The sequence below is a fragment of the Benincasa hispida genome, chromosome 3, assembly GCF_009727055.1.
Source record: "Benincasa hispida cultivar B227 chromosome 3, ASM972705v1, whole genome shotgun sequence".
Classification (NCBI taxonomy): Eukaryota; Viridiplantae; Streptophyta; class Magnoliopsida; order Cucurbitales; family Cucurbitaceae; genus Benincasa; species Benincasa hispida.
The window spans coordinates 7,548,075-7,618,397 of record NC_052351.1 but is presented as its reverse complement, the minus strand read 5'-3'; the positions used below and the strand labels follow the sequence as shown (position 1 = coordinate 7,618,397).

Below are 70,323 nucleotides of genomic sequence, written 5' to 3'. Positions count from 1 at the left end.
AAGAAGAAGTTTTGGAGAATGGTGTAGACAATTTGCCGAACCACTATAATTCTCGGTATTTTCTCTTCCTCTCTCTCTTTTATTTCTTGTTTTCAAAATTTTTGCTTCTTATTTTAGTTATTTTTTTAATCTTTCATAATTGCATGATTTAATTTTTAGTGTGTTATTTAAATTTATCCTTGATTAAATTGTCTTTAAATTTGAAGTTATCATAGCTTGCATGATTTAAGTTTTGTCTTGCATAAATTTTCTTTAATCAAATTAGTGGGTTAACTTTATTGAGTATTGTTTGAAGATAAAATTATTTTTTTAAAAAAATTGGTAGTCAACCTTATTCACCCCCCTCCCTCCCTCCTCTAGTGTTGCCTTTAGATCCTACACATTGATGCTGGGGGAAAATCAGGATCAACCTCAACTGGATCGAGTGTAACGGTCGGTGCAGGCGAGTCAGGTGGATCAATTGGATGCAGTCATTCGTGTTCTTTTACTTAAGCCCTAATCGTAAAACAGGGAACACAGGAGGATCATCAACTAAGGTGACACTAGTTCGAGATGTCGAAAGCAAAACTATGGGGAATCAACCCTATCGCTGCCTAAGGGAAGAAGAAATGCAAATCAAGAAGGAAAAAGGGCACTTGTTTTAAGTGCAATTGGAAGTTTAGCTTCAGACGTAGATGTAAAAAGAAAGAGCTGTAATTTATGTTCGTCCAAGATGGAAAAGACATGTCTCATTGGAAAGAAGAGGGTGATGAAAAAATAACACATGTCAGTGGGGATGGTGAGGCAAAATCGAGGGTGATTGAAAATGAGGTAGGTCATTTGTCTTTCAATTCGATGGTCGGATTAAACTCCCCCCAAACATTGAAAATAAAGGGAAGCATTAAAGGTCGTGAAGTGGTGGTGTTAATTGACGGAGGAGTAACACATAATTTTATTGATGAGGAATTGGTTACTTCGCTACAATTACCCTCATCCACGACAGAAGAGTACGAAATGGTGCTCAGAGCTGGTGGTTCTATTTAAGGAGCTAGAATTTGTAAAGGTTTGTTACTTACTATCTCTTATTTAACAATCACTCACGATTTTCTTCCCTTGCCCCTTGGAAGTGTGGATGTAATACTGAGAGTATTGTGATTGGAAACTCCTAGAAGGATCATTGTTGATTATTGCACCTCAGCTATGGAGTTTACCATAAAAGATTGGAAGGTTTAGTTGCAAGAAGACTGAAGCTTAGTAAAGTCTCACATTTCCTTGAAATCTATGATGAAAACTCTTGAAGCCGAGGATCAAGGCCTGCTGATTGAGCTGAGCATGATGCTATCAAAATCAGGGAAAATAGTATCATGAATGATCAACAACAGATGATAAACTACCACAAGAAATTCAGGAGGTGTTGAAACAATACAACCAAGTGTTCCTCACTTTAAATTCTTTACCACCGACCAAGGAAAATGACACACCATTAAGTTAAAACATGAGACTGGACCTGTAAGGACCTGACCCTCTAGGACTTAAGTTAGGCCGTTACTAAATACATGCATGCATGAAACTTAAAATGACACTCGTTTATGGCGAAATAAATGTTAATTAAATAAAGTAAGTTCGAAAGACTTTCATTAAATTCAAACACTAAAACAATAGTAGGATACCCATAAATCATAAAGGTCAATAAATAATTCTAAAAAATAATTCTTAAAAGTAGGTTTTAAACACCAAAACTAAAAATTAAGAGAAACATGAAAAGAACTTTAAATCTCATGATGCGGAAGCGTAAAAACTAGTCCCAGTGGCTTGATCACGAATTCCGCTTGTCCATCGCCGATGCATCTCTACCTTTACCTGGAACAACAACATGAGAAAGAATGAGTATAAAATACTCAATAAGTAACCCTACTACTGGGGTCAGGCTGGGCATCTATGTTCTCTAGATACCTACCTCTGGTGAAACATATAAACTGCTCTAGTTCTCATGGGACACATATGCACTAATTTACCGTTGTTCCTCAGTAGCTCAGTGGTAGAGCGGTCGGCTGTTAACCGATTGGTCGTAGGTTCAAAACAAGAAGGATACTAAGTCATATCCTATTTTAGTTAAGTATGCCCACTACCTCTGGTGAATCCCGAATGAGACAAAAACTAGTGAATCATAATCATCATAATCATCACTGTACGAATCTATGACATATATATAAACCTCAACATCATGGCTCTACAACATAATAATATACCTCAACATCATGGTTCTACAACATACACATATACCTCAACATCATGGTTCTACAACATACATGTATACCTCAACATCATCAGATCAAATATAACCATGGAAGCACATACCATCTCATACTAGCATTCAAGTGTCTATGTGCATAAATAAATAAATCGGATCTCGTAACAGAACATACTTTAATCATGTTATACTATCAATCTTTCATGCTGTCATTCTGCCATAACTTTCATTTAACATGCTAGCATACATCTAATGCAATTGAATCTTTGTGAAATTCTTGAATCCTTAATCAAGCCTAAACATAAACCAAGCTTTAAAATTAATAGTTAAGGCCAAATTCCAAACACCCAAATATTACAAAATATTTCCAGATAACCTTACCTATGGTGTAGTCCAATTCGAATTCACCTTTCAAACCTCCAATTTTAAGCCCAAATAATTAGCAAACCAAACTCTTCTTCATCTTGAATAAAATTCTTGAATCAACCCCTTAATCATAATTTAAAATTAGGCTTACATGATTAAAGCTTGAATTAAATACATACTTCACTACCAATGTCTCAAATAAATTATCCATATGTAGCTTCTCAAAAAATCGCTTCCAAATGAATTTACCAAAATTAATCCGCAAGATGGTAGTCAAAGTATCGAACTTACCAAAACTCGCTAGAACAAACTCCAACTTCACTGAACAACACCTCAATACCTTCACAAACTTGAATCCAAAGTTGAAACACAATGGGTATCAACCAATTGATGCCAAAAGTAAATGAGTATTCACGAATCAACCGAAAACAAACCCAAACGACAAAAATCTTACACAAATCGATAGATCAAGTGACGGCAAAAGCGAACGATGCTTGAGTAGTGGTGGACGGAGGTAATGAAGAAGAAACTGACGTGGCGGCTTTGGGCGGAGTCGGACGGGCTCACGAACGTGAGGAAGAAAATGGGGGTGGGGTTTGACTTTTTATATATATATAAAAAAAAAAAAAACAACAACAACAATAATAATAAAACAAAAAAGGAAATAAATATAATTACATTTAATTCATTTCCGTTTTATGCTATTAAATTCCTTTTCGTTTCAAAAGAAAATTAATTCTTGTCATTAATTTCCAATTTGAATTTCAAATTGAATAATTTCACGCCAACAATTGAATTCCCGCACTAACACTTGAATTCAAAAAATGCCCTCCAACTAATAATAATTATTGAAATTCCAAATAATAAAATTACTGAAATTACTAAAAAATGTGCGGGGTGTTACATTCTTCCCTCCTCAAAGAACTTTCATCATCGAAAGTTCATTCTTGAAAAAAAAAACTCCGGGGGTGTTACAGGACCAGTCAATGTGAGACCATACCGGTATCCCCAATTTCAGAAGGATGAGATTGAACGACTAGTGAATGAGATGCTAATGGCTGGGATAGTACAACCAAGTTGTAGTTTTCGAGTCTGGTACTATTTGTTAATAAAAAAGATGGCAGTTGGAGATTTTGTGTTGATTATCGAGCCCTGAACAATGCCACCATCTCATATAAATATCTGGTACTATTAGTCAATAAAAAGGATGGTAGAGAGTAGATATGCACCCACCGCGAATGTATATGTAATTCGTTTCATCAATGAAATTGGAATATCAGAACCTAGCTATGATACCAATTGAAGGAACTTTTCAACAAGAGCATCCATGAGCGTGTTTGGATCTTTCCTATTTCATTAGGACTGAATTATCACACACACATTCTAACAAGCAAGTATGCATTTTAACACTAATTATAGGCATGCTTTAACAACAGATTAAGTAAACGTACTAGTTGAAGACTGTCTTCACTTCGAACTCAATCCAGCAGAAGCAACCCTCTACGGTCTTTATTGCCCAGCAAACAGTCGCCTAGCAGCACGATCGTCTACACGAACAAGCAGCAACTGGAGACGACACCACCACTTAAAGCCCTTGGTATTCTCGGAGTGAGAATCCAAAGAGTGGACATTGATGGAATTGGTAAAGGAAGGAGGAAAGAACGATCGTGTAGAACGACAAGCAAGTGGAAGATAGTAGGTGACTATCGTATAGTCAAGTGCTTATCGTTTGAGAAAGGTACACGATTGTGTAGCTTTTACTAAGCGATCGTTTAGTAATTAGTAAGCGATCATTTAGAACACTCGGCGTGCTAAGCGATCGTTTAGAAAAACTGAGCAATTGTTTAGAGAACGCGTGCGATCATTTAGTACGCGGGGTGTGCAATCGTTTAGGCAATAAGGTGCTATCACATAGGCTCTCAGCTAAGCGATCGTGACGTTTCCACACCTTGAGCGATTTTTTCGAACTCTTTGCAAAATGAAAACAATTTTTTCATTTTATTCTTCAGTTACAATAACTGAAATTAATTTTCCCACTAACACACGATACATGAGAAATTTCCAGCCAATTATCATATAACCGACTAATTAAATAATAAATGAATATAATCATATTATATTTTTATCCTATAGTTTGATATCATATATCTACTATAGTAATTTCTCCTCTACTTGATATAAATCATATTTATATCCAATTTCCTCCAAAATAATATATTTCATACATTTAGTCAATTATATCATATATAATCAAACTGCCTCTTGCCAATTTGAACATTTCAAAGTGACCCAAAATCTGATTTTCAACTTTATCCAAGCTACCTAGGGGACCTTATGGACTTGTGGCTCGAAGCTCCAACGGTACATAAATAGCTGACTAAACTCTTTACCCACGAGATCCACCATCTGTTAACTGTCAGACATTCTACTAATGACTAACAGCTGAACTCTTCTTACCACAGATATATTTCTGTGTCCATCGGATATAACCAATCATGAGTACGATGACCCTTCACAAATGCTCATAAGTATAGCTGGGTCAATTTGCCGTTTTGCCCATGTAGTTACATCTCACTCCTTAAGTATCACTGATTCCTCTAATGAATAATACAACATAGTCCAACTATGTGTGAACACCTCTCGGGCCAAGAGAAGGTGTGTGGCGCCACATCGTTCAAGTCCTGGAATCAGCCCTTAAGGGAGCTATCTATCTACTTGCCCCTACTCTGAGAAATGAGTGAATTCCATCTTGTTTAGCTGAGTTCCCAACTCCCATATCAGACGAATCCCCAAAATGGTAGGTTTGAGTCTGCGACCTGGCCATTTGCACCCATAAAAATCAAAGGACCGCCCTCGATGGCAGGAGTTCCCAACTCACTCAGGATTGAAGTCATGTTATCTATGGCTATCCTAGTGAAGTGAAATCTTTGTCATGAACGGTGTTATATAACGAGACGTTCAAACTCTTTGTATAGGACACCCTCGCTCGCATGTCCCCTACACGAATGATCAGGATCAGACAATCTGTGACAAGTCGCAACATTTGTGACCATTCCACAAAGCGAGCCGCATCTATAGCATTACCAGGATAAGGTTTCCTTCCTATATCCTTATATTACAGACCATTTTGGTTATCACTTAAGACATGATCCACTTGTATGTCACCACATACATGCTTAAGTTACATACAGATAACTAGAGATTTTAGGTTTATTGGTTTGTGGTAAAGCAAATAAAACAAACAACTGAGCAAAATCAAGAAGTGAAGTAAAATATCATATATTATACATCACAAGCGTTCATACAAACTGTTTACAAACTATAGGACACAAGACTTTAGGACATCAACCCCAACAATTCTGGTGGTAGACGAATTATTAGACGAACTGTTCGAAGCCATTGTTTTCAAAGATTGATCTCAAATCTGGTTATCACTAAAATTAGAATGAAGTCGTCCGACGTGCATAAAACAGCATTTCAAACACACGAGGGATACTATGAGTTCTTGGTCATGTCGTTTGGATTGCAGAATTCCCCATCAACCTTTCAAGTTATCATGAATGACATACTTCGACCTCATTTACATAAGTTTGTGTTGGTTTTCTTTATGACATTTTAATCTACAGTAAGTCATTGGAAAATCATATGGGTCATTTCACAACGCTTTTGGGGATTTTGATTGAAAACCAGCCAATAGAAAATTTCAAGAAATGTCAATTTGGAGCTGCACGTGTAGAATATCTTGGACATACCATATTTGCGAAAGGTTTGGCAGTTGATCCATCGAAAATTGAAGTGATGAAGAATTGGCTAACTCCTCAAACTATTAGAGAGATCGGGGGATTCTTGGGGTTGACAGGGTACATAAATTCATGGCAAATTATGGGAGTATAGCTTTACCTTCAACACAACTATTGAAGAAGGACAACTTTGTCTGAAACCCGGAGGCAAAGGAAGCCTTCTATCTCTCAAGTCTACCATATTTGTCGTGCTAGTCCTAGCTCTACCTAATTTTAGAAAGCCTTTTGTTTATTGAAAATGTGATGGGATTTGAATCCCGAGCGGACGTGTGAGAATGCCTTACATCCCACAAATCGATTTTTACATAAACAAAACCAGTATAAAAACAGAATATCTGTAGAATAAACATATGAAATAGCATGCTTTAGAGAAAGGAAATAACCATTCTCACCTTTGTATATTTCCAAGCTCCTAGAACGTGTTGGAGTTAATGTCCTAAATCGAGTGTATCTTGTAGTTTATAAAGACAAATTATATATCTAATAAAATAAAATATATTTTATTAATGTTTAGACTGCATTAAATCAATCCAATAAACTAAGATTCAAAATTATTTTATGAAACTTAAACATGTATGTGGAGACATACAAGTGGATCACGTTTAAGTGATAACCAAAACGGTCTGTAGTAGATGGATAAGACTGGGTACCTTATCTTGGTGACACTATGAATACAACGTACTTTGTAGATATTACAATTGTTGTAAAGTGCTAAAAATGATCTGATCCTGATTGCTCGTGTGTAGACATGTGAGTTGGGGTATTCTATTCAAACAATTTGTATAAGTCTGGCCCCAAAATAAATAGTCTCTCTATATAAAATCATTGCTAGAAGAGACTTACATTTCACTAGGATGACCATAGGCGACTTACCCTTAATCTTGAGTGAGTTGTGAACTTTTGTCTATGAGTTCAATCCTTTGATTTGTATGGGTGAAAGTGGCCTTATTAGCTGACTCAACGAGTTTACCATTGTGAGGACTTGTCTGAGTAGGGAGTTGGGAACACAACTATACAAGATGAAATTCACTATTTTCCCGATCTTAAAGAAAGTAGATAAATTGCTCTTTTAATAACTTATTTCGAGTCTTGAACATTGAGGTCTTAGCCTCTCACTAGCTCAAGAGGTGTTAGTTTATAGATAGACTATAAATTGTCTTGAACATTTTAATAACTGATTTTGAGTCTTGAACATTGAGGTCTTAGCCTCTCACTAGCTCGAGAGGTGTTAGTTTATAGATGGACTATAAATTGTTTGTTCATTAAAGGGATCAGTTGTATTTAAGGAGTTAGATGTAACTACTGGGGTAAAACGGTATTTTGACCCAACTATAGCTACGGGCAATTTCTGAAGGGTTGACTCTCTGTTGATTGGTTATATCCGTGGATACATAAATAAATCTAGAATGCAAAGAGTGCAACTATCTATCTTTAGTGAAGTGACTGGTAGTTAATGAAAATTGATTAATTTACTTAAAGAGTTTAATTAATTAATCTTATATCATTGGAGCTTCTAATTTGTAAGTCCATAAGGTCCTCTTGTTAACTCACTAAAGGATATATAAGAGGAATAGTTTGAATTCTCAAATCAATTGCATATTAATGAAATTAATATAATATGGTTAATAATAGATGTGCTCTATAATTAAGAGAGAAAAATATTTGAAAAAGATTCAAATATTAAAGAGATGTATACATATAAATATGTGATAATTATATGTTGATTAATTTCATATTAAATATGATTTAATATAGTCGCTTGATTGATTAATTAATGGTTAATTAATGGTTAATTAATTAATTTTTTATAAGTAGAGATAAATAAACATATGGTGTTTAATTATTTATTAATTAATTATATATATTAAATTGGATTTAATATATATGGTTATTTAATTATTGGACTAATTAATGAAATAAAGTTATTTAATTAAATTAGAACTAGAATATGAATAAGAAAGACTAGAAGAAGGGGGTCACCACTCCTCTCTAGAAATAGGTCTTCATGGCCCATGTTTGTGACACACTTGAATTGGGAATTCTGAATCTTAGTTTCTTACTACTTCTCTCTGAATCTCTCTTATTGTCTCTACCACTTATTCTTCCTCTTCCGAGGCTTGGAGACCACACATCCAATTCTTGGGATCCTAGAGAATAACAAGGTTTCACTTATGGTGGTGTCCCTTGGTCATTGAAAAGACGTTTCGAAGAAGACGCGGAAGGAATCGTGAAGAATTTGGGAATCTACAAAGGTAAGGTTTAACTCTTCTCTCTTTTCTTCTCTTAAATGCATGCTAATATTGATTGTTGATCTATTATGATATTATTTTATACAGTATTTTGTTTATATAAAATTGAAAATAAAATTGCAAGGTGATCACATGCTTCCACTTGGGATTCTATCCCTTCGAATGATCTTCTCGATATTCCAACGAACAACTCCTCCAACGAGCTTGAACATGAATGTCTTCTCGAACAATCTTGAATACAACTACGAAAATAACCTTGTTATTCTCAAGGATTCCAATAGAATGATATGTAGTATCCAACTATCGGAAGAGGGTGAGGAGGAAAAATCTTTGAGAGAGTAGAGAGGATTTTTTTTTCTTTGTCGCTTAGGGAAAATTTTGCAAAATGAATGCTTGCCTCAAAAGGGCCATAAGGAAGACTTTATATAGAGGAGGGTCAACCCCTTCTCCAAGTCTTTTTCCATTTTTTTTCTTGTGCACAATTAATTGAATAACACTTATTTAATTAATTAGCACATTAATTAAATAACTATTTATACATTAAATCCAATTTTTATATATATATATATATATAATTATCATAAACATCGTATGTCTATGTGTAACACCTCTCTATTTATTAATTCATTCTTTGTGAATCTAATTCACTTGAATTAACTATTTAAATATCATTCAAATGTTTCTTTCCAACTTAATTTGAATTACAAATCACATCCATAATCAATTACATATTAATCATATTAATATACAATTTCCTCAACTTGATTTGAATAATTCAAATCATTTCGCTTTAATATCCTTTAGTGAGTTAACAAGGGGACCTAGTGGACTTGTAGATCAGAAGCTCCAACGATATGAGATTAATTAACCAAGTTAATCAATATTCGTTAACCGTGGGTACACTCTATTAAAGATCTACAGTTGCACTCTTCTCACTACAGATATATTTATGTGTCCACAAATGTAGACTAATTACAACATGTTAGTCCTTCACGAGTGTTTGTAGCTCCAACTGGGTCAAATTGCCATTTTACCCTTGGATTACATCTGACTTCTTAAGTACTAATGCTCCTCTAATGAACAATTTGTTTATTGTCCAACCAATAAACAAAAATCCCTTTAGGGCTAGAGGGTAGAACCCTTTATTCAAGTCCCGAAAGATATCACTTAAGGGAATACTCATCTACTTAGCCTGAAGACGAGAATGAATGAATTTCATCTTCTATTATTATGTTACCAGCTCCCCACTCGGTCTTGTCCCCAAAATGATAGGCTTATTGAGTCGGTGAACTGGCCACTCTCACCTGTACAAATCAAAGGACAATCCCTTATGAACAAGAGTTCATAATATATTTAGAATTAAGACTAAGTTGCATAGGTCATCTTAGTGAAATAAAAACCTAACTAGTCAATGGTATTACATCTAGTGGTTACTATTTCGCAGTATAGTCTTATGCAAACTTGCATATGATACCCCTACTCGCATGTCACCTACACGAACTCGTTGGATTATTACGTTTGTATTAAATACAAAATGGGTCGTATCCATAGTGTTACCAAGATAAGGTACCCATCCTTTGTTGGGGTTTGTGCCCTAAAGTCTCGTATCCAGTAGTTTGTAAACAACTTTGTACGAACACTTGTGATGTATAATATAAATGATATTTACTTCACTACTTGACTTTGCACATTTAGATGTTTTTCATTTTACCATAAACCAATAAACTTAATATCCTTGGTTATCTGTATGTAACTTAAGCATGTATGTGATGACATACAAGTGAATCATGTCTTGAGTGATAACCAAAATGGTTTGTAGTATATGGATATAGGAGGGAAACCTTATCCTGGTAACGCTACAAATGTGGCCCGCTTTGTAGAATGGTCACAAGTGTTGTGACTTGTAACAGATGATCTGATCCTGATCATTCATGTAGGGGACATGAGAGCGAGGGCGTCCTATACAAAGAGTTTGTATAAGACTTGACCACAAAGTGTTAACGTCTCGTTATATAATACCATTCATAACTGAGACTTCACTTCACTAGGATGACCATAGGTAACATGACCTCAATCCTAAGTGAGTTGGGAACTCCTGCCATTGAGGATGGTCCTTTGATTTACATGGGTGCGAGTGGCCAGAACGCCGACTCAAACCTACCATTTTGGGGATTCGTCTGATTCTGTCTCTTATACACATCTAGATGTGTATAAGAGACAGTTATATAACACCATTCATAACTGAGACTTCACTTCACTAGGATGACCATAGGTAACATGACCTCAATCCTAAGTGAGTTGGGAACTCCTGCCATTGAGGATGGTCCTTTGATTTACATGGGTGCGAGTGGCCAGAACGCCGACTCAAACCTACCATTTTGGGGATTCGTCTGATTTGGGAGTTGGGAACTTGGTTACACAAGATGGAATTCATTCCTTCCCTGAGGCAGGGGTAAGTAGATAGATAGCTCCCTTAAGAGTTGATTCCAGGGCTTGAACGATGTGGCGCCACACACCTTCTCATAGCCCGAGAGGTGTTCACACATAGTAGGGCTATGTTATATTGTTCATTAGAGGGATCAGTAGTACTTAAGGAGGAAGATATAATTACAGGGACAAAATGATAAATTGCTCTGATGTAATGACGAGCATCTGTGAAAGGTCATCGTACTAATGATTGGCTATATCCAATGAACACAGAAATATATCTATGGCAAGAAGAGTTCAATTGTCGGTCTTTAGTGGAATGTCTGGCAGTTAATGGATGGTGGATATCATGACTAAAGAGTTTAGTCAGCTATTCACGTACTGTTGGAGCTTCGAGTCATAGGTTCATAAGGTCCCTTTGGTAGCTTGGATACAAGTTGAGAGTAAGTTTTTGAGTCAATTTGAAATGTTCAAATTGACAAGAGGGAGTTCGATTATATATGATATAATTGAACGAGTTAATTAAATATGATATAGTTAACTTTATGTATGAGATACATTAATTTAGAGGAAATTGGATATAAATATGATATATATCTAGTAGAGAAAAAATATTATAATTAATATATGATATTAATTTATAAGTTATGAATGTGATAAGATCACATTCATTGGACGGTTATAAAGGAAATGGGAAGGCGCTTCTTCGTTCTAAATAATGGATGAGTGCATTATAAATAGCAGACGGTGTGTTAATCTCGTTGTGTGCGGATATTATGAAAAAGATAGTGTCATCGTTTAGAAAATCAGTGCCTATACGATAGTGACTGCACGATCGCTTACATATACAATATTGTTAAGTGATCGCATATCGATTACACCGTCGCACATTATTATCTAAACGATTGTTTACCTTTTTCCTAAGCGATCGTTTAGCTCCCGATATTTACTAAACGATCGTATTGATGATCGCTTAGTTTTTTTCTACGCGATCGTTTGGCCGATCACTCACCCTTTTCCTACATGATCGTTTACCTTTTCCTACACGATCGTTTAGAAGGTCGCTTACTTTTACTACACGATCGTATACTTCACCTAAACGATCAAGCATATTGTCTATGCGATAGACGACCACATCTCTTACTTGCTTGATCGTTGTGTACGGTCTCTCTTCTTCCTTCCCTCTACCAAATCTGAACAAAGCCCACACTTTGGATTTTTACTCCAAGAATACTAAGCGCTCTGAGTGGTGTTGTCTTCTCCGTTTCCTTCTGTCCGAGTGTTGATTGTTCGAGGTAGACGGTTAGACTTCAGACTCGCTGTGAAGAAGAAATCTTCATATGGTATGATTTTTTTATCTCTTTAGCATTATGAAAGTATGTTTGAATATATATGCGGTAATTCTGTCACAATGAATTGGAAAAATCCGCTTCCGCTCGTAGGTACTCTTGAATAAGAGTTCCTTCATCCTTATCCCTATACTATAAGACCTTTAGGTTGTATCTTGAATATTGATCACTGTATATCTCCACATACAGTCAAAGACTTATAAGGCAACCTTGGATCTTAGTTTATTGGATTTAGTAAGACAAAATAGAAAACAACACAATAGCATTTATTAAATTAACACCTAAAACTCTTTATTGATGATGGTCAATTAATAACACTCACTATCCACGAGTTTTAAGGCATCAAATCTAATAAAATGATGCTTGGGGAGTAGGTGTTAGAGCAGTTTTTATGAAAAACAAATGACCACTTGCCTTCTTTAGCCAAGCCCTACCACCTACCCCTCGTTTCAAGACCGTTTATGAGCGTGAGCTCATGGCGATTGTGTTTGATGTGCAAAAATGGAGGCCTTACTTGTTGAGCCAAAGGTTTATTGTGCGAAATAATCAAAAGAGTTGAAGTTTCTACTCGAGCAATGCGTGATTGCAGGCAAATATCAACGTTGGATTGCAAAGTTGATGGGATATGATTTTGGAATAGAACACAATAGGGGATTAGAGAACTCAGCAGCGGATGCCTTGTCGTGCCTACCCCCAACAATGGAACTAGGATTATTGAGCATCGTAGAAGGTCTAAACATTGCTATATTCAAATATCAGATTTAGGCAGATGAAGAGTTAGGTAAAATTCGTAAACAACTCCTAGAAGGACAACCGGCTGCTCCGAGTTATTCATTGCAAGAAGGCCTTTTATATTATAATGGTTAATTGGTACTTCCAGCCACATCTCCTACAATACCATCTAGCTGAGTCTCACAATAGTCCAATCGGGGGCCATCAAGGAGCTCTTAAAACATACCAACAGTTGACTAAAGAGGTGTATCATAAGGGTATAAAGGCACGGGTCCAGTTGTTTGTGGTTGAGTGCGAAGTGTGTCAATAAGTTAAGTATCTCATTTTAACTCCAACAGGGTTGCTTTAGGCTATAACAATACTGTACAAGGTATGGAAGGGCGTTGCCATGGATTTTGTGGAAGGATTGTCAAAATTAGATAATTATGACACAATCATGTTGGTGGTCGACCAGTTGTCCAAATTCGCACACTTTGTCCTCCTTCAATGCTCGTTCACTACCCATTCAGTGGTTGCAATTTTCATCAAGGAAATCGTGTGCGTACATGGGTACCCTTGAAGTATTATATCAGATCGAAACAAGATCTTTATGAGTTTATTTTGGGAAGAACTATTTATGTAACGTCCCAATTTCAGGAAAATTTAAGTTAATTATCTAAAATTATTGAGTTTAAATTTCTATTTCATTTGGAAAATTGAGATTAAATTGAAATAATTGAAAAAAATTTATTGGTTAAATTGAATTTAATTGATTAGATATTCGAACTGATTATCTTGAAAATATTGAATTTTGCTTTCCTTTGATTTTGGATTTTAGGGCCAACTTAAAAAAAATAAAATTAAAAGAGACAAATAATTTCATGTGGTTTTGAATTGATTTAAATATTTGGAAGGATTTAATTTGTATCAAATTGATGGATCTTATGCCCTTTAATTTTGATTTTTAAAGCCTAAATTAAGATAATTTGAAAAGTTAATTGATTTATAAATTTAATAGAATCTTTGGAGATTTTGGAGATATTGTGATAAAATATTTTATTTATCTTTTCAAAATTTGAAAAAAAAAATAAAAGAATTGAGATTTTTTTCGAAATTAAATGAGAGTGAAAAGAGACCAAAAATTGGGGAGAAAACAATTCGATTTTTTCAGAGACAGCTTCCACAAAATTGTCGATTTCCGGAGTGAACGGTTGAATCATTGTTTAAAGCTCTGATTTGTTCATAATCACTATTGAATAAAATCTGTAAAACTAGAAATTCCCCTTCTCCCTCACTCTCGCAAACCCTCCTCATGCAAGACCCTCACTACCAGCCCCTAGCCTAAATAATTTATGTCGTCTGACAGCAACACTCTCTACCTATCTATGGTAGCCATGAGCCGACGTGCCATCAGCCGTCACTGCCCGATCTTTGCCGGAATCTTGAGAAAAATCTGGGGTAAGACTTATGTTCCTTATAATTTGGGAGGTGAAATCCACCTATTTGATTTTGGGTTAAATTAGTAACCTCTATTTGGTGTGAAACTTAGATTCAAGATTTGGAAGTTTTAAGGCATTGACTATCAAGCTAGAGACCATTTTTCGTTTTGCAGAAAATTGGTAAAGATCGGTAAGTTTTGGGTAAGTTGTTGGTTGGTTATTCCTTTAGATTGAGAGTAATAGTTGAAAAATTAAATTATTGATTTTGGATTTAATTCTTGATCAGAATGGCTAATTGAATCAAGTTTTGAAATTTGTCTTGGACCAACCACAACTTTGGGTTGATTCAAGTTTTCCGAAGGTTTTAAGGAATTTTTTGCGTGGACTTTTGTAACCAAGTTGAGGTAAGTGGTACTATTACCGGTTCCTTTGTGCCAGGCGACCTAGATTAGAATTATAAAGTTAATTAATGGACTCTAGAAGCACAATTTTGTCGTTATGATATACTTGTTGCATGACAGTTATGAGTATTATAAGCATGTTTGAATTTCTAATCAGTACTGAAATTATGTATGTGATGCATGACCAATAGGACAGTTTACCGTCTCGCCTGGACGCATGTTTTATTTCAAAGGACCGATGGGTCTAGTTTCATGTTTAACGGTGTGCTACGAGCCACTAGACATGCTTGAGTCGACAAGTTCACGTTCATGTTATTTTCATGTCTGACGGTGTACCTATGGGCCACTAGACATGCATGAGTCGACAGGTTCACGTTCATATTGTTTTCATGTTTGACGGTATGCCTACGGGCTGCTAGACATGCGTGAGTCAACAGGTTCACATTCATGTTATTTTCATGTTTGACGGTATGCATACGGGCCGCTAGACATGCGTGACTCGACAAGTTCACATTCATGTTATTTTTCATGTTTAACGGTGTGCCTACAGGCCATTAGACATGTGTGTCAAGGCAAGACAGTACGTCTTTTGGTTTCTTTTCATCATCTAAAACCGATGTATTTGTTTAAGCCACGGGTCATCATTATCTGCTCGTGGATGCATAGCCTGATTCCGGTAATGGGATCACTTACTGAGTATTTTTATACTCAACCTTTCTTAATTTATGTTTTTCAAGTAAGGATAGGAACGGATTGGTGGGTGACAAGAGGGACCTGTGATCGTGCCATATGGGACATGTAAATCGCTTCTGCTCAGTTCATGTTTTTAAGCTATTTAAAAATTTTGATTTGAAACTCGATGTTAGTCAAAATTTTATCTGTTTAAGATTTTTTTTCCTTCATTGTTTTAGCGACCCCGAACAAAGGTTTTACTTATTTGTTATTTATTTTGGAAAACTGTCTTTATTATTTTAGTAAAATTTATTTTCCTCAATGGTCAAAACGTTTTGAATGTAAATGTGTAATTATGAGTAACGACCCTTATCAGAGTACTCAAAAGGTCGGGTCGTTACAATTTAAAGTATCGAGTACACAACTATGGTGAAGCATAACCGACCATTCGCAAACCGACAGGTAGACAGAGGTGGTTAATCGCAGCCTTGAAACATACTTAGGGTGTTTTGTAATGGTGAATCCAAGGCAGTGGTTGAAATGGCTCCTATGGGTAGAATTTAGCTATAATATGGTTGTTCACTAATCTCTTGGTGTATCCCCCTTTGAGGTTCTGTATGGAAGGTAACCATCATCTTTGTTGAATTATGAATGGGGTATGAATGCATTCAGTGAAGTGGATCAACAATTACAACGATGTGAAAAGATGTTGGCAATCTTGAAAACAGTCTTGCAAAAGGCACAACAATGTATGGTTAGTGTGGCCAATAAGAAGCTGTGGGATGTGGAGTATGAGGTGAATGATTGAGTTTATTTGAAGTTATGCTCATATCGACAAACCTCTTTAACGTGACATACTCATCTTAAGTTTGCCCCAAGAATATTTGGACCACATCAAGTCACTGCTCGTGTGGGAAAGGCGACTTACCATTTAGAGTTGCCATAAAACTTTGGTAACCATCCTGATTTTCATGTATCTCTTTTGAGGAAAGTTGTTAGAGCCAACTTACCTACGATTCCACTTCCCCCTATGGTGGCATCAGATTTAACATATGTTTACAATCGGCGGAAGTGTTGGGAATGCGCAATTCCCCCACTGAAGATGGAGTTATCGAAGTCTTAATTCATTGGAGAAATGGTCTACCAATAGATGCTACTTGGGAGATAGCTACGGTGATCAATGACCAGTTTCCTGATTTCCACATTGAGGACAAGGTGGCTCTTGAGGGGGCGGGTAATGATAGGCCTGTATCACTAAGGTTTATGTGAGAAAGTACGGGATGAAGAAAGGTGAGCATATATGAGAGAATATGTTAGTTATTTACGTATTCTGATGTGCGCCCGAGAGAATATTGAGAATATTGTTAGTTAGGGTGAGGTGTGAAGGTCGTACGAGAGGGAGGTATATATGAGAGGTAAGGTTGTAGGTAAGAGGCATATGGAAATTGTTCTTTATATTGGTTCTCTTTGAGAATTGGAGAGGTAGGGAGCTCTCGAATCTTCCCTTGTTTATGTTATTAAATAAAATTAAAAGTGAAAACCTATCATAATGATAATGCGAAAAGTTGAACTTTTGACTTTAAAGAAAGAAAAATAGGACAGTTAACGTATGTTGGCAACTCAAACTTTTACATGGAACTTCTTTATTTCTTGAGTTTAAAGCATTTGCATATATATTCACGGTACCCAACTAATTAGATATTAGTTTGTATGCATATAAATAGAATAAGAGTATTTAAGAGTAAAAGAAAAATATACCTCATGACTCAAGTAATGGTAGCATTTTGTCAAAGGAATGAGTCTTTTAGGGAAATAATATTAAAATAACTTTCATTTAAATTAATTAACTTTCATTTGATTATTCTAAAAAGGAACAAAATTGACCAAACACACACACCACACAAAATTCAAGAAAAATTTCCCCCAAGTCCAAAAAATCTCAATAACCTGCCTTACAAACAAATGCGAATCACAAAAAGGCAAGAAGAAAGGGTCAACAACTTTATTTTTCTGTGAAAAATACATAATGAATTTAATAGAATTTATTTAATATGCAAGAGAAGAAGAGTAGACGTGCCGTATGTAAACAGTATATCATACAGGGGTGATTATCAAAATGAAAAATTATATCCTTAAAAGTTAATGGAAATTTCTAAAAGAAAGCATCTACCAATAAAGTTTCTTAATTGTCGATATCATGATTGAAAAAGAGTACATTGATTTCAATTTTGTGAACCTTGACTATAAAAACATAGGTTGTTCTCAAATAAAGGAAAATAGACTAACTTATTTACTAATATAACAAAATGGTAGTCTATTAGTGTCTATTAACAATAGACCACAATAGATTATGATAGACTAGAAGTCTATCGTGGTCTATGATTTGTAAATAATGACATTTTGTTAAATAGTATTATAAAAACTAAAAAAATGGGGAATAATTTGACCAATTTTTGGGATGTTATTGAAAGAAGGGGTTCTTGCAGTGCGCCAAGTAGCAACAGAGTTTTAAAATTGAAAAGGCTTTCAAATGAGACAGCATTGGATAATTACAAAATCAACAAATGTCTGAGCTCAGAATCAATAAAAATTGATCGGATACTTCCAAAATAACATTTTTTTCCCTTTTTCTTGTTGATGGAATTATTTTAAAATTTACAACACCAAATCCTCTCCTCATTTCCATGCTTCCTCCCATCACCTCCATCCAATGCTTCTTCAAGCCACCTTTGTTCGCTGCCCAAACAATTTAAACTTCATTTAGAGAGCAGAAAGAGGCAAATAATAATTGATTTAGACAGTATATAAACTCTTATCATATCATAAACTTTGATTAATATAGAACTTACTCGTTTCTCTTCTTCCATCTTAGCCTTGATGTAAGAGTAAAGTGCTACACCTGCAATTGCAATGCTGGTTCCAATACCAGTCTGTGTAGAGATTTTGTTGCCTACAAGCAGAAAATTTTATTGCAGCAATTGACAGTAGAAAAGTGGAATTTATAGACAAACAAAAAGATGAAGTATTACCAAAGACAATGATGGAGAATCCAATCACAAATACACGTTTCAGCACATTTCCAACTGCATGGGTAAGTGGTGCCACCCTCTCTAAGGTGTTGGTTGCTAACTGTCAAGTCATCCAAAGCAAGATTTTTCTCTTCAAACCATTGAAATTTACAGCCTCTCTTAGATATAAAAGGAAATTAGGCAACGTACCTGATTGTAAAGGTGATAAAACATCCCTACCCAGAAGAGATCTGAGATGAATTTGGTTAGACCAACTTTGGCTATGGCATCATTGAAACCAAATTTCAGTAGTTGAGGCCCTTCCACCTATCAAAAACCACAATGCAAGATTGTGAAAAATGAAATCTTATTCGCTCTATTTGACAACCATTTCGTTTTTAGTTTTCTGTTTTTGAAATTTATGTTTGTTCTCTCCCCCATTTCTTTACTATGGTTTTCACCTTAGAAAGGTTGGATATTTTTGTCAAATTCTAAAAACAAAGACTATTTTTTAAAATTTTCAAATTTTGGCTTGATTTTTAAAAATATTGTAAAAAATAGATAACAAAAAAAAGAATCTTACATTAAATAGCCAATCAAGAATCTAAAAATTTAAGCTGATAGGTTACGATATCATTATATCAACACTCTCCCTCACTTTAACTTAAAAATTGATAGAATGTCAAACAAGTGGGTGATATTAATTTAGGAGCAAATCATAATGTACAGATTCACACCCAAGATCTCCTACTCTGAAACTATGTTCAATTACCAATCAACCAAAAAGCTTAAAATTGATGGATTATAGTACTTTGGTATCCTGGCAAAGTGAAACTTACAATTACAGCAGGTGGAATGCAGAAAAGGAGCGCAATAATGGAAATATAGGCATAGACGTTGGTGCTGTCCATGTCAGTCTGTAAACAAAGCATAGATCAGTTCCAGTTACACATGCTAGAGTCTAAAAGAATAAAAGGTAAGGTAAGTTGAAGATAACCATGGCTTTCTTTGAATAAATACTTCTGTAGGTAAAGGAGATATTGGAAATCATAGCACTAATGAAACCAGTCCAGTTAAATGAAAGCTCAGTTAAGGATGCCATTGACACACCTGCATTGGTCAATCCATACAAAAGCATCATCACATGAAACCAAATCTACATGACAACACAAGAGACCTCAACTTCAAAGTACAATTATGGGTTCATATTACACATCAAAATGCAAGTAAAGGGAAAAGGATTTACCAAGGACAACGGGAGCCAGTGAAAGCCACAAGGTAATGGGAATGGATTGTCCCAAAATGAATTGAGAAGCGGCAGCGTTAAAGAACGGTTCCAGAGCTGAAAATGATTGAACAAGATTTTCAGCAAAACAACAAAATTCAGGAACATGATGTAAAAGGATTCATTAGTGAATTTGGTGGTTTAACCTTTGATTGTGTGAGTGAATGAGACAGCAACAGCTGCAAATGAGACATTGCTAGTGACATGACCAAGTGCATGACAGAAAGCTACAGGGATCAGCAACTTCAGGAGGGTTGAATCAATAGGCTGCAAGCCAAAACATATGTTAACAATAGAGAGAAGAGAGTTATCCTTATACCAAGGCCAGAGAAGAGAGGAACTAGCTTTTGACATTGTTAAAAGTACCAATCAACCTAAAAGCTTACGCCGATGAGTTACGATAAACTTAGTTGTATCAATATTTTTTTACGATAAACTTAGTTGTATCAATATTTTTACACTCTCTCATTTGTGGACTTAAAAATTTGTAGAAGGCTCATAGACAATACAAGAGTTCAAACATCGTACATCCTACTCTGATATCATCTTAAATCTCTAGTAAATCCAAATATTTGTGAGTGCAATATTTTACTGCATCTTATATAATCTATTCACTTCTAAAATATTTTAAACTTTCCTTTTCTTCTGTTCCCTTTATAATGTAATTTCTAATAAACATGGTACAAAGGTTACAAAAGTTAAATTGCCATCTTTGAACTAAATAAAGGAGAAACTTTTTTCAATCAAAATTGGGATCACATCAATGTCTATTTTACTACCTCAATCAAAATACTCTTTATATTAGGTAATTAGTTTCAAATCAACTCCAGTTTACGAATTAGACAACTAATACTACTTAATTTGAAGAAACAAGGCAAATAAACAAACTAAAAAGACTAAAATGGGTATGAAAAGTTAAAAATAACAATTTTAATGAAGACAGAAATTGGTTTAGTGGGCTAGTAAGAGTTGACTTACTGCTCGCTTAGGAAGACCAACAGCCCAGCTTATCAAACAGTACACCACCCCAACTAATAAATGGATCACCGATACAAAACTGCCACGTAGACAAACACTCGATATATTAATAACAATATTAAAAAAATGAAAAATACAGGGATGAAAATGTAAAATGCAAATACATACTATGGATAGGGGAAGTAATTATATATCTTCTTGTTGAGGATATTGAAAATCACGTTCAAGAAGTACCTACAAAACAAAAAAGGACATCACAGTAATTTCGCACGACCCAACTCAAACCTGCCGCAACGTAATAATTACAGCCCGGCCTCCGCCGTGCAAAACACGTGACCAACACTTAAAACCTACCACATAAAGAAGAAGAATCCGGTGACCAACGCCGGGTACTTCTCGAAGAACCCCACCGGAGCAACCTTCGCCTCCCTGCAAGAGTTTAAAGAAAACAGAATCAGTTGAAAGGTGAATCACGGAGCCGGTCCGGTTCATAACGGAGGAGACGAACCTCACCCGGCGGAATCGCTACCTCCGGCGGGAGAAGAGGAAGCCGCCGCAAAGGTAGGGCGAATCGTCTCCCGTTTGGGCGAGACTAGATGCGGCGTATCGAGGAGTAAAGACGGGCGGAGTTGTCGTCCCCAGATCAAGTTGGCTCCCTCGGCGATGGGCCTGGTGTGAACGAAGGCGACATGGTTGGTGGTGGTGGTGGTGTCTCTGTGCAACTTGCGGAGAGTGGGAATGCCACCGGCGAAGGAAGTGGCGCGTGAGAGCAACTGGGACTCCATAACTTCAGCAGCAGCAGAGAGTGGAGTGAGAGAGGGAAATGTAGAGGGCTTATCGCGAACCAAGTTCTGGCGGTAATTCCTTGAGATGTCGTATTATTGTACTATTGGATTGGGTGCGGTAAGGAATAGAGTATGGAATCGTGCAACCGGTTGTTAGGACGGTTGATGGGGAAAGAGAGTGACGTGGCGGAAGATGGGAGAATGAGATAAAGGAAGAGAGAGAAAGAGAGGGATAATGTGTGGACGGGAGTGGGGATGTGGTGGGGTCCAGTTATCGGGAGAGAGAGCGAATGAGAGATGGGAAGAAGCTGAGTTGTCAAATTGTGAAGGAGTTTGTTTCTGTTCAGATATCTCCTTATCGTTTCCACTTCCAATGTCTTTTCTTTGTGTGGTTTACTATACTTTATATACCCCATCACTAACTCCAACAAAAATCAAAGTTAGTGATTGATTATATACTTATAAAGCCGCTTACTTCTTTATTTTATTTTATTTTCTTTCCTTTTCTTTCCTTTTAAAGAGTAAAATTAATGATTGCGATACAATTGTTTGGTTTAAATTACATGTTGTTTCTTGTATTTTGATTATTTTGGTCTTTTCTATTTCCATACTTGTATTTTCTTCTTTTTTTCACTTTGATTTTTGTATTTCCAAAATTTATCATTTTGGATTTTTTTTTTTAATACTGTTAAAAAAAGTTGCCACTTTGATTTTCTTTTCTTAGTTATCTTATTTTTTAAATCACAATTTTAATATAAATGCTATACTCAAAATTTCTTGAAAGATCTGTATAATTGTATATTAAAGTCTGAGTTAATTATAGAAAATAATCACGAACTTTGTTCTTCGTTTCAAGAATATTCTTAAATTTTCAAAATTTTTCAAATGTTCTAACTATTGATTTTAGATAGAAATCGTTAGTATTTTTCAAAATACTCTACTTTAACTTTCAAGAGAAAATTTAAAAATAATTAGAAAATTAGTGTGAGAAAAGTGTCTTTATTGTTAGTTTTAGAATTTTTATGGTTGTTAAGGGAGGGAAAAAAAACAAAGGCATCCATATGAGTTGTTTTGAAAATAGTTCTTTTACCAAATCGAGATAATTTCAAATAAATTAACTATTTATGTATTATAATTTTTATATTTATGTTTGGTAGTTCTAAAAAAAAGAGTGTTTCTCTTCTTTATTTAAAGTTTCGATATTTATGGAGATAGGAGGAAATGAGAAGTGAGAGAAGTTTTAGAGATTAAGGAATAAAAGCAAGAGATTAGATAAATCATTTCATCCAAATATAGTAGTGGTATGAATACTTTTAAACATTTTTTTAAGATTTGAGGATATCAATGCAACTTTTAAAAGTTCACGGTGTGTTTTAAACAAGCCTAACAGTTTTATCTAAATATACTAACGATAAAGACAATTTTTTTTTTAAAAAAAGTTTAAGATTACTAATGAAACATTTGGAATTTTAAGGATATCTTTGAAGCAAAGTATCGATGATTTTATCTAAAACTAATTGTAGGAGTACTTTTGAACTTAAAAAAAAAAAAAAAAAAATTAAGGTATTATATTATTGAAAGTTTAGAAAGTTGGAGAGATATTTTAAAAACAAAGTACAAAATTAGGGTTCTTCTATAATTCAGCCAAAATATCTTTTTTGGGTTTTATAGTTGTGTTTGTGATTTTTTTGATATAAGTTTTAAAAAAAAGGAATTGCAATAGATGGTACTTTAAGAATAGTGTTTTATAGTCATGTATACTACCTTTGAGATTTTACAAATATGTCATTAAACCATACCACCTACAAATATTGACCAAATTTCGGCGACTAACCCCAACAGCGCTCCAAATGGTGGTGGACCAGGACGATAACGGTAGGCCATGTGACAGAGCAAGGAGAGGTTGAACAGGATGCGACGACCGCAAGCAAAGGCGGCAAGATATGGAGACAGATCAACACGCAGATGGTTCTGAGACGACGACTTGTGATTGACAGTGCGATCTGTGGAGCTACCTGCCTTCGCCTTACTGCCGCTTGTCCGTTCATCTCTAGCCACGTCACTCGATGATCGCCAGTTGTCATTGCCGATAAGCTTCCTCTGCGAGTTTCTCTCTCCTTTCTGTGCGGCAGCCCCTAAAGTCATACATAAAGAACCTTAATTAAATGAAGATCTATTTGATTACAAAAATTTTACAAGCATTTATTTACTTAAATGTCCTTAAATTTGAAACACTCAAATAACTAGTCATTTTCAATCGTGTATCAAGTGTCTATTGACAGTGCATCAAGTGTATATTAGTAGTGTATCAAAGGTATCAAATATATCAAGTATATATCAGTAGTATATCAAGGATATCAAGTATATCAAGTGTATATCAATAATGTATCAATGATGTATAAAGAGTATATCAGTAATAGGAAGGTAAAACGAAAGTTGAGTTTTTTTTTTTTTTTTTTTGTTATTTTTGCAAAAGTAATAAATCTGAGCTATATTATAGCCCTCAGTTCTAAAACTTATTTCGTCAAATCTACAAGAAGCTCTTACAAAAATGTTGATACCAATATGCATGAGTGGCAACATGGTCCCAACAAATGATGAAGAAGATGGATAAAGATATAATTTTACAACATTAACAAAATAAGAATGTAATTAAAATTGTATGAACTTATTCTTCACCGTGAATATCTATCGGAATAAAAAATTAAAAAAAGACACAGAGAGAACATTATAAATCAAAATCAAAGTATTATAATTTCAGAGAAAACTACATTTTTATTCTTTAAATTTTGAACTTAATTTCTATTCGATCCCAAGTTTTAAAATATTATATTTTTATCCTTAAATTTTAAGTTTTTTTTCTATTTAATCCCTAATTTTTTTAAATTTATACTTTTAACCTTGACATTTTACTAATATTCACTTGTAGTTTTTAATGTTGCGTTAATTAATTGACAAAATTAAATTAATTGTAAGAAAATTAATCTTCACTTATTTTCATGATTTTTTTAAAAAAATACTTACATGTCAATTATTTTAATTTAATTAATTGAAAGTTAATGCAAAAAACCAGAATGAGTATATGTGAAAATTCGAAGATAGAAATGTAAAGTATTGAAATCCATAAAATAAATGGAAATTAAACTCAAAATTCAAGAATAACATAAAAAATCCAGAGATCAAATAAAAATTAATTTCAAAATTGAGAAGTAAAAGTATAACATTTTAAAAACATAGGGATTAAATAGAAACTAAACCCAAAATTCATGCGACATAAAATATATTTTTCATTATTATTATTATTACCTTGAATAAAAAATTATTTAATTATTTTTGTATGGTCAGTATAATAATTCTAATTTCTTAATAAATACCATATTTAATGTAAGAATTATTCTCATTTATTAATATTAAAGTAAACTCATACTTGAATCAATAAATATTTAATATTATTTATGGATATTAAGAAAGTAAAACAGGACACAAATAAAATCTAAGTTTCAAATGAGTATGGACATAATTTCATTATAACATTGTTTACTCATGGATTGCTAGGCCAAATTACATCCGACCAATATTAAATCGTAGGACTAACATTCAACTGATATAAATATAAATATTTAGAATACTTGCATTTTATTATAGTTGAAAGACGGTAATAAAATTTGTTTTTTGAATTATATAAACAAATTGTCACGAGGACTTTTCAAATAATAGTCATCTTAATTTAAAATTATTCTCACCCAAAATTGAAAATACGTACTTGATTGCGAAGTTCTAATAGAAATTGTTGCATTACTGTTGACTAACACATGTCGCTTGAAAAGTTCAGCTCATCATTATTTATTGTGTTGTAGAAATATGAGAAAAAGAAATCCAAAATCTCTTAATTGTTTATTTGAATTCAATAGATGTATTGACATGCTCAAACCTTAACTTTAAGAGAGGAATAAATTCTGTTTAACTGGTCAAAAACCGATCATCAAATAAAATTTTGAATTATGCAAACTATTCATGTTTTTGTTAATTTATTGTTTATGGAAGTCGTGGAGAAATTTGATTACTAAACTATGCTTCGTAAGATCGATATGACAATTTTAGATGGATAAATACGATTTATTAAACTAATGAAAACTTCTTTTTAAATGTGAGTCTAATTAAGCAAATTAATACACTTTCAAAAAAGTAATTTAAACAATAATTTTATACATATACATTCTCTTCAAAATGACTAATAAATTGACATTAACAATTTCAAATATCAATTTTTTTTTCATTAAAGAAAGAAGGTGTATCAACACATTGACCTTCTAAAATTGTCATAGCTCTAGCAATTAAGTTTTTTCAAATAATTTTTCAAAATATTGATAATATTTTTTAAATAATTTATGTAGAAGAGCCTCTTGTTCTAAAACCAATTGAATGATCGGTACGTCAATCCTAGAGATTAAGTTTTTTTTAAATTGTCATAGCTCTAGCAATTAAGTTTTTTCAAATAATTTTTCAAAATATTGATAATATTTTAAAAATAATTTATGTAGAAGAGCCCTTGCTCTAATACCAATTGAATGATCTCTATGTCAATCCTAGAGAGGGTGAATAGAGTTTATTCAAGTTAATGCATTGTAGATCCAATTAAACAAATTAACAAAACAAATAATTTAAACAATAAATTCATGCAAATAAATTCAACACAAAATAATCAAGAAGTTGATAATAGTACTTTAAAGCCCCCAAATTGATCCTAATAACAAGATTGATAATAAATGTAAAAATTTAAGAACTACCAATCAAAATACACAAATACAAACAATTAACTTCAAGAATAAATATTACAATTAATTTCACGTAATAAACTATAATAACACGATAATTGTAAAATTAAAGTAGTATAGGGATACAGAAAATTAACACCGAAAATTTTTATAGTGGTTCAGTCAAACTCGATCTACACCACTTTTACAAGCGCCTCTTGGGATTTTGTAAAATGATCTCACCGCTCTTTTTACGGATCAAGAGCAACCCTTACAAAATATTTGGAAAAATTAAAGAACACACTTGAAAAACTCTCTAAAAGAGTGGATTTATAAATTTTAAGCTCACAACAAATCAATCCTCATGATACATAAATCTCTCTCAAAGAATAAGATGAAAAATAAGAAAATTGAAGTTTGGAGAGAGCAACAATGGATATTTAATGAATTAAGGAGGATTATTTTTTTTTGAAATTGTTGTTTTAATTTTGGAGAAGATGAAAAGTTTAAAAATGGATGGGTAGGTGAAAACCAAATTTAATTTGGATCATTTGATGTTGATAAAAGAAAATTGAATGAATGCGATTTAGACTAAACTAGCTGTCAGAGATAAACAAACAAATAATAAATAAAGAATACATACATACATACATATATACATATTAAAATCATTTTTGAAAACCTAACAAAAGAGCAAATGGTCATCATGTGTCCAAAATTAGCCGTTAGACACAAACATAAAATAACATTAAATTCATTTTTTTTTAATTTCATTTTCTTTTTAATACCAATCCAAAAATCAAAAGGTCAACATGTGTCATTCCTCCATTGTTGCAAGTGACCCATTTCAATTGATCTACTTTGATGAAAAAAATTATGTCATGTCATTAACTCGAGATTTTTTCGTTAAGCATGTTTCGGTCGTATCTTCTTCGTTTAAACTCCAATTTGAATGATTTAAATTACGTTGAAATCTTTATTCCGAGTCCTACACAATAAACTATTCATAAGACCAAAATTGTTAGTGAATAAGTTCAGGTTTGTTATCATCAAAGTATTAATTAATTAAATAATTAAAATTAATTAATTTGAGAGTAAGGACAAAAAGCTAATCTACATGCTTTGGTTAATACCTATCATGTAATAAACTAGATTTTACTTAAAAAAAGTATATTTTAATGTTTACCATAAATATGAAAAGGTGTGTCAATTTTAATATTACATGTTAGATTTTATCATTTTTACCTTAAACTTTGATAAAAAGCAATATAATCATTAACTTAAAACTTGAATAATTGTTGTAGTTATAAATATACATGGAAAACATATTTAGTATAAAATTAATGAAGCTTAAGAAAATAACAACCCTTAGAGGGCTTTTGTGTAGAAATTATAATATTTTGAAATATTGATTTACTTAATTTGGAGTTGATTTTTTCCCTCTAGATCAGTTAATCAATAATAATAGCACGATAATTATTGAGTAAACATATAGTCTTAAGTTGAAGGTTTGAACTTACCTATGACCACTCGTTGAACTAAAAAATTCTATTGGATTATTTTGAAATATTGGTTCTTTTTTCTTTTCAATCTTTTGTGCGGTTTAATGCCCACTCTAATAAATTAAAGTTTGCTTTATATATTATCGTTGACATGTATTTCAAAAAAAAATTATTTCGTAAAACTTAAATTTTGTATTTGTATTAATTTTATAGAAAATGAGTACAATCTCTAATACATAGTATTTTGATGCTTTCAAAATAAACTATAATTTTCAAGTTGGTCGATCTTCTTGAACGACCGACATTTGGGCTTGTTGATCTTCTTGGAGGATTAGTGTTCACACGAGGCTTTTGGAAAAATTTGAACTTAAGTTGGTGTTGATGTTAATTTGAAGCGATGTTGTTCGATCTCTAGTGCTTGATCCTCTGATTCTCTCTTGGTTGAATGAGTACACTTAGCCTTCAGAATGCTTGTGTCAGTCTTCATTCAAGCGTGGTCAGCTTCAAGAGTCAAGTAGTCTTCTGTCTTTTGATTGTAGAGAATTTCCTCTAAGCTCTCGTGTAGAATTTTTGACCCTGCAAATGACGAGAGGTTCTCTATTTATAGAGCTCCTAGGCTTCATGAGCTTGGCCTGACCTTTGGGCCTAATTAATTAGACTTAATCTGGTCTTTAGGCCTAATTAACTGGGCTTAGGCCTATTTTGGTATTTTAGGCCCACATTAAGCCTATATTTTGGTGTAACTGGGCCAACGCCCAAATTAAAACGTCAAATTGGTCGAAATTAATTTTACTCAATCGACGTCTACGATGAAAACACAGAATTTGTCTTCAATTTCAAATTGAGACAAAACTCTTAATTGATCACAAATTTGACGATTTTGAAATTTCATTAATTTAGCAAATGACGTGGCGGTTCATAGTTGGTCCGAAATCTCTGCTTCAACAATTATTATGTTTGAATGTGTGATATCTATAACTTAGTTTATTTTTTCATCTTTTTCTTGAAAATATTAATTTTTCCATCAACTTGAAAAGATAATATCAAAACTTATCCTCACGTTTTAGCTAATCAATTTTTACTTAAAAGTTTGAGAATCGATATAGTTTTTACCTTAGGCTTGCACTGGAATAAGTGCTGGTTACATCTTTCCTTGAAGAATTGTGAAGAAAATTTCACCATGACACTAAATGAATATAAAATATATGTTTAGTATGTTGTGAAATTGGAGATCACAAAGAAACACATGGAGAAAATATAATATAATAATAATAATAATATATAATATAAATGAATAACAAAAGAATATAAATATATATAGATATAAAATAAATAATTTAAGTAAAATAAATCATGAAATCATGAAATTTTCACTAAATTTTTCTCCAAAAATTTTGGATTTCTCACAAATCTTTACCATACTACAAAATGCATAAATGAACACTATTTATAGGAGAATTGACAAGTAGAATGTAGCTATCACGATACTAACCATGTATAAATTTGTGACACATGGGGTAACATGTTTAAGAGGTTCTTTTGGGATGGGCATCTATCTTCTATAATATTTATAATACTTCTACTTAGATGCCCATATATATATATATATATATATGAAATATGTTTTGTTAAAACCTTTCTAGGAAAAAATCCAATTGAAAAAAAATCCTAGTGAAGGAAAAAGATTACATATTGCATATAATCTAATAATTCTAAAAGAATATAATATATTTGCTCACCTTCATAGAAACATAACTTGAGATCTCCGAGTGGCCGCATTCCAATAATGTGCACCAATTTTTCAAAGGTTATTGTAGGTAATGACTTTGTAAATAAGTCTGTCAGGTTATCTTTCGAACAAATTTGTTGTACAGTGATGTCACCATTTTCTTCAAGTTCATGAGTATAGAAAAGTTTCAGTGAAATATGTTTTGTTCTATCTCCTTTAATATATCATCTTTTGATTGGGGTTATGCATTATGTGTTGTCTTCGTATAATATCGTTTGAAGATTTTTACTAGAAGACAAACCATATCTTCCACGAATGTGCTGAGTCATTGATGTTATAGTCTGTTTCACTGATCGCCGTGATATAGCAGTTCATCCACATGTGAATAGAGAACCTATTTGAGATCTACCTTTGTATGGATCAGTAAATATCCCGAATCTGCATAACCAACTAGATCAAATTTCTATTTATTTGAAAAAAAAAAATCCATGTTGATCGTTCTTCAGAGATCATGAAGTATATGCTTAACTCTATTGCAATGTCATTTTGTTGGAGAAGAACTATATCTAGCTAATAAACTTACTGAAAATGCAATATTTGGTCTTGTATTATTAGTAAAATACATAAGTGCATCAATTGCACTAAAATATGGTACTTCAAGACCAAGTAGTTCTTCATTATCATATTGAGGTCGGAATATATCTTTTCTCACATCTAATGAACGAACTTCCATTGAAATGTTCGATAGATGTGCTTTGTCCAGATAAAATCTTTTCAAAATTTTTCCTGTGTAAGTTGGCTGATGAATAAATATCACATCCACTAAATGCTTAATTTGTAAACCAAGGAAAAATTTTGTTATTCCGATATCTTTCATCTCATATTCTTTCTTAAAATATTCTATTGCCTTTGAAAGCTCTTCATGAGTTCTAACTTATTTAAATCATCAACATATATAGTTATAATAGCAAATCCTGACTGTGATTTCTTTATAAAAACACACAGACATATTGGATTATTTTGATATTCTTCTTTCAACAAATATCCACTTAGGTGATTGTACCACATTTATCCTGATTGTTTCAATCCATATAATGATCTCTGTGACTTTATTAATACAATTCTCTGGAATTTGATTTATATGTTTCAAATACCTTAAATCCTTTTGGGATTCTTATATAAATATCATTATCAAGATATCTATATAAATATACTGCGACTATTCATAAGATATCTATATAAACTTTCATAAATATCTTAATATAATTGCATCCACCACTGAAGAATACGTCTCCCATAATCAATACTAGGTTTTTGTGAAAAACCTTGTGCAATTAGTCTTGCTTTATATCTTGTGACCTCATTATTTTCATTTTTTTTTCCTTCTAAATACCCATTTGTATCCTGCAGGTTTGACATCTTCTAATGTTCAGACTACTGGTCCAAAAACCTAATATTTTGAAAGTGAGTTTAATTTTGCCTCGATTACTTCTTTCCACTAAAGCCAATTGTTTCTATATCGACATTCTTCAACAGATTTTGATTCAGAATCCTCCTTTCTAGATATAATATCAAGAGCAACATTGTATGCAAAAATGTTGTCAATAACTACATGAGTCTGGTTCCATCTTTTTTTTGCTATGACTAGTTTATTGAAATCTCATTATTATCTTTAGCCTTTAGGTATTTCAGCTTTCTCATTAGTTATGTCATGAATTTATTCATGGGTATTTACATCCTCAACCAGGTCTTCTTGACTATTAATTATTTTTCTTTTTTGAGGTTTTTTGTTTTTGTAACCTATTGGTCTATCACGCTTATGGCGCGTCCTAGACTCATTAGTGACAACTTGGAGTGTTAGGATATCAATTTTCGATGGAATATTTGCAGCTGGTATATGTGATTTAGTTACTTTCTTTGCATCTATAAATGCACCTGACAACTGATTTGTTATATTTTGCAAATGAATTATCTTTTGAACTTCAAGTTCACATTGATTTGTACGAGGATCTAAATGAGACAATAACGATGCATTCCATGTAATTTCTTTTTCTAACTTCTTAATTCATCTCTCTAATGTTGAAAATTTTGTCTCATTAAAATGACAATCAACAAATCGTGCAGTAAATACGTCACGGGTTCGAGATATTTAATAATTGATGGGGAATCATATCTAACATATATTCCTAACATTTTTTAAGGACACATCTTAATATGTTGTGGTGGAGCAATTGAAACATATACTGCACATCCAAAAATTCTTAGATGGAAAATATTTAGCTCATGACCATAAACTAATTGTAATGATGAGTACTTATGATAAGATACTGGCCTAATGCGTACAAGTGACACTGCATACAAAATAGTATGTCTCTATATAGATGTAGGAAGCTTAGCTCTTATAAACAATGGTCTAGCAATTAACTGAAAACGTTTGATGAATGATTTTGCTAAACCATTTTGTGTATGAATATGAGCTACAAGATGTTCAACATTTATTTCAATTGACATACAATAATTATCAATAGCTTGAGATGTAAATTCACCAGCATTATCAAGACGAATGGTCTTAATTGTATAATCAAAAAATTGTGATCTTAACTTAATTATTTGAGTAAGTAATCTTGCAAATGCAAGATTTCGACTTAATAATAATAATAAGCACACGTGTGACCATCTACTAGATGCTTCTATTAATACCATAAAATATCTAAATGGTCTATTTGATAGGTAATAGGTCAACATATATCACCATGAATTCGTTCTAAAAATGTAGGTGATTCGGTCCCCACTTTGACTGGTGATGGTCTAATTATCAATTTTTCTTCAGAGCAAACATCGAATCTTTTGGCTCTTCAATGATGTCCATTTGAATTCTCAATAATTCTTCTCATCATTTTAGACCTTGGATGACCTAATTTGTCATGCCAAATTGTAAATATGTCTAGATTCATGAACTTTAGGTTCATTATTGCATATGTTTCAATTACTCGTATATGAATATAATATAATCTAGAAGATAAAATATGCAATTTTTTCAGTATAAGCTTTTCATATGAGGCAGTAGATATAATATAAAGATACTTCATATTATTCTTTCTATCAGTCTCAATATGATATCATTGCAACATATATTTTTAAAAATAAGTAGATTTCATTTTGATTGACTGGAGAACAATGCATTGTCAATTGTAAATTTTGTTCCTCTAGGGAAAATAATATTTGCTTTTTCAAACTCTTCAATTAGTTTTGCAGAACCTGATATTATATTGACTTTTGCTCTCAGTATTGTTAGTTTGGAAAAATATTTTTTACTTGTGAGTATTGTATATGTAGTTGCACTATCTGTCAAACATATATCTTCTTTACACATTTTTAGCCACCCAATATATGAAAATGATCCAGGTTTCTTCATCAAAAGAAATAATTACAATAAGAAAAACAACATTTGGAATATACAAAAGTTAACATCTACTAAGAGAAAAAAAAACATAGTTATGAAAAAAAACATTAAGTCTAAATATTTTCAAAGTTAAAGGAAACACTTGATGTTCCATCAATTATGTCGATTTTTTCTTCAGGAGATTCAAAGAGATCCGCCACATCTAAATTTGTCATATGGGATGAGTCAAATATGCGATTATGATTGGTATGCAAAATTTGCTTCCACATTTTTATCTTTTTGATAGAGATCAACTAAGTGTTTTGATGTACGATAGTTACGTGACTAATGTTCAGTCATTCCATATCAGAAGCATTTATTTTAAACACTTTTTGAACTTTTATCTTGTAGACCTTTTCCTTTGTGATCATCATTTTGTGTGTGTGTATGTTTTTTTTTTTTTTTTTTTTTTTTTTTTTTTTTTTTTTTTTTAATTTAAACGATTAGAATGACCACCACGAAAATAATAATAATTTTTTGATCTGTCACGGTCACGACCTCAACCACAACCATGACCTCGACCACAATTATTATTATAATTCGCGACATTTACTTCAGGGAATGGTGTCATCTTGATTGGTCGAGATTCATGATTTTTCATTAATAACTCGTTATTTTGTTCGGTCATGAAAAAACATGAAATTAGTTAGAATATTGTTTAAAACCTTTCTCTCGATATTGCTGCTACAGAAGCATATTCGAGACAAAAAATGTAGTAAATGTCTTCTCTAACATATGAACATCAGAAATTTCCTCTCCACATAACAATAGTTTCAGACTGATTTTAAATAATGCAGAATTGTAATCACTTATTGATTTGAAATCTTGTAGCATCAAGTGCATCTAACTACAACAAGCTTTAGGAAAAATAACGGTTTTTTGATGATCATAACTCTCTTTCAAAATTTTCAACAAGATACGAGGATATTTTATTGTAAGATACTCCATTTTCAATCCCTCGTGGAGATGATGACGAATGAAAATCATAGCTCTTGTTTTGTTTTGATTAGAGGTCGTATTTCCTTCTTTAACAGTCTCTAAAAAATTCATAGCATCCAAATGGATTTCGACATCAAGTACCCATGATAAATAATTACTACGGTTAATATCAAGGGTCACAAATTCTAACTTTGGGATATTTTTCATAACAACACTATCATAAAATATTGTATTTATATTAGAAATTTAATAGATATTAAATATGCAAAATAATATTAAATTTAATTATAATGAAGAGGGAAAAGTCGACATACCTTTAGAACCTACCTTTAGCGAGGAAAACAATAGAAGCTCCTATTGATAGACGTGTTGTGAAATTGGGGAGCACAACGAAACACAGATATAGAGAAAATATAATATAATAATATATATAATATAAATAAATAATAAAAGAATATAAATATATATAGATATAAAATAAATAAATAACTTAAATAAAATAAACAAATAAAGAAAATATGAAAATTATGAAATCATGAAATTTTTACTAAATTTTTCTCCAAAAATTTTGATTTCTCACCGATCTTCACAATTCTACAACATGCATAAATGATCATTATTTTTAGGAGAATTGTCAAATAGGATGTGATTATTAGGATGCTAATTATATATAAATTTGTGACACATTGATAAAATATTTATGGACACATAGTCCCTTTTGAGATGTACATCCATTTTCTATAATATTTATAATATAGTACAAATTAACGAAACTTCAAATATAAACTACACTAAAGTTAGTTTTTTTTTCCTTTCAAATTTGTATCTCTTAAAATATTTATTATTTAATAATTGTCGACCCACTTCATCATTTCAACCTTTTTCAGCTCACCTCTTAATCTAGAGCTTGTATCATAACTAATTTGATTATCTTTAAGTTGCATTGTTAAATTTTTCCCAAATTAATAATTTTTATGGCCACTTCTTGTTAGAACTAGTAAATAAATTTACCAAAAATTGAATATACAGCAAAGATTGTATCACTTGTTTCAGTTCAGAGTTCGATTCTATTGAAAATTCAGAATAAAAATTGATATGCCCTTAGGAAGTTGAGGTTTATCAATTTGAATTATGGTTCTACCAACATCTTATTGTTTGTTCTTATTATGGGAAAGAAAAATGGACCAATTTGTTTAATTTGTAGTGTAATGTGTACCAAATAGTAATTTAATCTTTCATTTTTATTAATTTCAAAGCTATGCATATTTTGTTGATCAATGTCAGTTTCAAAGGAATCATTTCTCTGGATGGATGCATTCGAGAAATATCAAAATGATTAGAAGAAGAAAAAAAAGAATCATGAGAATCACACAAAGTATCTCCAACTCCAAGCCAGTGGCAGCAGAGGGAAATTCCGGCGAATAACAGAGCAACTTCGCCGCTAATTAGCAGAAATAGGGAAGCCAATTCCATGGCGTCTGGTCGGAAAAAGAACAAACAACATGCTACAAAACACCCCAATCGCAACCGGCAAAGACGTCAAAATCTCCTCCGCCTGATCCGACGGCGCCGGGTAAAAACAGCTCACCACATTCTCATCAAACAGAGCAACAGCGGAAAAAACCAGAATCGACATGAAAGAGTGCAAGAAATCAATAAATCTCAGCCGATACTTGGCCGCGGTGGACGGCGGCAGTTCGACGGAGCCGTCAATGACCCACAAGCCTCTGAAAGTGACGAATCCGTAGGAAACATTCCCCTGACTGTCTACGAAACTGTCGGTGAAACTTTGAAGAAAACAGGACAATCCACACAAACCAACGAGGCCGGCGGTGAGGTAGCGGGAAGTTGAGTCGCAATTGCCTTGATTAGTGAAAATTGGGGAAAGAAGTTGAAATGCGAGAACTGTTCCAGTGGGTAGAAGATTAGCCAAATTAGCGGTGCTTCGGAAGGTCTGGGAAATGGCTTTTTGAATGAGGGTTTTTTCATCTCTTGATGGGATGATAGTTGTTTCTCGCAAAAGGGGGCGCTTATGATCGTTTCGAGATTGGGTTTCTTCGTCGGCGGGTTTGATCTCCATGGATGAGACGTTCAAATTGGAATGCAATCAGTTGAGAGAGAGAGTTCAGTAGTTGATGGAAAATGGAGAGTTTGAAGTGTATTAATAATAAGAAGGAAGTAGGGGAAGATGAGTGCAGGAAAAGGGAGGTTAGTGATGGCTTCAAAGCAATTGGGATATTAGAAAATTGGGGTTGTAGACAGAAAGAAAGAAAGAAAGAAAGAAAGAAAGAAAGAAAGAAAGAAAGAAGGGGATTTTGAAAACAGAAAGGAAGAAAGAAAAGAGAGATGGAGTAAGATTGGGGTAAAGGAGTTTTGTTGCTTGACTCGTGTGTTCATGTTGACATATATTTGAGTAGTGGAGTTGTATGGTTTTGTTAGGTATTGGGTTTGTTAAAACTTGTAAGGAATATTGAGAATTGGGTTCTCTCACATTTGATCTTTTAAGCTCTATTCATCCATTGGTTTTGAGTTTCACTTATTGAATATGGTTGAATTTTTAGCCAAATTTCAAAAATAAAATCAATTTTTTGAAAATAGCTTTTTTTTAGTTCTCAAAATTTAGCTTGATTGTTTGGACCATTGATAAAAAATAGATAAAAAATGAGGAAATTTGGAGGTGGAATTAATGTTTATAGACTTAGTTTTTAAAAACAAAATGATTACCAAACAAGACATTCATTTTTCATTTTTTATTTTTGAAAATTAAACCTATAGATACTACTTTCACTTTCAAATTTCTTTATCTGTTATCTATCTTTTACCAATGGTTTAAAAAATCAAGCCAAATTTTGAAAACAAAAAAAAGTAACTTTTAAAAAGTTTTTTTTTTTTTTTTTTTTTTTTTTTTTTTTTTTTTTAAATTTTTGGAATTTGGTGAAGAATTCAACCATTATGCAAATCATTGTAAGGATTGGGGGAGAAATAAACTTAATTTTCAAAAACTAAAAAAAAAAAGTGAAATGGTTACCGAACGAGACAATAGAAAATAGATACAAAGATTTGTATTGTTCAGAACATCAGATAACAGATTTAAAATATTTCAATAATCTCTACATATTAACTTGAATTCTCTCATAGATAACATATATACTAGATACAATACAACATTGTTATATTTTCAAAAGATGAAGATGCCTTTTAATAAGACAACTGCATTATGACAACTTCATTGACTAAATATTACAATCATGAATGAAAACTAATAGAGGAAGAAAACTCTCTTTTTTCCCCCCAAAACGAAACCAACTCTAGAATGACTTCGTGCAAGTTCCCCCTTTGCTATTTAGTAAATATTGTTAGTTGTCTATAAATTTATACTCATTAATTAAGCAATGACTCGCCATCCTTGAGGATTTTCCCCAACCCAATCTTCATCCCCTTTAATCTCATCAAGACCCTTTGGGCCATTTGGTTGGAGGAAAAAGAGGATGGGAATGAGAATGGGTTTACAAACCCCATGTTTGATTGGTGGTATTTGTTTATTTATCTTAGAATAGACAATTCTTAGATATCTTTTACCCACACAAATGAAGGAATTACATACCCATTGAGAAGTGTGAGTTTTCATTTCTTCTTCCGCTTCCTACCACGATTTTCCATCATTCCAGCCGTAAAATCGTATAACATTTTGTTACTCAGCGATCGTGTAGCATTTGGTAAGCGATCGTATAACATTTGGTAGGCGATCGTATAACATTTTGTTACTCAGCGATCGTATAGCATTTTGTTACTCAACGATCGTGTAGCAGAGTTAAGCGATTGTGTAGCCGAGCTCAGCAATCATGTAGTATTTGGTAAGCGATCGTATAACATTTGGTAGATGATCATATAGCATTGGGTAGGCGATCGTATAGCGTTTTGTTACTCAACGATCGTGTAGATAATTTAAGCAATCGTATTGTTACGAAATCGACAATTAAAAAACACAAAAAAAAGGAACGTAGAGATAGAAAAAACGGCGCCTCTAGGTCATAATCGTAAATAACTACAAATAAATAAATATGCTGAATACGAATTCTGAATAGGTTTTGGGGGCGTCGTACTTGGTTGTTCGAAACGCTAACAAACAGATTCAAGACATTTCAACAAATGCTTGATAGGGACAAGACCCTCAAACTATCTCACAATGGTATGATATTGTCTAGTTTGGGCATAAAACCCTCATGGACTTGTTTTCACAATCTCAATTTTTTTAATTCCCACATACTATTTCCACACATACTATTCCCAGATATTGTTATGTCATGCACAACCAAACATAGTTATCCTTGATTCCCAATAATTTTATTCCCAGACATCCTTAATTCCTGGGTATTTGAGAAAACCTCAATCCAAACGCCCCTTTAAGTTTTTAAAATTTTCAAATACTTGTATCTTTGTATTAACTACAATTATTCAATATCTCAATCATTAGCCATAATAAATAAAATACAATTTTTTCTTTTTATAAACGGTCAAAACTAAAGTAACAAAACAAAAAGAAAAGTTTGTAAACCACTTTTAATACAATCAGTTACAGATGAGTTAAGATGAAAACCGTCTCTTAATTTATCTTCTTTTAAGTTAAAATATACTTTATTCTTCATATTTCAATTTCTATAAAGATTTGGCCAATGGTTGATGTCCTTTTTTTTTTTTTCTAAACAATTTAGTCCTCACATCTCAGTAACTGTATCAACCACTTAGAATCTAGTTGTGATCCAAATGAATAAATTGTAAAATAATTTAACTATCTTTGACATTTGTTTTTATGCTTTTTTTTTTCTTTACGGAAGAAAAAAAGAGTTAATTTACCATTACAACGTGGCTTTAAAAAACCGAGTTGGTTGGATGTTTGGGACAAGGAAGTTTAAAAGTAACAGAAGTCGTTTGAAACTGAAGGAAGAAAAATGTTGAATTATAAAAAATACCCCTACACTTTAATCTAGTTTCAAATTTTCCCATAAACTTGAAAAAGTTTCAATTTTACTTTAGGAACTTTGAAAATTATTTTAAAAAACATTCTTAAACTTTGTTGTCATACCAATATCGTTAAGTTCAATTCTCTTTGACAAAATATACCTATTTTAATAGTAATTGAAATGTATTTTTATGAATAGATACAGACATGTTCAAAATTCTATACCCTAATTGAGATAAAAGAAAACACATATATGTCTTTCAATTATTAAGCATGAATATTTTCATCTTGAAAGTGATTGATTTAGAATTAATTTAAGAAAAATACTTCAAAATTTCCAACCATTGTTTGTTATTATGCAAATTCACTCTACTTCTTTTTTAAACTTTGTGCAATGAGATGAGAATTTAAATATTGAAAGGTACATAAATGAAACTTTGGAAAAATGTAGGGGTATATAATTGAAAGATGGTTATCTTTTTTGTAAAATTGAAAGAAAAAAAGAGAGAAAAAAGAAGTTGGTATGCATGGGAATAGGAAGAAGATTGTGAGAGTGTCAGTAGGCTGGCGGTGGCGGAGAAATCCCCAGATTTTGAGGATTTGTTTTTCCGTTTGCTGTTTTGCTTGAGATGATTTGTTTTTCTTCATCCTTTCTACCAACAGCAACAGCAACACCAACCAGGATTTGCTGTGGCATTCCCGTCCACTTCGGACCCTCTGGCTCAAAAATGGCAAATCCACCGCGTTCCCTATCGTCTTCTTCACTCACTCACCTTCTTTCCTTCAACTCTCCTTACAATCCCAATTCCTATTTTCTTATCATCTCCCAATTCAGACTCTTACACCATTTCCTACTCAAAAGCCCACTCTTCTTCTTTGCCCCCAATGCCTTTTTGTCCCTTCCTCTTCCTCCTCTGTTTCCCTCTGTTTTCCTTCGCCCTCAACCAAGAGGGCCACGTTCTCCAGACCTTTAAGCGCTCTATCGTGGATAATCACCATGTCTTATCCTCCTGGCACGCAGCCGACCCAGATCCCTGTTCATGGAAGGGCATCACCTGCGATGCCCATCATCACGTCATTTCCATCGAGCTCTCCAGCTCTGGTATTTCTGCTTCTTTCCCTCTTCAACTCTGTAAGCTTCCGCATCTCATCTACCTCTCTCTTTACAATAATACCTTCCATTCCCTTCTTCCCGCTGGGATTTCCAACTGTACCACTCTCGAGTACCTTGACCTTGGCCAAAATCTCCTCACCGGTCCTCTGCCTCCCTCCATTGCCGATTTGCCCAATCTCCGTTACTTGGATTTGTCTGGCAACAATTTCTCCGGCGAAATACCACCCTCCTTCGGTCAGTTTCGGAAACTTGAGGCGTTTTCCATTATTTTGAATCTTGTGAGTGGTACCATTCCTGCGTTTCTTGGGAACATTACTACTCTTAAGATGTTGAATATGTCTTACAACTCGTTTGAGATCGGAAGAATCCCACCGGAGCTGGGTAATCTGGCGAATCTTGAGGTTCTTTGGTTGACGGCTTGTAAATTAAAAGGGGAGATTCCCGAGTCGCTGATAGGGCTCAAGCGACTCGTTCTTCTGGATTTGAGCATTAACAATCTTACTGGGCCGTTCCCGCGGGCGCTGACGGAGTTAACCCACGTGACTCAGATTGAGTTGTTTGGCAATACGTTGTCCGGCGTGTTACCAGATGGGTTTTCGAAACTCAAGTCGCTGCGGTTGTTCGACGTCTCGATGAATCAGTTAAGTGGGCCAATTCCGAGTAGCTTGTTTGAGTTGCCGCTTGAAAGCTTTAATGTGTTTGAGAATGATTTCGAGGGTAGTTTGCCGGAAAGCATGGGGATGTCGAGGACTTTGACAGGGGTGAAGCTATTTGCGAACAGATTCACGGGGGCGTTACCAAGTAATTTGGGGAAATATTCGCCTCTGGAATCGTTGGACATTTCAGACAACTTCTTTTCCGGCAGGCTTCCCGACACCTTGTGTGAGAAGGGGGCACTGATAGAGATAATGACGATCAACAACCTGTTTTCCGGCGAACTCCCCTCGAGTCTTGGTAATTGCCACAGTCTGACCAGGATACGATTAGGGAGGAACAATTTTACGGGTTCTGTACCTGAGAATATATGGGGACTTCCGAATGTTTCTCTTATGGAACTTGCAAACAACTCCTTTTCTGGCCCAATCTCAAAGAAAATAGCCAACGCCAAGAGGCTGAGTTTGCTTCTTATTTCTAGTAACAATTTCTCAGGAACAATTCCCGAGGAGATTGGTTCTTTGGAGAATCTTGTAGAGTTTTCCGCTGACCATAACGAGTTCATAGGAAATATCCCTAAGAGCCTTACGAAAATGGATCGGCTTGCCAAGTTAGATCTTCAGAACAACAGGCTTTCCGGGTTGCTCAGCTACAGGCTTGATGCCTGGGAGAGGCTGAATGAGCTCAATCTGGCCAATAATAACTTCTCTGGGCCAATTCCCCTAGAAATTGCTAGCTTGCCAATGCTTAATTACCTCGATCTTTCAGGCAATCATTTTTCTGGGGAAATCCCAAATGGGTTACAGAATTTGAACCTCAATGTTCTGAATCTATCATACAACCACTTAACTGGGACACTTCCTTCCTATTTCGAGAGATCAATGTACAAAAATAGCTTTCTGGGCAATCCTGATTTATGTAGGGAGGAAAATGGTGCGTGTCATACAGTTCATTCTACAAGAAATGGAGGAGGAGGAGGAGGAGGAGGAGGAGGAGGAGGTTGCAATGAGGGAGGAGGTTGCATTTGGCTGCTGCGATCCGTCTTTGTATTTGCTGGTGTAATTGTTTTTGTGGTAGTGGTTTTGTTCCATGTCAAGTACAGGACATTCCTCAAGGCAAGAAGTCTCAACATGAAATCAAAATGGACAATGGTATCGTTCCAAAAGCTCTCTTTTGACGAGGATGAGATTGTGGGTTCCCTGGATGAAGACAATGCGATAGGCAGTGGAGGCTCTGGCCTAGTTTACAAGGTTGTTCTCGCCAATGGCGAAACTGTTGCAGTTAAGAAACTCTGGCCTGAGCTGCCTGATGACCACAGAAGTATCGATCTCGAGAAAACTTGGACTGAAGTTAATGCTTTTGATGCAGAAGTGAAGACCTTGGGTGAAATCAGGCACAAAAACATAGTAAAACTTTTGTGTTGTTGTACAAATGGAGAATGCAAGCTATTGGTCTATGAATACATGCCTAATGGGAGCTTAGGTGATATGCTTCATGGCAGTAAAAGTGAGTTATTGGATTGGCCAACAAGATACAAGATAGCCTTGGATGCTGCGGAGGGGCTTTCTTATCTTCATCATGATTGTGTACCTCCAATTGTACACAGAGATGTCAAGTCCAATAACATCTTGTTGGATGCTGAATTCGGAGCTAAGATAGCAGATTTTGGAGTAGCTATGGCTGTCGATATCTCTGAGGTTCAATCCATGTCAGTGATTGCTGGTTCCTGTGGTTATATTGCCCCAGGTGGGTTTGTTTCTTCATGTTTATGCATTCATCAACATGACTGAACCATCATTTGATTACAATCATTCAGCTGTTCTGATTTCATTTGTTTATGAGCTGTTCTTGTACATGAAATGTGATTTCATTTATGTCATCAAGCTTATTGGCCTTGTACTACTTGCACTTTGCAGAGTATGCTTATACATTGAAGGTGAATGAGAAGAGCGACATCTTTAGCTATGGGATGGTTATCCTTGAATTGATAACGGGAAAGCGGCCAACCGACCTCGAATTTGAAGAAAACGATCTGGTGAAATGGGTATGCACCACTTTAGAAGAGGAAGGTATCAACCATATTCTAGACCCCAAATTGGATCGCTGTCACCAGGAAGAAATGTTGAAGGTCCTCAATATTGGCCTCCTATGCAGCAGCCCTCTACCTATCAACCGCCCATCCATGAGACGAGTGGTTACAATGTTGTTAGAAGTTCGTACTGATAGCAATTTGAAGATTGGAAGGAGAAATGGAAGATTGACTCCATATTATTTCGAGGATGTTTCGGATAGCGGAAATGCGGTATAGCTCTTAAGTTGTTAACAGTTTGTTGTCGTTTTAGAGAGGAAGGCAGAGAATGGAGGTAAACAATGACAAAGAAAGTGCAGTTAAGTTTTTACCTTGAGCTTTTCATAGCCTGCAATGTGTTCTTACTAAAATATTTGATGCTCATAAAGGCCTCATGGTTTTGGATGTACATATGACTTTTTAAGTTTCTTCAAATGGGTAGCTGCTCGTCTTTGAATCACTTCAACATATCCCTTTCCAATATTTATTTTGGTAGCCTCATTGTTCTTTCTTTGTTTATGTGAAATGTCCATTCTCTCAAGAACAATATGGTTCTCTGCCAAATATGACCAGGGAATCATCTTTTAGTTTATGCTCTAAACCATTGCTTCACTTAACTTCTTTTGTGTTTGAAAGTAAATTCTTCTATTCTTCGATTCAAAGCTTACCAAACTTTTTTTTTTTTGTGTGGACAATATGCTAGATGTGATGAGAGAATCGAATTTCTAATTATAAAGTCAATAGTATAAATTTAACATAAGTTGAGTTAAGCTTAAACTAACGTTTATCAAACATTATTCTATCAATTCTGTCATTATTCTTTATTTGGATGTTAAAAAATTTAAGTTCCTAACACTCGTTTATAAAGTAGCCATGAGACCTTTAAATTGTGACATTAAATTAAATTTATTAAAATTATTCTGTACATTCTAAAATAAAATTTGAAAATTAGATGAAATTACAATTTATTTTTTTTGAAATCTCTGAAATTTCAAATTACAAAATTAATTCTTAATTTTTTAATCTTTAAAAATCCATGAATCTACCGGACAAAAGAAAAAAAAAGTTTAAGGTTCCTTTACATATAAAATTTGAATTTTGTATCTAATAAATCAATTTATTTTTAAACATTTAGAATTTGTAAGGAACTTCTTGAACACAAAATTAAAGATTTAGGGATCTATTAGATGCTAAATAGAAAATGTAAAAATTTATTAAAAATTTTTAAAAGTTGATAGATCAAATAGACACAAATTTAAAAGTTTAAAACTAAATTTATAATTTAACTAGAAGTTTATGTATTAATATACATATAAAACAATTTTACTTTTTTTTTTTAACCAAAGAATTAAATAAATGATTAGAATAACTCAAACTACGACAAACAATATAAATCATGATTGAATTAGATTAGGTGTACTTTAATTAGAATTTGGGTTAGACAAATTTGTAAGTGGAATAATTAAATTGAGTACTAAAAATTTCTTAAATCAGAACCAAAACACATGCACTTTTTATAAAAAGTATAACATAATTAAATGCTTGAGGTATTATCAACTCAAAGTCAAAACATGGTCCCACGAGAGAAAAATAAAGGCCATGGCCACGGAGGTCGCATACAAGTACAACAATAATTTCTTGCAATTCAATTTGTAGCCAATGAAAATGGTAAAAACTATGAATTTAAAGGAGGTAAAAACTAACATCCTATAAATATTTTAATAATAATAATAATAATAATTAATGACCAACCTATACTAAATATTTTCATATTTACATTTTACATCCATTTGTGTATAAAATTTTGAACTTCCGATTTTAAAAGTATTGCACGTTAAATACTGTTAACATTTTTTCCCCCTTTTTTATAAAGCTTGAATTTGTAGGTCTTTCGTATCTATGTAATCTTTTCTTTCTTAAATATTATATCTATGTAAATTACTTGGGCATAAATCCTTATTAAATAGCAATATTTTGCTTTAAGTCATTGATTACTAATGGATACCAATTAATTATTACTATATCTTTTGAATTATTTCAATTATCGCAAGTGATTAGTTAACATGTATTATATTTGCACCTTGACATAGTTTAATTAATTGGATAAGACATATATTTTCGATTAAGAAGTCAAAAATTCAAATATGTTCACCCTCAAATATTGTATTAAAGTGAGAAGAAGAAGAAAAAAAGAAGTATTTTTTTTATTATTTTTTGTTTTTAAAGATTGAACCTATAAACTCCCATTTCATCATTATATTTTTTGCTTTGTTATCTACTTTTTATCATGTATTTAAAAAACAAAGCCAATTTTGAACAATAAAAAAGTACATTTTTTTTATTTGTTTTGTTGATTTGTTTTTAAGAATTTGGTTAAGATTTAACTCTTTTACTTAAGAAAGGTAGAAAACAGTATAAGAAATTGAGAAAATTTAACTTAATTTTTAAAATAAAAAGTCGAATAGTTACCAAATGGACATATATTCAACTTGAGTTCTTAGATCCAATTTAATATATGTTCAATTTTTTGTTTTTAGTTTTTTAATATTAAACATATAAATAATTATTCCACCACTAAATTTTTTGTTTTGATATTTAATTTTTACCAATATTTTTAAAGATCTAGTCAAAATTTTGAAAACTAAAAAAATAATTTTAGAAAACTTGTTTTTTATTCTAAGATTTCGTCAAAACTTCAATTTTATTACTTATAAATGATACAATCATTATAAAAAATTTGATCGAACCAAACTTAACTTTTCAAAAATTAAAAAACCAAAAATCAAAACCAAATAGTTAATTGCTTCAATTTTATTACTTATAAATGATACAATCATTATAAAAAATTTGATCGAACCAAACTTAACTTTCCAAAAATTAAAAAACCAAAAATAAAAACCGAATAGTTAATTGATTTATTTATGGAATTCAATCATTTTGCGGATTCGATTCTTCGAGAGGATTAAGTTAAACTTGACACAACTATGTAGAATTTATAAAAATCAAACACTAGAAATTAAATTAAAAGAAAAAACTTTGACAATTTTGTATTGATTAAGTGGCGGAAGCAGCCAACTATGAACAACCACATCTAAACTATGAAAACTTCAACATTTCTCACCCAATTTTCAAACCCTTTTTCTGATCTCAATCTCTCCGTTTTCCCTTCTCAAATTCTCTCATTTTCATGCCTCAATCCCCAATCTTCTCTTTCCCCCTCTCTATAGGTTTATAGCCTAAACCCCCAATTAACAATAAACAAAATGAATCACCACCAGAAACTTGCCTATTACTTCATCTTGGCACTCTGTTCTTCCTCTTTCATCGCTCTTCTCTCTGTTCTCCTCTTCTTCATTTGCAGAAACCACCCCCATCGTCAACTCCCCGACGAATCCCCGCCGCCGGTGAAGCCCTCTGCCCGACCCCACACACTAATCGACATCTACACCGCCACCGAAGGTTTCAACCACCGCCGCGTCATCGGTGAAGGCCGATTAGGCACAGTTTACGCCGCCTTGTCGGAAACAGGGGAGCTCATCGCCGTCAAAAGAATCTACCCATGGTTAGTTCTAAGCAACAATAATGCCGGAATTGGCTTCTCTTCAGTAATCAAATCCCTCTCTTCCGCCCAACACCCAAATCTCGTCTCCATCACCGGCTACTCAGAAGCCCCCGGCGAACGAATCATCGTGATGGAATACGCCGGCGTCGTGAATTTAGACATGTACTTACACCAAAACCCAGATGGGGCATTTCTATTAAATTGGAAACATCGTGTAAAAATCGCAGCAGGGGCAGCCAGAGGACTTCAATACCTACACGAATCAATGGCGCCGAGCGTAATCCATGGGTGCGTGAAGCCATCAAACATACTAATCGACGCGGAATTCATCCCGAAACTGAGCGATTACGGGCTGAATTACTTAGCGGCGAGAGAGAAAAGGGGGTTGGTGGGTTATGTAGACGATGAGTACTGGCAGGGGAAGGGCGGGCAGGGGAGTTGCAAGGAGAACGATGTGTACGGATATGGGGTTGTGTTGTTGGAGCTTTTGAGTGGAAGGGGTTGCGAAGAAGGGTGGTTGGTGAAATGGGCGCTGCCATTGATAAAGGAGATGAGATTCAGTGAAGTTTTGGATCCGAGAATTGAGTATCCTTCAGATTTGAAGCCATTCATGAGAATGGGGAAGGTTGCTTTGGCTTGTGTCGGGAATTGTAGAAAGAGCAGGCCCGCGATTGGTCAAGTGGTTGCCATTTTGAACAATTTAGAAACTCAGGTATGTGTTTGATTTTTTTCTGTTTGAATTATGGGTTGAAACCAATTTGAAACCGTCTCATCTCCAATTTTTTTTTTCTTTTTTTATTGTAGATATCATATATTTAATTACATAAATTTATATGAATCTCTCCAATGAACAAAAATACTATCTATTGTTTATGGTCATGTCTTCTTCGTACTTCTTGTAGGTAATTTGTTTTAAATAATTAAAATACATGGATTACTTTGAAGCAAATTGGGAGGGTTAGGTAAAATATTGTTTTTTTTTTTTTTTTTTTCATTTCTAAATTTGAAAAGTCGCCCATAAATTTGAATATAAGTTTATATTTATTCAGTTCTATATTTTTATATATTTATGGATTTGATATTGACTTGAGAGATGAATTTATGATTTTGAGAGATGAATTTATGATTCTATATAATGTAAAAAAATTAATAGAAACATAAAATGAAGCAACAAAATATTATTACTATCACTATGGATTTTAAAAGTGTAAAATGTTTCTTAGATAATTTAGATTTTTTTTCAAAAGTATATATTCATTATCATGGATATTTTATTGATATTTTTACTGACATTTATAGCATCAAGTCTATATATTAGACAAAAAGTGGAAGTTGTGAATGACCTCTATCTATGTTCAAGCAGAATTAAAAAAATCTAAAACTTTTATTAACTCTGAATCATATAAATTTTAGAGACCAAATAAATTAAAAAAGAACAACTATATAATCTAATTTATCAAATTAGAAGGTAGCTAAAGAATCATAAATAGACTTTTTTTTTTTAATAAAAGAAATTACATTATTTAGTTACAAATAAAAATCATATATATTATTTTAAAAAAAAATCAACGTCATAAAAACTTTTTTTTTTTAAAAAAAAAAGAAATACTTAAAGTTGATTCTTCTCTAAAAGGTGATTCGGTGAGAGAGTTATTTTAAAATCATTTTTGGTGTTTTGACATCACTTTTTGCTTTAGTCGGTGCAACCAAACGAAGTTATAATAGATTTTAATTTAAACTAATTTTATTCAACATGTTTGGAGAAAAGATATTTTTAAAAAGTTCAACTAGAATAGATAAAAAACAGAAATAGTAAAAAAAGAAAAACAGTGATAGATACGATAGATTTCTATCAATGTCAGTGATAAAAACGGATAGAAGTCTATTACTGATAGAGATCGATAGACGTCTATCTAGAAAAACTGATAGAAATCTAAAATGATTAAATTTTACTATTTTGTATAAATTATTTCTCTTTATTTTTCTATTTTTAAAAATTTCCTTCATTTTAATATTGATGAACAATCCTAATCTCATATGGTTGAAAAGTATTGAAGTTAAAAGAAAAGGATTGAAGCAAAAAAAAAATATGCATACTTGCAATTAAATCTTTTAAAAAGTTCTAGAAACAAAATATAACCTAATTTATGAAATTAGAAAGAGTTTTGAGATATATATTGACTTTTAGGTTTAGGAAGTGGGTTTCAAGATCCATACTCCACATCAAAAGCTAATCTTGATTCAATTTTCAAGAAAACTGAAGAAGAATACAAAAAAATAAAAAAAATATAATTATCTGACTATGCCAAATTATAATTGGAAAGGGACTTTGTTGGAATTTTTAAATAAAATGTGGTATTTGGTTGGAAATTTCTGTATGAAATGGAGGATTTGTTTTGGCGGTGAGAGGGACCCATTCTTTCAACCCATTTTGTTTACCATTGTTAGTCCTTTGACCAAAAGGGGCTTCCGTACTTGACACGTGGATAATACAATACTTCCCATTTTCTTTAATGCAAAAATAGCATCCAATAATATCTACAAATACTGTTTTGACGTATTATTTAATTTTTGTTTATTTGCATTCTAAATGTATTATAAATTCACACATTTATTTTTAATTTTGTAAAATAGCCAATCAAATTTTATTTAGATTATATCTTTCTGTTATAAGCAAAACATCAAATATATAATTTCCATCACAGAGGAAATAAAGAATTTTATTGATTTTTTTATTGTTAATGTGTGTTTAAATGCTTGAAAAGTTAATGTTTAAACAAATGTTCCAAATACATAAGGACTTCACAAAATAATAATATTATTAATAATAATGAATTAGTGAACCCAATATATTATAAAGATGACACTTATTAACAGAGCTAAAACAAGAGTTTAATTTTTAATATATGCAAAGTACATATGAGATGATGTAAAGCCCATTTGACATCTTCGTATGTGAGAATATGAGCAATAAAATTACATTTTTAATTATTATTTTGAGTTAAAAAGTATATTTCAAATGAGAAATTTGAGCCTTTTTACCTTTTAAGTGAAAGTACATATGCTTTGATAATGAATTGAATTATGCTTAGATTATTGGATATGTCAATCTCGAGAATCAACAAATTCAACTTTGCATTGTTCACAAAATTTCGATTCTTCCTTTCTATTTTTGATTACAATCCTGTATTTTACAGGCTTTTTTTTTTTTTTTTTTTTTTTTAACAAAATAATCCATCCTTTTTAGATTTATTGGTTTTGTAATGCAAAGTATAGGATTTGTAGACTTTTATTATTATCGTTCATAGTGATGAAACAAAATTCTATCATACCATGAAAAGGGAGGACCTATAATGCAAAGGGTCTAACATTATTAACAAAAGCCAAATGGTGTGAGGGTAATTAAAATGACGTGAGGAAATATTAATTGTTGGAGTTTTGTATTTGTCTAAGAGTTTGAATCATTTAATTTCGTGTTAATTGGGATTTATTATAATTATATCACTCCAAAAATGACAAATTTCGAATAGAATATATTGTATTATAAAGTTTACCAAGTTAGACATGGTGGTTGGATTTTTCTTTTCAAACTCCAAATTGATGTCTCTTTCTTTTTGGTTTTCAACACCAAATAAGATTTTCTATTATAATCAAAAGTTCCATGGAAGCTACAAGATGCCTATTTATACTTGGTTACTACTTTTTTGCTGACTTAAAAAATAGAGCATAATTAATTTTTAGTATAATTATAAAAGCGAAAATTCAAATCTATAGATACACACATTAGGACAGAGGATTCAAATTACAAATTTCTTAGTCGTTAACATATCTTTATGTCAATAGAGCTATGCTCGCTTTGACATACTTAACACATAATCAAACATGTTAACTAATTTTTAGAAATCAAATAAAGAATTTATCTTGAACTAACCAAAATAATAAATTACACATTCAACTAATGAAAAACTCTTCCAAATCAAAACACCACAACGCACCCAAGTATAAAAATAATTAAATCTAGACTAAAAACACAAGCATATTATGTTAAAAAAAAGCAAACATAAACTTAGAATTAAAAACTTAGAATAAATATACATAAAAAAAATTAAAAAGCTAAGTATTCAACATCATCAAAATTATCAATGGCCAAAAAAATGGCCTCATCCAGGTTAAAGGATTTTCATTCTTAGCCATGGTTAAAAATTTCGGCAGGAGGAATTTTAAATTTTCCTAATTTCTTGAAATTTTGAAATGTTTTGAATTTCACCGAAGTTTCGAGATTTTTTTAAGCAATTAGCTATACTATCTCAAGAAAAGTGCAAGGAAAGTTTTTTCTCTTTATAAAGAATCTTTATTTTTAAGAAACCAAAAATTTTCGTTCAAATATATTTCATTGAATCTTCACATTATTTCATTCAAACTTAAATGAATGTGAGTTCTCTAATATTCCTCTTATTTTCTCTCAAGCTCTACTTATTTGTAGGTTTCTTTTTCTTTTCTTTTTCATTATGTTATATTTAATGTTATGCTTTTTATATTCTTCTTATGTTTAATAATATGATTTTTCTATTCTTATTATATTAGGTTTATGTTTAGTTTAATGCTATGATTTTTCATTTTTGTATCCACTTATTTTATATAAAAAATTTATAATTATTTTATATACAAATATTTCATGTTGTTTAATTTTGTAATTAATTTTTTGACAATTGATATTATTTTATAATTATTTTTTCATTTTTTTAAAAAAATTCTACTATGGCATCAACATCTACATAGATATTTTACAATAAAGCAACTTCATCTGTTTGATCACGATTGTTAGTATCTTTGATATTAATATAAGCATAACGAGTTTTTAGATTATCAGTAAAATCACGACACATTTGACTTTTCTAAAAGAGTGTGTGAAATAGCTATTACAGTTATAACAATATCTATTCTTTTCCCTATTTACTTAACTAGAAGTTCACTGTAAAGTCACTCTTAGTTCTATTACTAGAGTTTCATCTAAATAATAACCATTTTCATAAATTTTACTAAAGTTTCATCAATATATCTATAAAACCGATTTCAAATTTGCTCTAAGCAAAACTAAAAAATATTAAAATTTTAAAAGGAAAAAAAACTTAACTAATTTAAATAATATTAATTTGTACTTTTAAATAAAAAATATACATTTTAGAAAAGAAGATCAGCATAATATATCTTATTATTATTATTATTATATTATTATTAAAATTCTTTGGATTTTTGGAGTCTTCATCTGCAAGCTTCTAATGGGCTGCTGACAGAGGCACATCTTGCAAATCGATTTTTGTGCCTCATCATTGCAAGCTCAAACTTAGAATCTTTTTACTCATAGTGGTTAAACATTTCTTAGTGGCCATTTTCAACTTACCATTTTAAAAGTTCGATAAATAAATTTACCAAAATCAATTTAACATTTATCATAACAGAAGTTTGTAAGAAAACAAAGTCACAAAAGATTTCTTTTTTATTTTAAGTTTGACATGTGAAGGCTGATAGCTTTCAGTCAAGATAATAATATATCAATCTAAATTATCAACCAAAATTTAGATAAAATAAATTATCCAATAGATCTAGATTAAATTTGAGTTTCAAATTAGGTAGAATAAACAATTTGTAACTCGATAACTTAAAAAAAATAGATAAACCAATCTAAACTTTCAAGTAATAAGAACGATTATAAATCAAGTTTAAAGGAAGGGAGATAACACCCGATTTATACTGATTCACCTAGTGTGGGCTACATCCAGTTCTCTGCTACCGATGTAGATTCCACTAAAATAGTCTGGGAGAAGAGTACAAGAGTTTACAATGCTAAAAAATGATTTCTCTCACTTTTCTATCAAAAGAACGACTCACAAATCACTTTTACAAAGCTCACAAAACTCTCAAAAGAGGAAGAAAAATGCTCACTGTGAGACATCAAAGTAATCAATTCGACAATATATATATATATTATTCGCTTAAGAAACTCTCGGCACATTGTTGGTTTTAAAAACCACTACTGATTTGCATTTTACAAAAAAAATTTTCCACCGCCCCAAATTCATTCTTCAACATTACTCACCTCCATGTTGGCCAATGAGAGACTTGCTTAAGAGTTAAGCATAAAACAAAGAAAATGGGCCTTGGTTGGGCTTCATTTTTTCTTAACAATCTCCAACTTGGAGACCAAACATGCATCATGTCTGCCCTACAACGGTAGCGACTCCTCTCTCTATTCATGAAGAAGTCTAACTGAAGTTGCGCACAACTTCAGTCTATCGACAAGAACGAATTTGGTAAACATATATGCTGGATTCTGACTTCCTGAAATCTTTTCAAGCACTAGCACTATGTCTTCCAAAACAGATCAAATAAAATGATACTTCACCTGTATGTGTTTCGTTCTTGAATGAAACACTGGATTCTTTGCTAAATGAATAGCACTCTGACTATCATAATGCAATGTCCCTTTTCCTAATTTCAAGCCAAGCTCTTCTAGAAAATACTGAAGCCATATCATCTCCTTACTTGCCTCAATGATTGCAACATACTCAGCTTTCTGTAGTAGAGAAAGCTACTATCTTTTGCAATCCAGAAAACCAACTAATAGTAGTATTACCTCAAGTAAAAACATACTCGGTAGTACTTTTTCTGCCATATGTATCACCTACCATATCTACATCAACATAGCTCTGCAGTTTAAAATTTGACTTCTTAAAATGCAGAGCATAATCAGCTGTTCCTCTTAGAAATTTGAAAATCCACTTTACAGCTTCCCAGTGCTACTTTCCTGGATTGCTCATTTATCTGCTAACAACTCCCACTGCATGTGCAATGTCTGGTCTTATGCAAACCATGGCATATATCAGGCTTCCTATAGCTGAAGCATATAGCACTCTAGTCACGTGATCTCTTTCCTGCTTAGTAGTGGGTGAGTGCTCCTTAGATAATTTAAAATGACAAGCTAAAGGAGTACTCACAGGTTTTGCATTTTCCATGTGAAATCGATTCAACATCTTTTTCATATATTCTTCTTGTGACAGTGTCAACGTACCATCTTTTCTCTCGATCTTCATTCCTAAGATTTTTTTTGGCAGCTCCCAAATCTTTCATATCAAATTCTTTAGACAACTCTGAAGGATCTCTTACCGAAGAGTTCCAAGAGTGCGTTCGGATCACTCCATTTCATAGTGACCGAAATACACAATATACGTTCAAACGCACAGTAATGCAAACGAACAGTCAATTAACGACATGCTTTGAACAAAAATAAACAAGGGATAGTGTAACACTCCACACATTTTTTAGTAATAATGTAATTTCAGTAACTTTATTATTTGGATTTTCAGTAATTGTTATTAGTTGGAGGGCATTTTTGGAATTTTGGACTTTAAGTGTAAGTGCGAAAATTTAATTGTTGGCGTGAAAATTATTGAAATTGGAAATTAATGGCAGGAATTAATTTCCTTTTGAAACGGAAAGGAATTTAATGGTATAAAACGGAAAGGAATTAAATGTATTATATTTATTTCCTTTTTTGTTTTGTTATTATTATTATTATTATTATTGTTTTTTTTAATAAAAAGTCAAACCCACATTTCCTTTTCTTCCTCACGCATCCAGCCGAGACCGTAGCCGCTGTGTCAATTTCTTCTTCATGACCTCCGTCCACCACTGCTCAAGCGTCGTTCGCTTTTGCCATCACTGGATCTATCGATTTGGGTAAGATTTCTGCCATTTGGGTTGTTTTCGGTTGATTATTGAATACTCATTTAATTTAATCATCAATTGGTTGATACCCATTGTGTTTCAACTTTGGATTCAAGTATGTGAAGATATTGAGGTGTTGTTCAGTGAAGTTGGAGTTTGTTTTAGCGAGTTTTGGTAAGTTTTATACTTTGATGACCCTCTTGTGGATTAATTTTGGTGGTTGAGAAATTTTGGTGAAGTCATTTGGAAGTGATTTTTTTCACAAAGCTACATATGGATAATTTATTTGAGACATTGGTAATGAAGTATGTATTTGATTTAGGCTTTAATCATGTAAGCCTAATTTCAAATTATGATTAGGGGGTTGATTCAAGAATTTCATTCAAGATGAAGAAGAGTTTGGTTTGCTAATTATTTGGGCTTAAAATTAGAGGTTTGGAAGGTGAATTCGAACTGGACCACACCTTAGGTAAGGTTATCTGGAAATATTTTGTAATATTTGGGTGTTTGGATTTTGGCTTTAACTATTAATTTTAAAGCTTGATTTATGTTTAGGCTTGATTAAGGATTCAAGAATTTCACAAAGATTCAATTACTTTTTGGTTCGACCTAATATCAAGGTAAGTAATCTTACTACTGGAACTGCCCACGGGCCAGGCATTAAATGTATACTAGCATGATAAATGAATGTTATGGCAGAATGACAGCATGATAGTATAATATGACCAAAATATGTTCTAGCACGAGATCTGAAATATTTATTTGTGCACGTAGACACTTGAATGCTAGTATGAGATGGTCTGTGATTCCATATGGATGTATTTGATCGGATGATGTTGAGGTATATGTGTATGTTGTAGAGCCATGATGTTGAGATTTATATGTATGTCATAGATTCGTACAGTGATGATTATGATGTTGAGACTGTTTAGTGTGTCCTTACTGATTAGTTAGATGCCCATTAGATTTTGTGTTTCCTTCGGGATTCATCAGTTTGTGTTTCCTTCGGGATTCACCAGTTTGCGTTTCCTTCGGGATTCACCAGTTTGTGTCTCTTTCGGGATTCACCAGTTTGTATCTCCTTCGGGATTCACCAGTTTGTGTCTCCTTCGGGATTCACCAGTTTGTGTTTTCTTCGGGATTCACCAGTTTTTGTCTCCTTCGGGATTCTCCAGAGGTAGTGGGCATACTTAACTACAGTAGGATAGGACTCAGTCTTCTTCTTGTTTCATGTGCATATGTGTTCCATGAGGACTAGAGCAGTTTATATGTTTTATCAGAGGTGGGTATCTAGAAGACATAGATGCTCAGCCTGACCTCAGTAGTGGGGTTACTTACTGAGTATTTTATACTCATTCTTTCTCATGTTGTTGTTTCAGGTAAGGGTAGAGATGCACTGGCGATGGATAAGCAGAATTCGTGATCAAGCCACTGGGACTAGTTTTTACGCTTTCGCTCATGAGATTTAAAGTTCTTTTCATGTTTCTCTTAATTTTTAGTTTTGATGTTTAAAACTTAGTTTTAAGAATCATTTTTCAGATTTATTTATTATCCTTTATGATTTATGGGTACCCTACTATTGATTTAGTATTTGAATTTAATGAAAGTCTTTTGAACTTACCTTATTTAATTAGCATTTATTTCGCAATAACTGAGTGTCGTTTTGAGTTCCATGCATGCATGTCTTTAGTAAGGGCCTAACTTAAGTCCTAGGAGGTCGGGTCATTACAGATAGAGTTACCATACCAGTTGAAGACGTTCTTCATACTTCAGAACTCAATGCAGCGGAAACCTCTACCCGATCAACCAACGCCCGATCAACCGCACGAACATGAACGCCGCGAGGACGACAACACTAAAAAAGAGCCCCAGTATTCTTGGAGTGAGAACCCAAAGAGTGGTCTTTGGTGAATTTGGTAGAAGAAGGAGAACGAACCGATCGTGTAGGCAATAAGCAAGTGAGAGGGAAGAAGATGCTATCGTATAGCACGATGCTTATCGTTTAAGAGAAACTATACGATCGTGTAGATTTTACTGAATGATTGTTTAGGAAATGGTATACGATCATTTAGCAAACTTGACACACTATACGATAATTTAGGGAAGCTATCCGATCGTGTAGGAACTAGCGTGCAATCGTTTAGATGCGAGGTGGACGATCGTCTAAGCGCAGAACAACTATCGTATAGGCTCTCGATTTACTTAAGCGATCGATTACGATTCACCAGTGCACTCTCTCTTTTTCTTTTTGGACGAACTTATTCAAAATGAAAACCAATTTCATTTTAATTCATCGGTTACAATAATCGACGCATTCCTACTAACCCATGTCCGAACATGATTTTTGGGTTAATTATCATATAATTAACCAACTAAAATATTAATAAATATAATCATATTATATTTTTAACCTATAGTTTGATATCACATATCTACTATAGTATTTTCTCCCCAGTATTATATAAACATATTTATATCATTTCTCCAAAATAATGTATCTCATACATTTAGCCAATTATATCATATATAATTAACCAGTCTAATTATATCATATATAATCGAACTTTCCTCTTGTCAATTTGAAAATTTTCAAATCAAACCAAACACTGATTCTCTACTTTATTCAAGCTACCCAGGGGACCTAATAGACCTATGACTCGAAGCTCTAATGTCCGTGGATAGCTGACTAAACTCTTAGCCACGAGAATTTCACCATCCGTTAACTATCAGGCAATTCCATTAAAACCAACAACTAAACTTTCTTACCATAGATATATTTTTGTGTCCATCGGATATAACCCAATCATGAGTACGATGACCCTTCACAGATGCTCCATAAGTACAGCTGGGCCAATTACCATTTTGCCCCTGTAGTTACATCTCACTCCTTAAGTACCACTGATTCCTCTAATAAACAATACAACATAGTCCAACTATGTGTAAACATCTCGGGCCAAGAGAAGGTGTGTGACGCCACATCGTTCAAGTCCTAGAATCAGCCCTTAAGGGAACTATCTATCTACTTACCCCGCCTCGGGGAAGGAGTGAATTTCATCTTGTGTAGCTGAGTTCCCAGCTCTCAAATCAAACGAATCCCAAAATGGTAAGGTTTGACTCAACGACCTGGCCATTCACACCCATACAAATCAAAGGAATACCCTCAAATAGCATGAGTTCCCAAACTCACTCAGGATTGAGGTCATGTTACCTATGGTCATCCTAGTGAACTGAAGTCTCTGTCATGATTGGTGTTATATAACGAGACGTTAACACTTCGTGGTCAGGTCTTATACAAAACTCTTTGTATAGGATGCTCACGTTCGCATGTCCCTAACACGAATGATCAGGATCAGATCATTTGTGACAAGTCACAACACTTATGACCATTCCACAAAACGGGCCGCATCGTAGTGTTACCAGGATAAGGTTTCCCTCCTATATCCATATACTATAGACCATTTTGGTTATCACTCAAGACATATCCACTTGTATATCACCATATACATGCTTGAGTCCACATACAGATAACTAACGGATTTTATGTTTATTGGTTTGTGGTAAAGCAAATAAAACAAGAAACTGAGCCAAAATACAAGATTTGAAATAAATATCATATATTATATAACACAAGCGTTCGTACAAACTGTTTACAAACTACAACACACGAGACTTTAGGACATCAACTTCAACAATCTCCCACTTGTCCTAAAGCGAAGTGGGGTGTACAAAAACTAGTACAAAACAATAAACTAGAGCATAAAAGTCTAGTACAAGAAAATCTCCCACTTGCCTTAGTCCAGCCGCAGGTGATCCTGTAGACCATGCTCCGTAGATGACCCTTAAATACTGTAGCCGTGAGAGCCTTCGTAAACGGGTCAGCAATATGAAAAAGGCCTGGGTTAGACTGATACCTACTAACTATTCCCACAGCGTAGTAGATGTCTGGATAAGTACAGAGAGTTGCGTACATCAAACTGCCAATGACAGACGCATATGAGACTCGTCTCATCTCCTCAACCTCTTGAGGCATCTTAGTACAAATGTCCTTAGGCAAAGTGACTCCATGCCTAAACGGCAGTAGGCCCCTCTTGGAGTCCTGCATCGAGTAGTTGAACAACATTTTATCAATGTACGATGCCTGAGACAGTGCATCACTTTGTTCTTACGATCCCGAAAGATCTGTATCCCTAGAACAAACCGAGCCTCTCCCAAATCTTTCATTTGAAATTGAGTTGCTAGCCAGTTCTTAACTGCAGTCAATAGACCTACATCATTCCCAATAAGTAGGATATCTCTATGTATATCACTAAGAAGACTATTGAAGCATTGATGATCTTTTTGTAGACACAAGATTCATCAACGTTTTGGTCAAAACCATATGACTTGATCGCAGTATCAAACCGTATGTTCCAAGATTGAGACGCCTGTTTCAGTCTATAAATGGACCGATTCAGTTTGCAAACCTTTTGCTCTTGACTTTGGGCTATGGATCCCTCGGGTTGCACAATATAAATGGTCTTCTCAAGATTGCCATTCAGAAAGGCCGTCTTGACGTCCATTTCCAGATCTCATAATTATAATAAGCCGTAATGGACAGGGGGATGCAGATCGACTTTAACATGGCAATAGGCGAGAAAGTCTCCTCATAGTCGACTCCCTCTATCTGGGTACAACCCTTTGCCACAAGTCGAGCCTTGAAAGTTTGTACCTTCCCATCAGCACCCCCTTTGTGCTTGTAGATCTATTTACAACCTATAAGTCTTACCCCATCAGGCTGATCTACAAGATCCCATATTGATTTGAAGTACATCGATTCCATCTCGAGATTTATGGCCTTGACCCATTCATCCCGACCAACATCCTCCATTTCCTTCTTATAAGACAACGGATCCTCAATGTCGCCATCTGCTGCCATAGCAAGGATTTTTGTGAAACCCAAATAGCGAACGGGCGAGTTTGCAACCCTCCCACTACGTCTAGGTTCCCTCAACTCTTGAGGTGGAACCGACCTACTAGATGAACTCGTATCGACAACTCTTGCTGATGTAGCAGGCTCTTCAACAACTCTCGTTGAAGTTTTAGTAGTTTCATTGGAAAGTTCACGCAACACGACTTTGCTTCTTGGACTGTGCTCCCTTATATGATCCTCCTCCAAGAAAGTAGCATTTTTTGAAACAAACACCCTATGTTTTGTCAGATCATAAAAATAACCTCCTTGTGTACCTTTGGGGTTGCCTACAAAGAGGCATAACCTCGACCGTGGTTCTAACTTCTTGGGATTAGCCTCAACAACATGTGCAGGGCAACCCCAAATGCAAAAGTGACGTAAACTAGCTTTACACCCGTTCCACAACTCTAGAGGTGTTCTCGCAACACTCTTGAAGGGAACACAGTTGAGTATGTATACCATAGTCTCCACTGGGAAACCCCAAAACAAGTCTGGTAAGGAAGTGTAACTCATCATCGAGCGAACCATGTTTAACAAGGTCCTATTTCTCCTCTCCGCTACACCATTTTGCTGAGGTGTATCCGGCGCTGAGAGTTGAAAAATGATTCCATGTTCTATCAAATAGTCTTGGAATGCCGAGTCCAAAAACTCTCCACCTCAATCCGATCGAAGTGTTTTAATCCGTCTATCCAATGTGTTTTCAACTTCAGCCTTGAACTTTTTGAATTTTTCAAAGAATTCAGACTTCCGTTGCATAAGATAAACATACCCGTACCTTGAGTAAACATTAGTGAAATTGATAAAATACTCATAGCCACTTCGAGCTCGCACATTCATAGGACCACCAAGGTCAGAATGTACTAACTCAAGAGGCTCCTTGGCTCTATAACCTTTTCCAGTAAAAATTCGTTTAGTCATCTTACCTTCAAGGCAAGATTCGCACATTGGTAAAATTTTTTCTTCTAACTCACTTAAAAGTCCATTCTTCAACAATCTTTCAATCCTAATGAGATTGATGTGCCTTAAACGAAGATGCCAAAGTTGACCATTTTCTTTTGGAGAAATTTATCGATGTTTTGATTGAGTTACGACAGTTTTTAAACAATTCAATATTATGGAGGGAATTAATGGCTAACGGAAAGCTAACTAGAGTCCTCCCACTGCCACAACTGAGACGACGTGCCCGGTGCCTACTCACATCGTCATTTCACTAGCCTCCAGCTGTTGCCAAGATCTAATCCCCTAAAAAGAAGAAGAAACATGGTTAGTGGCGCCCGAATCAATTATCCAGGCAGAATCATCATTATCCACTAAACAAGTTTCAAGAACAAGTAAATCACATTTACCTTTATCGGCCTTGGCCTTAGCCTTGGCTGCTTTCTTCTCTTTCAGATACCGAGGACAATTCCTCTTCCAGTGTCCATCTTGGTTGAAGTGGAAACTGTAACGACTCGACCCCCTAGGACTTAAGTTAGGCCATTACTAAATATATGCATGCATGGAACTCAAAACGACACTCGGTTATGACGAAAGAAATGCTAATTAAATAAGGTAAGTTCAAAAGACTTTCATTAAATTCAAATACTAAAACAATAGTTGGGTACCTATAAATCATAAAGGGTAATAAATAAGTCTGAAAAACGATTCTTAAAAGTAAGTTTTAAATATCAAAACTAAAAGTTCAGAGAAACATGAAAAGAACTTTAAATTTCATGATGCGGAAGCATAAAAAAACTAGTCCCAGTGGCTCGATCATGAATTCCGCTTGTCCATCGCTGGTGCATCTCTACCCTTACTTAAAACAACAACATGAGAAAGAATGAGTATAAAATACTCAGTAAGTAACCTAACTACTGGGGTCAGGCTGGACATCTATTTTCTCTAGATACCCACCTCTAGTGAAACATATAAACTGCTCTAGTCCGCATGGGACACATATACACATAAAACAAGAAGAAGACTGAGTCCTATCCTACTGTAGTTAAGTCCTATCCTACTGTAGTTAAGTATGCCCACTACCTCTGATGAATCCCGAAGGAAACACAAATTGGTGAATCGCGAAGGAAACACAAAATCTAATGGGCATCTAACTAATCAGTAAGGACATTTGCACAGTCTCAACATCATAATCATCACTGTACGAATCTATGACATACATATAAACCTCAACATCATGGCTCTACAACATACACATATACCTCAACATCATGGTTCTACAACATACATGTATACCTCAACATCATCAGATCAAATACAACTATGGAAGCACATACCATCTCATACTAGCATTCAAGTGTCTATGTGCATAAATAAAAAATTCGGATCTCGTAACAAAACATACTTTGATCATGTGATACTATCAATCTATCATGCTGTTATTCTACCATAACATTCATTTATCATGCTAGCATACATCTAATGCCTGGCCCGTGAGCAATTCCAGTAGTAAGATTACTTACCTCAAAGTTAAGTCCAAAGAAACCCAAGTATGCTTATCCTGCTCAAGACAAGCAACACCTAAGATAAATCTAATATTTAAATCAATATTTTGGGTCTAACTCCAATTAAACAAATTATTCAAAGACTTCCAATTTTATTTTACCTAAACTATGGCTCAATCTAAACTTAATTCCAAAACCCAATTCTGTTGGCTACCTGAACATACACAAATTCCAAAGTTAATAACTTAATTCTCCACAATTAATCTTAATTAAAAAAAAAACAACCAACAACTTACTCCCAACTTACCAACTTCAAAAGAAAAAATGGCCTTTACTTTGATGAGCAACGCCCTTAAACGTCTCAAATCTTGAATCTAAAGTCCAAACCAAGGAGATGTTAACAATTTTAACCCAAAACCAAAACATATAAAATTTAATCTAACAATTTTCAAACTAATTGGTGTTCAAGAGTAACCACAAGAATCGCAAACCTTATACAAAACACCTGTCGAACAACCTTGAATCCGGTGGATGGTCGCTTCAACAATTCCTAACTCCAATCTAAAGTCAAATAATGCAACCAATGTTAACTTTCATTCCAAACTTAATGGGCATCTAAAAATCCTTTAAGAAATCCAACCCAAAGAAAAGATCTTACCCAAATCCAAGATTCCCTTGAGATCACGTAGTGGCGGCGAGTGAACTCAAGCGATGGCTGAGGCTTCGACAGCGAAAAAAACTTCGATGGCTGAATGTTGACGGCTGGCTGGGGTGTCAAATGGCCTCACGGAGGCTGAGACGCGATTGAGGCGCGTGGCTGGACGACATCAAGCGATGGCTGGACGACTCCACTCGACGGGTGATCTGGCATGAGTGCTGGGCAAATAGATCGGGCGACAGATGCGTGGATCGGAGGGCGGGGCTTCGAACGTGGTTGGGCCTCGTCGAACGGTGGGCGTTGGCTAGGCAAAACCTCGGTGGCGAGCAGCTAGGTTCGGGATGCGGCGTCTGGACGTCAGGCTGAGGAGATCGGCTGCTAGTCGAGATCGGCGGCGGGAGGTAGGGCTCGGTGAAGGAAGAAGAAATTAGGGGGGCACCAAATGCGTGAGGAAGAAGAAAGGGGATTTGATTTTTTAATAAAAATAATAATAATAATAATAATAAATAAAAAGGAAATAAGTATAATTATACTTTATTCTTTTCCTTATTCCACTTTATACTATTAAATTCCTTTCCTTTTCAAAAGAAAATTAATTCCTGCCATTAATTTCCAAATTGAATAATTTTACACCAACAATTAAATTCCTGCACTTACACTTGAAGTCCAAAATCCCAAAAATGTCATCCAATTAATAACAATTACTGAAATTCCAAATAAGAAAAAAATATTGCACTTACATTATTATTAAAAATATACGGGGTGTTACAGAAACACTTTCCCTTAATAAATTGTGAACGTCTCCTTTGGGCGACAGACGGTGGGTTAGCAGGTGCCCCCTTTTCCCTTACCACCATTCTTCTTCTTCCCCTTTGCAGAGTTAGAAGTAGAAGGTGCAGACTTCGTTCTTGAGTTCGAACCTCTATGGAACGTCCTAGAGGATGAAGCAACATTTGCCTCACCCTTCTGCCTTCCCTTACTTTTCAATAAAGATTGGTAGATCTGCAATTCGTTGAGGAGAGTTGTAAGGTTATATTTCATTTTGTTAAGAATCACATTGCTAACAAAATGTAGGAAGCTCTCTGGCAAAGAATGCAGGATTATGCTAACCTAGTTGCCCTCATGGATGGTAGACCCATTCAACTCCGCCACATTAAAGTGGACCATCATGTTAAGCACATGTTCACGAACAGAGGTACCTTCTTTCATTTTGGAGTTGAATATGTATTTAAGAGCCTCATGTATAAGCTGTTCAGACGGTTGTCCAAACATCCCCCGCAGAGACTCCATGATCTCACGCGTTGAGACCATAGGCTCATGTTTCTAAGCCAAGACTTCAGAAAGACTTGTCAAGATGTAGGCTCGGGCCTTCTCATTCGCCCGTGTTCATTGCTTGTATGCCTTCCAAACATTTCGAGCGACATTTGGAGCAGGAATAGATGGATAGGCCTTCGTAAGAGCGAACATGAGGTCCTCGATGATTAGGATCGTCGTGATCATATGTTTCCATGTCGAGAAATTGTCGCCAGTAAGATTTTCGACGCTTAGTAATGCCAACGTGGCTGTTGCCATTTTGAAAAAGTTGTTGAAAATACAAACAAAACTTTATTAGATTTTGCTAAACCACTTTTAAACCAATCGGTTTTGCAAAACAGTTTCAAGTACCTTAAGTTATAGACTTCTATTTTGCAATGATGCCTCAGTGAGGTAGGAAAAACGTCACCGGTGGGGTGATCAGTTGCCCTTTCACTGGGATGAGACATTCTCAACCATTAGGTAGAACCAACTCTTAGAACTGAACTTAACAGCCACCATTTTTCGGTCCAGAACTGTTAACCTTCAACAATTCCGTGTAAGTGTGACCCCTCGCTTTTGATGCTAGAGTCCTGCCCTAATGAGCCCACCATAGGGAAGAAGCAGATTAGGATAAGAGACTAAGTTATCTTATCCTCTTACAAGAGATCAAATAAAGAAACGCGCAAAACTGCCATCCTTTAGGGAGACACTCCCAGGGTGCCTTGAGGCGATGTGCAGTAACTTTATTCAACCTAACGAGGGAGACCGAGAGATATGCTGTCGCACTTTCTGCTCCCACTTACTATGAACACTCTCTCCATCCACCTTGATATTGACCTACCCAAACACCATCTGTTAGAGAGACATGCCAAAGGTGCCGCGAGGCCGAGGGTAGATCTCACGGTGTGGACTATTTAGTAGAAATGTGAAAGGTTTAAGTGAAGCATCTTATGCCCCAAGTACCGCCCACTGAATGTTCTATCTAGGGGTCATTAACCTAGACAATCCGGCTACTGATTTTAAGTCTAAGTTGTATTTTTAAACTCTGCTCATAAACAATGTCTGTCTATCAAATATGAACAAGTTCAAGTAGTCATTTTTAAACACTTTAATGGACTATCCTTAACTTGCATGCATGCATCATATCTGTCTAATTCATCTTTCCAGATAAGTTCCCAGGTAGGGATGTTATATTTTCGTCAACTTAAATACCCCAGCCTAGACAGAACCCGCCTTAGACAAAAGGTCTCTTATAGATAGATTTGCTATACTTTAACCTTTTATTAGCCAATTTAATCCTATTAAACTGATTAAAAGATTAAAGCCTTAAGGTTGCTAATTGTATTAGAACTATGATCTTAGGTCTACGTGATCCAAGTTTTAAACACTTTAAAATCATGAATTAAACCTAAGTGAGCATGCATATCTTTCTTATTTCTTTTAGTTCTAATTTCTCTTTAACTTTTAAAAAGAAACAATTAAAACCATTGCGTACAACGAGGTTAACATTTATAAAGTAATCTATGTGTCATGCTTCATACAATTTCCGATCGTACTATATATAACTAGTATAACGCGTAACAGCCAACAAACATGCTATTATTCACCCTTATACTATAACAATTATAATATAAAGATGATGCATGTCAATACTTTTTATGCGTGCATAAATATAACTCTTATGTTATATGATGTATGAGCATGCTCTTACATAATTAAATCATGCTTCTCTAAATTATAACAATTACAATAAAGAGATGATGCATGATCATTGCATAACCTAAGGTGGGATTTACTATATGTGCATACCATATGACATATAAAAACATACATCGCATGTAATAAATAAAGGATTAATGGACCGGGATGAGCCTTTACAAAAAAAAAAAAAAAATGGAATGAAATAATCCTATCCATTACATTTTCATCGAGCAACCGGTTCACAGACGAATCGGGTCTTGAACTGCCAGGAGAACTCCATCGTGTAGTAAACGCCGTAGGTAAACGATCGTCCAGCGCACACTAAATGATAGAAGCATAATTAAACGATCGCGTAGATGACGACGAGGCTGCAAAGCCTGATCGTCTATGCGATCGCTTAGCTCGAAAACAGGTAAACAATTTACCTTGTGTTACTAAGCGATCTTTAGACAGTTACTAAGTGATGAAGCTTGCTGACCTAAAGAATCGTCCAGTGTGCGCGCGCGTTAAACGATACGCGAGCATCTCATCATCTACTCGACCTGATACTCTGTGATTGCGTACCCGTCATCAATATGATACGATCAACTTTTGATCGCATACCCTATTGTTTAACTGATGCGTTCAACAACGATCATGTACTCCATCGTCTTTACGATGCAATCAACAATGATCGTGTACCACATCTTCTGCACAATGCGATCAACCCTAGATCGCCTCCTTCCTCGAAGAACCGCAACCTTGCACCGATCTTCTTCTTCGAACGACTCAAAACTTCAAACAAACTTTGAATACAGACTTGATAACGATTATTAATGCCAAAAAACGCAGGGGCCTTTACAAACATCCACAAGTGTAAAAAGATGTAAATCAAAATAAGGCTAATCATCCACGAAAACATCCATTAATCCGCACATCCACAGTAATTTAACCATTAAACGTGTAGAAATGCACCTACAAAAAACGTAAATGTCATTTCGTTGCAATATATGAAATCAGAGTACCAGAACCTAGCTCTGATACCAATTGAAGGATCTCTTATCGAAGATTACCATGAGTGCGTTCGGATCGCTCCAATTTCACAGTGACCGAAATATACAATATACATTCAAACGTACAGTTATACAAATGAACAGTCAATTAACGGCATGCTTTGAACAAAAATAAACGAGGGAGAGAGTTGCCATACCAATTGAAGACGTTCTTCATACTTCAGAACTCAATTCAGCAGAAACCTCTACCCGATCAACCAACGCCCGAACAACTGCACAAACACGAACGCTGTGGGGACGACACCACTAGAAAAGAGCCCCAGGTATTCTCGGAGTGAGAACTTAAAGCGTGGTCTTTGGTGAATTTGGTAGAAGAAGGAGGACGAACCGATCGTGTAGGCGATAAACAAGTGGGAGGGAAGAAGATGTTATCGTATAACACGATGTTTATCGTTTAGAAGAAACTACACGATCATGTAGATTTTACTGAACAATGATTTAGGAAATGGTATACGATCATTTAGCAAACTCGGCACACTATACGATCGTCTAGGGAAGCTATTCGATCGTGTAGGAACTAGCGTGCGATCGTTTAGACACAAGGTGGACATTCGTCTAAGCGCAGAGCGACTATCATATAGGCTCTCGATTTACTTAAGTGATCGATTATAATTCAACAGCGCGGTCTCTCTTGTTCTTTTTGGACGAACTTATTCAAAATGAAAACCAATTTCATTTTAATTCATTGGTTACAATAACCGACACATTCCTACTAACCCATGTTCAAACATGATTTTTGGGTTAATTATCATATAATTAACTAACTAAAATATTAATAAATATAATCATATTATATTTTTAACCTATAGTTTGATATCACATATCTACTATAGTATTTTCTTCTCTACTCGATATAAATCATATTTATATATAATTTACTCCAAAATAATGTATATCATACATTTAGCCAATTATATCATATATAATTAACTAGTCCAATTATATCATATATAATCGAACTTCCTCTTGTCAATTTGAACATTTCAAATTAACCCAAACACTGATTCTCTACTTTATCCAAGCTACCCAAGGGACCTAATGGACCTGTGTCTCGAAACTTCAACGGTCCGTGAATAGCTGACTAAACTCTTTAGTCACAAGATCCACCATTCGTTAACTGTCAAGCATTCCACTAAAGATCAACAGCTGAACTCTTCTTACCATAGATATATTTCTATGTCCAACGGATATAACCGATCATGAGTACAATGACCCTTCACAGATGCTCGTAAGTACAACTAGACCAAATTACCATTTTGCCCCTGTAGTTATATCTCACTCCTTATGTATCACTGATTCCTCTAATGAAAAATACAACATAGTCCAACTATGTTTGAACACCTCTTGGGCTAAGAGAAGGTGTGTGGCGCCACATCGTTCAAGCCCTTGAATCAGCTCTTATGGGAGCTATCTATCTACTTACCCCTGTCTCGGGAAAGGAGTGAATTCCATCTTGTGTAGCTGATTTCCCAGCTTCTAAATTAGACGAATCTCCAAAATAGTAGGTTTGAATCGGCGACCTGGCCACTCGCACCCATACAAATCAAAGGACCGGCCTTAATGGCAGGAGTTCCCAACTCACTTAGGACTGAGGTCATGTTACCTATGGTCATCCTAGTGAACTGAAGTCTCTGTCATGAACGGTGTTATATAACGAGACGTTAACACTTCTTGGTCAAGTCTTATACAAACTCTTTGTATAGGACGCTCCCGCTCGCATGTCCTCAACACGAATGATTAGGATTGGACCATTTGTGACCATTCCACAAAGCGGGCCGCATCCGTAGCGTTACCAGGATAAGGTTTCTTTCCTATATCCATATATTACAGACCATTTTGGTTATCACTCAAGACATGATCCACTTGTATGTCACCACATACATGCTTGAGTCACATACAGATAACCAGGGATTTTATATTTATTGGTTTGTGGTAAAGCAAATAAAACAAGCAACTGAGCAAAATACAAAATATGAAGTAAATATTATATATTATACAACACAAGCGTTCGTACAAACTGTTTACAAACTACAGGACACCAGACTTTAGGGCATTAACCCCAACAATCTCCCACTTGTCCTAATGCGAAGTGGGGTGTATAAAAAACTAGTACAAAACATTAAAGTCAATACCTTATTTTTGTTGAAATCCTTTGACTACAAGCCTTGCTTTGTATCTTTTGCTACCATCGAGTTTTTGCTTCATTCTATAGACCCATTTATTCCGCAAAGCTTTCTTTCCTCTTGGTAACTTAGTTAATTGCCATGTATGATTCATCATAAGAGAATCCATTTCGTCTTTCATGGCCAACTCCCACTTGGCAGAATCTTCCAGTTGAACTGCTTCATCATATCATTCAGGTTCACCTCTATCAGTTAATAATATATAATTTAAAGAAGGAGAATACCTTTGTGGTGGTCTGATATTCCTGCTAGACCTCCTAACTACTATAGGTGGTGTTCTCTGAGCTTCATCAGGCTCAACAACTGGTCCGTTAGATACCACAACTAGTTCCTCAGGTTTTGGAACTAGTTTCTTAGACTCTTGTATTGGTTCTTCAGGAGTGTTTATACTCTAATCTTCCCTTTCTGTTGATCCGGTCTCAATCCTAGGAAGACTTATATATTGAGTCTTCTCTTCTTTACTATTATTTGTATCAAAATCAATTGTTGTTCTGTGTTTGTACAAAACTTCCTCATTGAAGATCACATTCCTGCTTTTGAGTATCTTCCTGTTTTGGTCATCCCAAAACTTATACCCTATATCAGCACCACCATATCCAATAAAGTAACATTTCTTGGATTTGGCATTTATCTTACTCCTATCTGCAACATCAATATGAATGTAAGACACAACCAAAAACCTTTAGATGAGAAAGGTTTACCTGTTTATCGCTCTAAACTTCTTCAGGCAGTTTCAAGTCTAGAGATATAGTCGGACTCCTATTGATCAGATAGGTTGCCGTGTTGATTGCCTCTGCCCATAATGTCTTAGGCAATCCTGCATGTAATCTCATGCTTCTGGCACATTCATTTAGTGTCTTGTTCATTCTTTCCGCCACACCATTCTGCTGTGGTGTCCTTGGAATGGCCTTTACCATCACAATTACATTGTCTGCATAGTACTTTTTAAATTCTCCATCAACATATTCACCACCGTTGTCTGACCTTAAGTTTTTAACTTTCAAACTTGTCTCATTCTCAACCATAACCTTCCAAGTTTTGAAAACAGAGAAAACTTCAAACTTATGTTTGAGAAAATAAGTCCATACCTTCCTACTTGAGTCATCAATGAAGGTCACATAATATCTAGAATCGCCAAGAGAAGATACTTCAGAAGACCCCCACACATCTATATGAACTAACTCCAACTTTGTTTGTTTTTCCATTGCTCCTGTCTTTGAGAAACTAACACGTTTCTGCTTCCCAAATACACAACTTTCATAAAGCTTGTGTTCAACTACTTTTAGTCCCTGTAACTTTCCTTCAGAGTGAAGAATTTTCATACCTTTTTCATTCATATGTCCTAGTATGTTGTGCCATAAATCAATCTGACTCGAACTATCAACAACGACCACCATACTCTTGTCACTGTTGTTGACATAAAAAGTTCCTAACTTGCTTTCTCGAGCGATTATATAGCATCTTTGGTAACCTTCCAGTTTCTTTTGCCAAAGAACACGTCGCATCCTTCACTGTCTAACTGTCCTATAGAAATAAGGTTTTTCATCATATTTCGAAAATGACGAACCTTGCAAATTTTCCAAATCGAACCATTTGCCAATTTTATATTCACATCACTGATCCGAATGACATCCAAAGGTTCTCCATCAGCAAGATCTACTTTTCCATGATTTCTTGCAACATAATTTTTCAAAATGTCACATTGACCAGTAGTATGAAATGACGCACTTGAATCCAGCACCTATGTATCGTGAGTGCTCTCAACTGCCAAAGTCAGAGCATCCTGAATTTCATCGGTAGCAATATTTGCACCAGCTTCATTCTCCTCACTCCATTTTAGATATTTTTAGTTCTTTTTCAAGTGTCCAACCTTACCACAGTTCCAACACTCAAAC

The 70,323-nt window shown here is 34.1% G+C and overlaps 4 protein-coding genes across 6 annotated transcripts; 2 read left to right on the top strand and 2 right to left on the bottom strand.

Annotated features, from left to right (window-relative positions):
• Positions 1 to 18,085: 18,085 nt before the first annotated feature.
• LOC120074660 (triose phosphate/phosphate translocator, chloroplastic) lies at positions 18,086 to 21,783 on the bottom strand. 2 transcript variants are annotated; one of them, XM_039027857.1, is made up of 12 exons: positions 21,429 to 21,783; positions 21,270 to 21,344; positions 21,084 to 21,149; positions 20,916 to 20,994; positions 20,084 to 20,204; positions 19,899 to 19,994; positions 19,650 to 19,762; positions 19,492 to 19,569; positions 18,863 to 18,979; positions 18,674 to 18,773; positions 18,494 to 18,594; positions 18,086 to 18,380 (listed from the first exon to the last, which is right to left on the bottom strand). In XM_039027857.1, exons 1-12 carry the CDS (start codon positions 21,698 to 21,700, stop codon positions 18,363 to 18,365), a joined length of 1,236 nt encoding a protein of 411 aa, XP_038883785.1. In that variant the 5' UTR covers positions 21,701 to 21,783; the 3' UTR covers positions 18,086 to 18,362. The 2 variants fall into 2 exon arrangements, with proteins under 2 accessions (XP_038883785.1, XP_038883786.1); XM_039027858.1 differs by having other exon boundaries at positions 21,424 to 21,565.
• A 13,506-nt stretch (positions 21,784 to 35,289) lies between these two features.
• LOC120074261 (protein DMP6) lies at positions 35,290 to 36,327 on the bottom strand. Its single transcript, XM_039027330.1, has one exon. It carries the CDS (start codon positions 36,144 to 36,146, stop codon positions 35,508 to 35,510), a length of 639 nt encoding a protein of 212 aa, XP_038883258.1. The 5' UTR covers positions 36,147 to 36,327; the 3' UTR covers positions 35,290 to 35,507.
• Positions 36,328 to 39,437: 3,110 nt separating this feature from the next.
• LOC120072664 (receptor-like protein kinase HSL1) lies at positions 39,438 to 43,455 on the top strand. The gene is made up of 2 exons (XM_039025101.1): positions 39,438 to 42,540; positions 42,711 to 43,455. Exons 1-2 carry the CDS (start codon positions 39,912 to 39,914, stop codon positions 43,100 to 43,102), a joined length of 3,021 nt encoding a protein of 1,006 aa, XP_038881029.1. The 5' UTR covers positions 39,438 to 39,911; the 3' UTR covers positions 43,103 to 43,455.
• Positions 43,456 to 45,889: 2,434 nt separating this feature from the next.
• LOC120072903 (PTI1-like tyrosine-protein kinase At3g15890) lies at positions 45,890 to 54,089 on the top strand. Of its 2 annotated transcripts, none has more exons than XM_039025434.1 (2): positions 45,890 to 47,136; positions 54,063 to 54,089. In XM_039025434.1, exons 1-2 carry the CDS (start codon positions 46,126 to 46,128, stop codon positions 54,072 to 54,074), a joined length of 1,023 nt encoding a protein of 340 aa, XP_038881362.1. In that variant the 5' UTR covers positions 45,890 to 46,125; the 3' UTR covers positions 54,075 to 54,089. The 2 variants fall into 2 exon arrangements, with proteins under 2 accessions (XP_038881362.1, XP_038881361.1); XM_039025433.1 differs by lacking the exon at positions 54,063 to 54,089 and adding an exon at positions 47,327 to 47,359.
• The last annotated feature ends 16,234 nt before the right edge of the window (positions 54,090 to 70,323 follow it).

Coding starts and splice junctions, on each gene's coding strand:
- LOC120074660 (XM_039027857.1), bottom strand. CDS start 21,700: ATGGAGTCCCAGTTGCTCTCACGCGCCACTTCCTTCGCCGGTGGCATT. Junction 19,763..19,898: donor ACTGGCTCCCGTTGTCCTTG/GTAAATCCTTTT, acceptor TGACCAATGCAG/GTGTGTCAATGGCATCCTTA. Junction 18,595..18,673: donor ATTCTCCATCATTGTCTTTG/GTAATACTTCAT, acceptor TTCTGCTTGTAG/GCAACAAAATCTCTACACAG.
- LOC120074261 (XM_039027330.1), bottom strand. CDS start 36,146: ATGGAGATCAAACCCGCCGACGAAGAAACCCAATCTCGAAACGATCAT.
- LOC120072664 (XM_039025101.1), top strand. CDS start 39,912: ATGCCTTTTTGTCCCTTCCTCTTCCTCCTCTGTTTCCCTCTGTTTTCC. Junction 42,541..42,710: donor CTGTGGTTATATTGCCCCAG/GTGGGTTTGTTT, acceptor TGCACTTTGCAG/AGTATGCTTATACATTGAAG.
- LOC120072903 (XM_039025433.1), top strand. CDS start 46,126: ATGAATCACCACCAGAAACTTGCCTATTACTTCATCTTGGCACTCTGT.